The following is a 72,089-nucleotide window of genomic DNA, read 5'->3' on the forward strand; positions in this document are numbered from 1 at the left end:
GAGAGATGTTTTTTTTCTGGATATTGTAAGGGGAATGCACAACGCTTTTGAATTTTTATTGACAAAAAAAAAAATCAATCAATGCAGAACAACATGATTCGCCATTTGTAGTTACTCAGTGAAATATGAATACAAATTTGCTGGTGGATAAGCAACATATGTTCTTGCTACGGGGCGCCGAATGGGACTCTTGTGGTTTTTGTACAAAATTCAATTCTGTCCTAACAAAAGTATTTTTGTCTTACAAAACTATGTGATACAGACTTGTTTTATGAGAACTTCAATTTTGTGATGACAAATTTCATTCTTGTCATGACAAAATTCATTTTTGAAGACAAAATTCATTTTTGTCATGACAAATGTCAATTTTGTCAAAAAGGTATGCAAATATAAACTTATTTGCATACAAAATTGACTTTTGTTACCTGATATGGAAATCAAAACACAAACGTCAATTATGTGAGACAAAATTTAACTTTGTGAGACAAAATTGACTTTTGAAGACAAAATTCATTTTTGTCATGACAAATGTCAATTTTGTCAAAAAGGTATGCAAATATAAACTTATTTGCATACAAAATTGACTTTTGTTACCTGATATGGAAATTAAAACACGAACGTCAATTGTGTGAGACAAAATTCAATTTTGTGAGTCAAAATTGACTTTTGTTAGACAAAAAAGTCAATTTTGTCTCACAAAAGTCGATTTTGTATGCAAATTAGTTTACAGAATCCAGTCTAAACTAATTTGCCTACAAAATTGACTTTTGTCACCCAATTTTCAAATTAGGTAACAAAAGTAAAGTCTGTGTTACAAAAATGAATTTTGTCATGACAAACATAACTTTTGTCCACTCAAAGATAATTTTGAATGACAAAATTTTAAATTTGTAGTATGCTGAACTCATTTTTGTTGAACAAAACTCACTTTTGTCCGTACAAAATTAAATTTCGAGTACAAAACCACAAGAGTCCCATTCGGCGCCCCGTACTTGCTGCAAACAATGTATATCTGGGTTTAATTTTGTGGACATTGTAGAAAAGACAACAACATAAGCATGTTACTTATGTAACAAATTGACAACGAGAATAAAATATGTTCAACATTTTCGATTACTCTACAATAAAAAAAATCACTGTTATATTCGAGGAACATTCATATTGCGCATAACACATGTTTCTAGCACAAACTTCAACAGATACGCTCCAAATCACGTAACAAATAACTAAAAAAAAGTGGTAAGGCCACACCAATTTGATTCCTTGTTCGACGGACCCGCCCGCACCTATTTTTTTCAAAACCGAATTCTTTTATTTTTTTTTTATATTCCCGCTTCCGCATCCGGAAATGTAATCATGTCCATTTCCCGCACCGTTTTTTTTTGTGTAAATATTATAAAAAGATATCAACATTTTTTTTTTTAAATCACATTCTAACCTGTATATAACGATTTTAATCATAAAAGCACCCCACCACACTGTGTAAATATCCGTGAGAATATTTGTTTCAGCATGAAACCTATTTATCCAAAGTGGGAGTGCTACGATATGAATTTATAACAGCGGAAATACCTGTGAAGAACAAAAAATTGGTTTCTTTCCCCCTTACCTATATTCCCTATCAAAAAATGTTCGTTGTTAGAATAAAGTACAATGAACTTCTGAAGGATTTGCCTTCAACTGCAATTATATTGTATGCTGGCGAAACAAAACTAACCATAGCCGCTGCATGTTTATGCACCTGTCCTGATTGATTCAGCGGCATGTCGTTCAGCAGTTATCTTTTGTTGATGTTGTTCATTGGTATTTTCCCGTTTGGATATATAAATTAGATCGTTGGTTTTCCTGTTAGAATTGTGTACGCTAATAATTTCGGGGTCCTTTGTGGCTTGCTGTTTGATCTGTATCAAAGCCCTGTGTAAAAGGCCGTATTTTGACCTGTGTTTGTTATTATCAGGTTGAGAACAATCCTCTCTCAGACAAGGGGAAAATAGAAATACCAAGGATTTGTATAGTTCTTCTATACAAAACCTTTGAAAACTTAGAATTTTGTACCGTACTCAAAAAGAGGAGAGTTACATCATATTTTAAACAACTTTTTCTAAAAGAGGGGTCCACTTATTTTGAATAATATTAAACTGTTGTTAAAGTAAATGTGTTAACATGGTTAAAGTCCAGGAATATTACAAAATTCTTGGACAGGTTTTGACCATTTAATACCAGATAGATATATAGTTCTATGAGAAAATATGAGCCCTTTTGTACAAACAAATATATTATAACTTATATTGATCCCTTATAAAACATGTAAAAGGGATATTTATAACATTAGGGGTTGCCCCCAAACTGATTATGACTTGGATGGAGAATTGTCTCATTGTCAGTCACACATACAATGTACATAGACCAGATTTAATTATTTCTTGGTGAACAGGGAAAAAATACTTCAGAAATTAAAAAAATGTCAAAGTACAAGTGATAAATCAAGTTTTAATATTGTCAAAACGTACTATTTTATGTTTACAAAAAAAATTTATAATCGCTCGCCTTTACTTTTCAAGCTTCGCCTCAAAAATTTGCAATTTTCAAATCGCTCGCTCGCCCCAAATTTTGGAGTCCAAAAATCCGTAGAACAAGAAATTAAATTGGGTGGCCTAAGTTAACTACTTGAATCATTTTAATTGTTACTTTATTTGACAATGATGTTTCTATGTAAAAAGTAAATCTTAAAAAATTTATTTATAGGATATACTACATTATATGATTTTACTACGTAATACGATTCTTTGCACGTGTGAATTGGTGCAAATTCATCACGTTTTGATGATATTGTTCTTATATAAATAAAAGGATCAGCTTATAAAACAACCTCTCACAAATATTCGAGCACATCGTTTAGCAGAAACATGAAGGTTATTATTATATGCCTCCTATTGATAAGCAGTTGTGGTGTGCTTTCTCAATCTTTGTCGAGCTTTCTACCGAACTCGATGTTTAAACGATGCAATAAATGCAGGATGTGTGGCTATGGGTATAGATTTTGCGGATTATGTCAAAACAGCACATTTGGCAGCTGTTCGTATTGTAAGAAAATGAAGCACTGCAGAACAACATGTGTCACCCTTTGTGGTTACAAATGGAATTATGGTGGATGAACTTCTTGAGGAATAGTAATTGATTCAATCAGAAGAACAGTTCATATCATTAACATGTAAACAGCAATGTGAAATATCTATGCCATGATAGGACTATTTTCAACAATTGTAAGACATTATCATTTAGCTTTGTTAACATTGCATTTAGCAACCACATGTTTTTGTAACGTATACGAATTTATATTTTGAAAATATGTTTGTGATTTATGATTTAGAAATTTTAAAAGGAAAATAAGATAATTAAAAAATCAAATGGCTTTATTTGTGGATTCTTTTTAAATGTTGTGCCATAAGTTGGACTTTGAGTGTTTCTCAAGTCGGAGTTAAAGTTTGAGCTCCCAGAGGGTATCACGAACCAATCAGTCAGCACTTATGTCATTTATATGGTCATAATTATAAAACTGATTACACAACTTTTGATTTCCGAAATACTTAAGATGTCCATCCAAAGAATAGATTACCTGAGCTGTATTTGGTAAAATCTTTTATGAATTTTCGGTCCTCAGGTTCATAAACTTCGAACTTTTTGGGGGTTTTTAAACTTTTTTTATTTGAGCGTCTCTGATGTGTCTTTTGTATACGAATCGCGCGTCTATTGTACAAAATTCCAATCCTTGTATCCATGATGAATTCATAATCAAACAAAAGAGAAAGTAACAAGCTACGGAATATGACAGTTGCATTTTATAGGTTCGTTTGGTTCATTTAGTCGATCGTTTGGTTTTGTTAGGTTTAATGGACTTTCAATTTAAATTTACATTGGAGTTTGGTATTCTTATTAATACATTTTATACATTCACTTGTGCATTTAATGTCTTTTTTTTGTTATTTATCAAATTAGGACTACGTAGCAGGTCGATAAGTTAAGGCAATAGCAGTTAACCGATGTTTGAATCTGATATTTTTATAAAATCAGATCTAAGCTGATTTTTTATACAAACAAAAAAATGGCAATATCGGCTTTCAATATCTTAAGCTCTATAATAAATCAAGTTCTAAGCATGAAACAATTTTCTGTAATCTTTATATAAACCATTTTTCGTGCATCCCGGTCTGTTTATGACCGCGGGACTTTCAACATAAAACTACTTTGTGTAAATATAACGAAGACTGTTAAATTATTACAGGAAATCATTTTACAACAATTTAGACTTTACAAGATTTGATGATTAAAAACGAGGCGGAAGATAATAAAGGGGCATTAAACTCTTAGGTCAAAGGTAAACTGGTAACACTATATAGATATACGATTTGCACAGTTTCCTAACCAAGGTAGTCGTAGTCATGTCTTAGGCCTTTCAAAATCAAAATGTCTACACTCAGTCTGCTTTAAATATCATACCGCTTAATTCTTCTTTGAAAAATCAGTCCCTCTCAAGTAGCCATGATGTTTTTTCATTTTTACCATGGAAAATAGTCTCACTCATTCGGTATGATGTTTTACTATTATTTGAAATATTAAAAGATAGGCGAAAGTTACCACAGGGATGTTCAAACTCACAAGTCGAAAATAAACTGACAACGCCATGTCTGAAAACACAAAAGAAGACCAAAAAGACAAACAATAGTACACAAAACACAACATATACACTAAAGGTGAGGACAGCACAAAGTTGCAACTGTAATATTTACGAAAAACATTGATGATATTATAATAATCCAGCCGGTTACGCATTATGTTGGAGCATACTATATGTTAGAGCATCTTAGAGAGAATAAGGAACACAAATGTACATACGCTGTTGTCCATAATGATTCATCAGGTATTCAGCTGGTATTGATGATTGTTGTAAATTAGCGAATAATGATAAAACTTTTAGCTTCTAATTCATTATATATGTTTTAGACATTCTATGGCTTATTTCTCTTGGCCTTCATACTTTTGATGTATTAGAGTCCATATTCAATTTTTTTCTCTCGTCTTACTTAATTTATTATGTCTTTTCATTTTGGAATGAACGGTTGATGTCTTCTTAGTTAATGTAATTATATGAATTGTTCATTCAGTGTTTCTGCTCTGTCAGGTTCGTTTTCTGCTGGTTTTAGTCATTAGTGGTGGTATACTTTGAGAGTCTTTTTTTTTTTTTAATCTGATCTGGCCCTACCAAGCGAGTTTTTCATGTCACGTGACGTCCGTCGTCCGTTTTCGGCTTTGTTAACTTTTCCAAAAATCTTCTCTGAAACTACTGGACATAATGTTACCAAGCACATTTCTTAAAGGAAGTCGTTTGACAGTTCTAGTTAAACTTGGCAACAATTACCATTGGTGTATCTAGTTTAAAAAGTGGGCTGGATAACCCTACTTACCGGCCAAGATAACCGACATGGCTGAAATTAAATCATAAGAATGACATACAATTGTTGTCTATTGAAAACCTCTATGAATAGCGAAAACCTGATGCGAAAAACATGTTTAGAAAGCTAAGCTCTACCTAATGTCCATTCTCGTAAGAACAGTCAAATGATTTCTAATATAGGAATTATTGCCCTTATATGACACATTTTACCACTTTCCATGCTTGCCTGATAGTATAGAAAAATAAAGAAATAGTTAAAAACTATTAATTGCAAAAGTTATCAGCAACACAAGATTTACAAGGAGGTCAAATGTCCATCGAAATCGTTAGTCAACTCGTTATTATCTAGTCTTCCATCTGATAATTAAGCCTTTTACAACTGATTTTTATAGTTCGTTCTTATGTTGTACTATTATACCACTGTCCCAGGTTCGGGGAGGGTTGGGATCCCGCTAACATGTTTAACCCCGCCACATTATTTATGTATGTGCCTGTCCCAAGTCAGGAGCCTGTTATTCAGTGGTTGTCGTCTTACATATTTGTTTTTCGTTCATTTTTTTTTACATAAATAAGGTCGTTAGTTTACTCGTTTGAATTGTTTTACATTGTCTTATCGGGCCTTTTATAGATGACTACGCGGTATGGGCTTTGCTCATTGTTGAAGGCCGGACAGTGACCTATAGTTGTTAATGTCTGTGTCATTTTGGTTTTTTGTGGATAGTTGTCTCATTGGCAATCATACCACATCTTCTTTTTTATATTCGCTGATTTTACCAATCTTTGGTGTTGTTGCGAAATATCTTGAAAACTATAACCTATAGCTAGAAACTATTGAAACAAAAATAATCAGCAAGACAAGATCTACAAACAAGTTAATATTTCCGTTATAGTAAGTGGCCTTTAAAAGTAATGATTGACCTTAATACCGCAGTCCCACTATGCCACGATCGCACTACGATCTGAGAAAAAAATACTAATTTTAATGATCGTAGTACGATCGTGTAGATCGCAGTAATTAAGGTTGCATCACGATCGTAGTGAGGTTTTTAAGATCGTGATGAGCGTGGCCAACTTTGAACATGTTCAAAACAATCGGGGTGCGGTCGTGGCGAAATCAAGTCGTACTAAAAGCGTAGTGCGAGCGCACTAAGATCGTAGAAAGATAGCAAAGGTCGCTGTACCATCGTAGCGAGAGCGTAGCGAAAGCGTGATTCTATTCAGAGATACTGCGCTACGCGGATCTCACAGCGACGTTATTACGACTTCACTACGACCCTCACGTTCTCACTGCGACCCAACTACGCTTCAACTACGACTATACAAACGGCTGATCATGATCATATATACAGTACGATTCTAGCACGCCCTTGCCGTCCTCATCACGCTCTTCTTACGACCTGACTACGTTCCATAATACGACCAACATTCTCATTGTCATTTTCACATAAAATATATTAAAAAAAAGCTCCCTAGATTTTGTTTGTCTATTGTAATTATCCATTTGCTCTAACGGCTCAACCATGCTTCTCGTTTTTATATAGATAAGACCGTTGGTTTTCCCGTTTAATTGGTTTTACACTAGTATTTTTATGGGCCCTTTATGGCTTACAGTTCGGTGTGCGCCAAGCCTCCGTGTTGAAGACCATACCTTTGCCTATAATGGTTTACTTTTATAAATTGTTACTTGGATGTTTTATGGAACAGCAATAGGATTTAATTTATGTTGGATTGGTCAGTCCAACATCTCTGCTTCATCAAGAATCGTTTCTTTGCTCCCTCTGCCTCTACATTAACCCCTACCACCACACCCACGTGTTCTAATAGATTTTGGTGGCATGACTGTATTGTTTCCGAGAAATCTACGTATTAATCAGAAAAAAGAATGAATTGGAACAGTATTGATATGGAACACTATGTTGACGTTATTGCTGAGAACGTAGTAAGATCGCGGTATGAACGTAGTATAATCGTGGTAAGAACGTGCTATAATCGCAGTAGAAGCATGGTAAGATCGTGTTACAATCGGATAACTCGTGGTATGGTCGTAGTGAGAACGTGAAGAGCGTACGAAGATCTTGATAAGCGTATTGAAGTCGCAGAATAAGCGCGGTGAGAACGGGGTATAATCGTAGCAGGATCGTTGTAGAAGCGTAATGAGGACGTCGTAGCATCGTAAAAGCAACGAAAATTTACATTTTCATACCGCTCACACCACGACATCACCACGATCTGAATTTATTTTAGATTGCGGTGAACGTGGTGCGATCGTGCTCTAGTAGGACTGGGGCTTAAATGACGGACGACTTTCATCCTCTCTTGTGTTTTGGGTAAAAACTGCAGGAAGAAGACAGAGAAATTTTTATCATGATCTATTCAAGTCTTTAATGTTCTAGAGTTCCTATTGTTTATAGGAAGATGTACATATATCACATATATCTAGATCAATTGAATGGCACGTGCTCTTTCTAGCATCTTATATTTTTAGCTATCAATGTTATGTATTTCCCAAACTGTTTGCTATTTTCTTTGATATCTAGCTCCTACTCTATTGTGACATTGTCAACATAATTGGTGTGTGATTTCATTTATACTTCAGTCGTCATTTATTTTCGTAGTTCTTTGCATTCCCCCTTTAAATTCCGTCCATATGAATATTTCTTTTTGTTTCCGTTTCCGTTCCGTTCCGTTTTCCGTTTCCGCCGTTTAGCAACACCCTGTTTTACCGGGTACTGATAACAAAGAAAAACTGGATTACACAGGAATGATCAAGATTATTATTTATACCAACGATAACGATACAAAGTACTTTTCAAAACTGGTTTCAAGGTCAGTGCAATGTTTATTTTTTATGCATTACTTCCTACGCATACAATTTATAGTTGAGTGATGTAAGGAATTTCTTCTAAAATTTGAATTACCCGCCTTTCAGAAACATTTGTCTATTTGACATGAGAGTACCATGAAAATTAATGGAAGAAATTGTATAAATTTCTTAATTGTAAGTATAAAATATTTTTACTATTACTACGTTTTAACTCAACCATGTCAACAGTATCGATCAAGTGTGTGAAAACAGAACCCTATGTGTCAATTAAGAACCGTTGAATTGTGTTTATCTATGATCAAGTATTTGACCTGGTTGTGTAAGTATTTTTATGGCAGAATCTATAAATAGACACTTAAGGTCAGGTCAGTCGCTGTGTTATCATCACAACGTCTGCGGTATTTTGTTTTATTTATGTTGCGCTATACAGTTGAGGTCTATATATTTTTTCATAGATCATTTCGAATCAGTTCATGTGGACAATTTGGCTAAAACTACTCTGTACATGTAAACAGCCTGCATGTGCATCATTTAAAAAAATGCATAGCCTGACCTAGATAGATAAAGTTCCAATTCAATTTATGTTTTAGAAAATTAATACTAAACTGAATTTTGAGGTTCACTTTTTTATACGGCCGTCAAAATTTTACGGGACGTATTATGCTACACAAATGTCCGGCGTAAACATGTCACACCGTAACTTGAGAACGACTCATTTAAATTTCATGAAACTTAAAGTCATAAGAAACCTCAAATTAAAAAAAATAATGCATATGTTTTTTATAACTCAATGGATAGTTTTCATTATAAAACTTATGTACATAAACTTTTTTCTGAAGAAAATTCTTTAATTTATTCATATTAAGAAGAAGTTTACTTTATTTTAATTGCTTCCTTCCCCCGACATATTTTCCGTATGCAAAGTGACCTCAGTGTGCATGACCCATCTCGTAAAAATCCGGTGATCGCAATACTCATGTCCTTAAAATAAACTATTATTTGAATTTACATGTTAAACACGTGCTCAATTTGCATGCTTTTTTGTTGATTTTTTGTTGCTTGTTTACAAACAGGTGACAATTGTTAAAAGAGGGACGAAAGATACCAAAGGGACAGTCAAACTCATAAATCTAAAACAAACTGACAACGCCATGGCTAAAAATAAAAAAGACAAACAGAAAAACAATAGTACACACGACACAACATAGAAAACTAAAGAATAAACAACACGAACCCCACCAAAAACTAGGGGTGATCTCAGGTGCTCCGGAAGGGTAAGCAGATCCTGCTCCACATGTGGCACCCGTCGTGTTGCTTATGTGATTACAAATCCGGTAAATAGTCTAATTCGGTAGGCTTCGGCTTCAAAACACGAACTTTAATTACCTGCCATATTTTCCCAACAACACTGACCGATTGAAAAAAAATTGACTATAAAACGAAATTTATGCGGAAAAAATGGAAAATTCTTGAATAGAAGACTAAGTTTATGATGTTTGTATGCATTGGTTCAAGAATTGGAGGAAATTATTTTTCACAGGTCACTCGTTTCATAGTTGTTTCTTATGATGGTCAAACGATCTGTATATTTTTGGTGAAAAGTTAAGATTAATACTTTTAGCGTTACTGGACATCGTAACTATTAAAAACAGGGATGTGTTTTTTTTTCACATGTTGCGCCGTATCAAAAAAAAAGATCTATGATTATTGCTTAAAAAACTTAACACACTTCTTGGTTATGGTTATATATATATATATATATATATATATATATATCAATCTAAAGATCTGTGTAATTTTTGGTGATGATTCAAAATTGTATTTTAGATTTATTGATTTTTTTGTAAAAATAAAGGGGGGGGGGGGTCACATATCGCGTCGTATCTAATAAACTAATTATGATTACTGCATAAAACTTCATATACTTGTTAGTTATATAAATCTGAAGATCTATACACTTTTTCGTGATGATTCTTAATTTCATGTTTGAGTTATTGAATTTTTATTGAGTTTTTTGGTAAAAAAAAACATAAAAAAATATTGTGAGCAATTTTTCTTCTGTCTCTAATATAAACTTCCTATTGAACAGGAATAAGGAATGAGTCAGGATATACTTAGCATGACTTGCTGTACAACTCCTGTGTTATTCCAAAAACATTTATTATCATGAGTTTTTTTCCACTGGCGTATCATGCTGTTTATTGTCCTTCCTACTGAAGGGGCCAACATTATTAAAGTGAACATCCATTTATTTTTAATTAGTTTTTAATTTTCTCAAATAAAATGGATTTGAATTTAATTTTTATTTTTACATGTACAGGTTTGTCTGTATTCAGAGCAAAACATGAGATGAAACACAGCCATTTTAGCTACAAGGTCCACATGAACCTTAATTTTAAAATAACCTAAAAGATTAAGCCGGATAATTTGGTTATTTCATAAAAAAAATTATCTGATTTTTGAGGACATGGTCTCTTTTTCTTATGTATCAAGTGTAACCTCAATTCAACAAATGAAGAAATCTGAAATCTAATATTAAGAAATTAAATTGTTATATTGGTTATGCATTGTTACGGTGCAATTGGTACAACAAAGAAGGTGAAAGGTTAATATATACTCTTATTTTTTCAGCGTTCGATTAATTTTCACCAGGAACACTCAGCATTAAAAGTTCTAGCAACCGAAGCTAGGAAGGTACAACAGAGATTTTATACAAAGAAGCGAAACCTAAAGGTATATCTGAAACATGAGAGAGAGAACGTGTGAGAGAGAGAACGTGTGAGAGAGAGAACGTGTGAGAGAGAAGGAGGGTCGTCTTGATTAGCCTTATTGGACACCAGTCAGTTTTTGTATTTAAATGAAACCCAAAGGGTTGACTGCAGTAGTGACATATGATCACCTGGACTTTTCTCGACCGACTTTAAAAAATCCCTGTTTACCGAAGTGCGACATCGGTTTGGCCGTGATTGATGTATAAATACCTAGCCACCGTCCGGTCGAATGAGATAGTAAATTCGATACCACGCACTCTTCATATTAACATGACTAAAGAGCATTCCCAAAAACTCGCTGAGGGGCTCTTAGATAGTCTGTAGCAAGGGAAAATTCCCTATCCAATATACCCACATTTCGTGCCTGTAAGTCGGTTCTCTAAAATAAAAAAAAGGTATATAAGTAAGAAATGTTTTTGTTTCTTTTATATAACACATTTAACACATTTTAAATACAAATTTACGTGTTATTGTCTAGTTATTATTATAATATGTCTGACCAATGTAAAGAATGGTCATTTTACCATGTTTACTTCCCGAAAAAAATATAACGTTTTTTTTGTAATTTGGTAACAAGTAGTTTGGAGTGTCAACATTGGTCTCCATGGAGTTTTTCAATGGAAACTCCCCAGTCTGTTGAAATTATAAAAGAGTAATATTGTATACTAACATGATGTGTCTGTGTTGTCGATGTTCTTAAACTGGATTTAGAAAAGACTCTGTAAAATTTGTTGATGGTTAATAGTTACCTGTTGGCAAAATGTTTAAAAGATCTTTAACAAACTAGACAATACTAATTGTAATATCCCAATTTGGAGTATCAATTTACTACAAATACAAATACTAACCTCCACTGCCAGTTGCGTTCACAATTATATTGATTTAGGAAATCTATTTGGATTTTTTCGGTTTACAATGATGTTTTACTTTTCATGCAGTGTATTTAAATCACTTCCCGCGTTGTTTTAACTGTTATTTAATTGTTTTGAGCAATCACTGAATATTTATCCTACAAACACTTGGAAAAATGTTTCACTAAATTTTTTTGACATAAACTATTGTTATGATATACAATTCAGATCAGCGAACTCATTTAACCAAATGCAATTAATTTTTATGTTGTGCTGTGCACCAGAGACCAAACGAAACAAAATTTTAACTTATTGGTCACCGTACGGCCATCAATAACGAGCCTGTCCAAAGTTGGGAACATGAAGTATAGTGGTTGTCCTTGGGTAATATCAAATGTGTTTTTTAATTAGGCCTAGCATTCGTTGCCTTTTATAGCCAACTATACAGATACGTTTTCTCATTATTGAAGGACATGTGATGGCATAGGATTGCGACCGAACGCTAATGTTAAATGTCATGTACCTACGTTGTGTATTGTTAATGATTCTTGTGGTGGATAGTTGTCTCATTGGCATTCATATCACATCTCCCCATTCATATTCATACAATTATTTGATCAACCGAATTATTATTGACCTATAACATTTGTTTCTTAAATTTACAGCTAGAACACGTTGTCCCTGACTGTAAAGTGAACATGAAGAAAAAGATAATTATTGATACAGATGCTGGCCTCGATGATGCCCAAGCTATACTTATGGCTTTGGCGTCTAGTCATGTGGAAGTCGTTGCTATAACTACAGTGATGGGGAACACCAGATCACCTCAAGTTGCTTTAAATGTTTTGCGGATTTTGAAGCTTGCAGATCGTTTAGATGTAAGTGCAATCCAATGAGTTGTTTTCGTATACTTTTTATTTTCCATTTACGTCTTATATTGCAATGTTATTATAAACATCAATTCTTATCCTTTGAGGTTTATGGAAATATAAGAACCATAACACGATTTTGATTTATAAATGTTTACTTTCTCAACAAAAGTAGCAAAACAAAATTGAGTAGTTTTCTTTTATATGTGTCCCTAAGAGTGACTGGGGAATAAAACTATGGTAAATATCGACTTCTTCATACTGGCACTTAATCTATCACCAAGTTGGGACGTCCATTTGGTTTTGCTGGATGCACAAGTACTCAGCCACGTCCGATCAGAAAAGGACGTCAAATTCGTGACGCCTCATAATTGAAATAAGAGAGAGACATAAGCCGAGAACCCTTGCAACAACTCTTTGACGAGTTCGTTAGTGGCCTGTTGCAACGCAAATGTTCTATTCCTATCTAATATACCCTAATTTTCCAGTGGGTATCTTATTTTTTTATATCTTTATCGCAGAGGCCTCTATTACAGGACATACATGTACCTACATTGTGTATTGTTAAGGATTCTTGTCTTGACTGACAAGCATGAAATATTTGCCACTGAACGTTAAGAAACAAAGGGCCAATCAATAATAATCTAACACTTTCTGCTTTTAACTATTTTCAAAGCAATAATTACCCGAGCAATTATCTTATTACAATGTTTTATTTTTTATGTTTTACTATATGAATATCATTTTGAATGCAACAGCGTAGTCACCTAAAAAATCGTCTAAAATTGATATTCACCTTGCAAAACCTCGCCTTTAATCCTAGGAAATTGCTAAAATTGACACCTTAGTATTTGTAAAAAAAAACGTCACGTGTTACCATGTAGAGTACCAAATGGATAATTAACGGTTAACTGTAGTAAAGTAGAAGGCACCAAAGAGATTTTTCAGGTACATTTTATTCGAATGTTCCTAGCAAATAAAAAGCTGCATCATAAATTGATCCAAGTTAACAAATGATTGCATGGCTTACATATAGCTAAGATAAAATAAAGCAGATTGGTATATAGTAAATATATTATATAACAGATAACTAATTATCAATTTTATTTACCAATTTTCGGTATTACAATATTTATAAAGAAATAAATAATCTAGCACCAGTTCAAACAAGCAAAATGACAGGACAATATTTTTTTGTATAAGCCCAAAATTATCAAATGACACTATTGAATAAAGACTCTTTATAGTCATAAAATGCATATTCTACATGGTCTACAAAATAAGTATAGGTCAAACTTGTGATTGGCTTGAGGAAACTATACGGATGGAACAATAATGCATGATTGTTCTGTATCTACAAATCTATCGACGGATCAACCGACGGGGCAATCAAAAACCGTGACAAATGTCGGTAAATATAGAAAAAGCAAACTCTCCTTAAAAACTGTCTTTATGATAAAACATGATGACCACTCCATATATTTTCAGATCCCAATATATGTCGGATGCAACCAAGCTCTAAACGGTTTTAAGGTTGAAGGATGTTCCGGATATCATGGTTCCGATGGATTTGGAGAGTCTCCAGACCCAAATGCTCCAGACTTTTCTTTGGTTCAAAAGGAGGACGGAGTCAGTGCTTTGATTCGTTTATCTAAACAATTTTCTGGTACGCTTTACTGATAATTTTAAGAACACAAATTTTAATTTTAAGTTTTTATATTCTAGATCTGCTCGCAGGTTTATATTTATATGTCCATATATTTTTGAACATGTTTTGAACTCGTTTTCAATGATTTAAACGAAAAATCAATTTCATACAAGGTTATTTTTATTTTGTTTCTGTTTTAGGTGATATATCAGTTGTATGCATTGGGCCTTTGACGAACATGGCGATGGCACTGCGAAAAGATAAAATGTTTGGTCAGCAACTGGAAAAATGTTATATCATGGGAGGAAATTATTATGGTGAGAGTGTTATAGAATAGGAAATAAAATTGGTAAGGAAATGGGGTATGGGTAAAAAAGACGAGGACCGAACCAAACACAACCCAAGGCCACCAATGGGTCTTCAACACAGCGGCATTAGCCTGCCCTTTTTCGAAATCTACAAGGGTGTCTTTTACGTGCAAGATATATGATTCTCTCTTAGCACGAGTCAGCCATTTATCGTCCCCTTCCGATGGACTATCATCGTTTCTCATGACCATACTCGCAAATGGTGTCGAGGGAGAACCGAAAATTCAGTCCGGCAGCAAGAGTCTTAAAGCATCAAAGTTGATCAATGAAAACAATAAACGTACATTTTCGGAAAAAGTAAAATTTATGTGTATGTCTTTGAGATTAAAAACGATTAGGAAGAGACCGTAGCCTCTTATTTTGTCCTACAATGTACATGTATTGTATATATTTTTTATACGCATGTGGTTCTCTATTTGGTTTCCAGACGTTTTACCAATACACGTATACTATTTGATATATAATGTTAATTTGAGATTATTCTGCATATGCAACCTTTAAGAAATGATCCAATATTTTTCAATTTGATAAGATCGATAGATTCAATAGACCATTAATGAAATATGCAATCTAAATTATGGGCTATTTCAAAAAAAATGATGCCAAAGTGTGACAAACATGGTAAAAAATTAAGTCATTGCTAAATAAATCTTTTTTCTATCATTTTTCTTTAATCCAGAGACATTCAAGTTAAATTACAAAACTACCAAGGGTTAATGCAAAATAATAAAAACAAAAATTTTAACAACATTTTACTCATAAGAGTTCATCCACTTTTCAAAGGAAACAACAAAATAATGACATGAATGATATCAACTGACAAACATAAATAAGAATATAAATATCAATGTAATTTTTTTGTTTGTTGCAATAAAGGTACTAAATGATTTTCCTGCAATTTTTTTTTACTTATAAACAGTTTTTTTTTTTAAATATGTAAATTTCACCAATTTTTAGTGTATTCTTTAATATCTTACTTCAAAAGTTTTTATATCTCTTTGCAAAAGCCTTAATTTTATATAAAAAGTATAAGGAAGCAAACATATATGATCTAATTACATCCTCTGAAAATTTCACAACAATTGCTTCAGTCAATTCTAAGTTTTCTTCATTTAAAAAATACAAACATGTGTTTTTTATCCTTTTGTTACACTCCTGACATATTTTTCAGTAACTGTAAGACTGTTTTTTAATGGAATGTTTAGAAAATCAGTAATGATATCTATTTTAAATTTACAATCTCACAAATAAATAAATTTATTAGATATTTGATTACATATTTTTTTTATTTCTGAGCAAAGAGCAAACTTTTAACATGTTTAATGAGAATTACACTTTAATTTTTAAGAATCTTTGGTGAATAGTGTGCAGAAAAATCACTTTTACAAGACAGATCGGCTTTCTCATTACATTGTAAAGATGTTACAATTATTTTAATAAAGAATCATGTTGAATTTTGTTATAGATAAGCTACATCAGAAACTTGTCAGGAGTGTAACAAATGTTACACTGTTACACTCCTGACCATAATTTATTGCTACCATATTTTAACCTGAAACTGACCTGAAATCATGTAGAGTCTTTATATTTCACATATTATTTTAGTGCAAATTAAGAACAGGTTAAAAATTATATAATTCTTACATATTTACAAATTTTGCTTATTGTCTATTTAAAAAAAAAGATGGCTTTCCTTTAAACCTTGTTCAGTCTCTTGTTTGATACTATATATATGCTGTTTTTATGTCAGATAATGTATTATGATAAGTTTGTTTGTACTACCAAAGATGGTAGCAGTATGTGCTCTGTATATTAAAAATTGTCCAAAATGTACCCAAAAATGTCAGGAGTGTAACGCTTTAAAATGTTTAAGTGTAACATTCATGTTATTTTTTATAGAAACAATGTTGTTATGGCACCCTCAACGGAGTTGGGGTGACGTATTGTTATTCTACGTTTCTTTTTTTCTTATTATTATTATGGCACCCTCAACGGAGTTGGGGTGACATATTGTTATTGTTCGTTTCTTTTTTTTCTTATTTTTATTCTTCCACACATTTTGTCCACGCTATTTCTCGGAATTGGTCAGACCAATGTTGATGGAACTATACCATAATATGAACCTCCATGTGAAGCTGTGCAAGAGACATTGGAATGGTAAAAAATGGCCGACGTTACCATGGAAACTGTAAAAATGTAAAAAAAAATCCAAATTCTAAATCTTTTATTATAAGTGCCAACCTAATGAAACTTTATGTAAATGTTGGCAGTGGTGCCCTGAGGTACCAACAGTACTTAGCTTCTGCAAAATCTGTACCATTGCCATGGAAACTGGAGAAAAGTTTAACATTGAACCTATGGGAAAAAACATCAAATCAGCCTTTTCTAAAGGAATATGAGATCAAACTCAAAGAAACTTTATGAATATATAACATGGCATAAGTCGATATTGAAACTGTTGTTGGAATTTTAAAAATGGACACCGTTACCATGGAAACAGCAAAAATGTCCAAAAATCTCAAAATGCTCCAAACTTAATGAAACTCATTATAAATGACCAATGGCAAGTAAAGATCAGACTTTTGACTTCGGAATTTCCAAAATGGCCGCCGTTGCCATGGAAACTACAAAAATTTCAAAAATTTCAAAATGCTCCAAAATTGAGGAAACTTTACAACAATGTTAGTAAACATCTGTAGATGCGGTCTTTGACTTTGGAATTTTCGAACTGGCTGCAGTTTAGTGGCAATGTGGGAAGGGTGCCATCCGCTATTGCTTGCAATGGCAAATCTAGTTATGGCACCCTCAACGGAGTTGGGGTGACATCTTGTTATTGTTCGTTTCTTTTTTTTATGGCACCCTCAACGGAGTTGGGGTGACATATTGTTATTGTTCGTTTCTTTTTTTTCTTATTATTTTTATTATTTTTATTCTTCCACACTTTTTGTCCAAGACAGTTCTCGGAATTGGATGGACCAATCTTGATGGAACTATGCTATAATGTTGTCCACCATGTGAAGTTGTGCACCTGACTTTGGAATGTGCAAGATGGCCGCGGTTACCATGGAAACTCAAAAAATGTAAAAAAAAAATAAAAATTCTAACTCTTTCGTTATAAGAGCCAACCTTATAAAACTTTTTGCAAATGTTGGTGGTGGGGCCCCGAGGTACCACCAATACTTAGAAATTCCGAAATGGCTGCCATTGCCATGGAAACAGGCGAAATGTTTAACATAGAACATTCCAGAACATCTATGTTAAATTCATTCCAGAGACATTTTATGTTAAATGATGGTATATAATTATGGTGAGAACAAATTGTAGGAGCAGGTTGACTTTGGAATTTTCAAAATGGCCGCCGTTACCATGGAAACAGCAAAAATACGAAAAACTTCAAAATGCTTCAAATTTATTGAAACTTATAACAAATGTTGCTTAGCTAATGTAGACTTGACTTTTGAGTTTGGAATTTCCAAAATGGCCGCCGTTACCATGGCTACTGCTCACCTGGCAATAGGGGAAGGGTGCCATCCGCTATTGCTTGCAATCGCAAATCTAGTTTCTTATTATTCTTATTCCGCACTTTTTGTCCAGCTTAGTTCTCGAAACTGAATGGACCAATGTTGATGGAACTATAACATAATGTTAATCACCATGTGTAGTTTTGCACCTTACTTTGGAATTAAAAAAATGGCTTCCATTGCCATGGAAACAGCAAAAATGTGAAAAATAGAAATGTGTTCCAATGTATATGAAACTTCTATGATATAAAGAGACTCATGCACACTTCAACATGGTACATTTTTTTTTCAACTAGGGGGTCTCTAGATATAATTTGAGGGGGGTGAATTTTTCATGGAACATTCCAGAACATAAGTGTTAAAAGAGTTCTACAGACATCAAATGTCATATAATTGTATATTATTATGGGATGAAGAATATACAGCAGTAGTTTGACTTTTGAATTTTTAAAATGGCGGCCGTTACCATGGAAACAGCACAATTGATAAAAATTGAAAAACGTACATAACGCTATGAAAACCGTCAAAAAGATCTTTTGCAATGCATATATCTACATTCACTGATGGAAAAAAAATCAAAATGGCTGCTGTTTAGTGGCAATTGGGGAACCAGGGTGACATCCGCTATTGCTTGCAATGGCAATTCTAGTTCTTTTTATTATTATTATTTTTATTCTTCCACACATTTTGTCCATACTATTTCTCAGAATTGGGCAGACCAATGTTGATGGAACTATACCATAATATGAACCGCCATGTGGAGTTGTGCAAGAGACATTGGAATGGTAAAAAATGGCTGCCGTTACCATGGAAACAGAACAAATGTGAAAAAATACAGTTTTTAGTTTTGGTGAACTGTATGGTAATGCTTTAACTCAGAATCATCATATTTTAATACAATGTAGGTGCCCACTATATACAGGTGTTGGATGATTTTGGCACTCATTGGAACTACTATGTCGCCATGGGAACTACACCAAAAATTTCAAAAATCTCAAAATGCTCCAAACTTCACGAAACTTCACAGTAACGATGAGCAACATTGGAAGATGTGGCATTTGGAGTTGGAATTTCCAAAATAGCTGTTGTTACCATGGAAACAATGCAAAAAGGTCAAAACTTTGAATTTTCACGGAACATTCCAGAACATTAATGTTAAATTTATTCTAGAGACATTAAATGCTATATGATTATGGAGGGAAAAAATTGCAGCGGGGGTTTGACATTGGAATATTCAAAATGGCCGCCGTTACCATGGAAACAGCAAAAATATGAAAAACTTCAAAATGCTTTAAATTTAATGAAACTTATAACAAATGTTGCCTAGCTTATGTAGACTTGACTTTTGAGTTTGGAATTTTCAAAATGGCCGCCGTTACCATGGAAACAGCAAAAAATTCAAAATTTTCAAAATGCTCCAAACTTAATAAAACTTTACAAAAATGATGTTTTGCATGTGTAGATGCACTCTTTGACTTTGAAGTTTTCAAAATGGCTGCCGCTCGCCTGGCAATGGGGGAAGGGTGCCATCCGCTATTGCTTGCAATGGCAAATCTAGTTATTTTTATTTTTCTTCCACGCTTTTTGTCCAGGCCATATATTGGCACTGTATGATCGAATGGTCATGGAACTATACCATAATGTTACCCAGCATATGATGTTTTGCAAACAGGGTATGGCATCATCAAGATGGCTGCTGTTGCCATGGAAACTGATAAAATGTGAAAAAAAATGCAAATTCTAAATCTTTCAATATAAGACCTAGCTGGATGAAACTTTATGGTAATGTTCCTTGGTATGTCTAGATGTTGTGACAATATTTGGAAATTCCAAAATGGCCGCCTTTGTCATGGAAACAGGGCGAAAGTTTAACATTGGCCCTATGGGAAAACACATTGAAGCTGCATTTCCTGAAACAATATCAGATCAAACCTTCTGCAACATCATGGATATGTAACATGGCATATCCCAAAGTGGCACCTGTCTTTGGAATTTCGAAAATGGTACCCGTTACCATGGAAATAGCAAAAATTTCAAAAATTTCAAAATACTCCAAAGTTGATGAAACTTTACAAGAATGTTAATAAACATCTGTAGATAACCTCTTTGACTTTGGAATTTTCAAAATGGATGCCGCTCACCTGGCAATGGGGGAAGGGTGCCATCCGCTATTGCTTGCAATGGCAAATCTAGTTATTATTGGTTTTCTTTTCTGGAATTTGAGTGTGAACACCATCTGTTGCATATTTTCAGTAACAAACATGCCATTATTATGGCCTTTATTGCTTGTTTATGCTCAATACTTGTATGTCAGGACTGTAAAACATTTAAACAAGCTAGTTCAATTGCAATTTTAGTTCAAAAATTTCAAAAGTAATGATGTAGACTTGTATTCTGTGTTAAGCTGAGGTGTAGTAATGTCATTTTATAATAATTGTCAGCTTGTTTTTCTTCCAATAACTTACCTTTGCTAATAAGATTGAAATAAGGCATTTTTTTGTGTTACACTCCTGACATTGAAGTATTGAGCATACAAAAGCAATGAAGGCCATAATAATGGCATGTTTGTTACTGATAAACTGTAACAGGTAATGTTCACTGAAATTCAAGAAAAAACAACAACTATAACAACATTGTTTCTAAAAAAAATACATCTTAACCCAGTTGTTACACTCCTGACAGACCTGTGTAGTCCTCTTATTGTAACCATAATATTCCAGTAGTAGAACTTCAGGGTCAACTGGATGCACCTGTGCCAAGCTATGATACTAAACAAAAAAAAATAAACCGTGCAAGATGTACAGAAACATGTTATTTCACCTACAAAGACATTTTCTGGCAGCATATTGACTTTTACTAACATTTTTTTTTTACACAAACTTATTTGACTTACCTTATGAGGCTCATAAAGAATTGAACAAGAAATCATAGTCAAGATATAATAGTTGGATGAAAGATATTGTTTGGTATTGTATCTGCCCTTATTTATTCTATATCATCAATGAATGCACATGCTTTCTTCTAAATGTCACACTAAAAGCGTTACACTCCTGACATTTTGAGGTACAATTTTGGACAACATTTTTTAAACAGAGCACATACTGCTATTATCTTTGATAGTTAGGACCAAGTAATCATAATACATTATCTGACCTAAAAACATTACAGATATAGTATCATACAAGAGACTGACAAAGGTTTAAAGGAAAGGCATCATTTTTTTTGAAATAGCCCTTATGGAAAAAAATTCTGCATATTTAAATGATGCAAGTGTAAATATGTGAAATTATACAAGTGTGTTCTTCACAATGTTGGCAAAAAAGTGGTCAGGTCTAGTATTTACTATGCCGGTGATTAATATCAGGAAATACTTGGCGATTGAAATTTTGAGTGGTCATTACTAAAACAATTTCTTGGCCTGATCAATTATGCCTTTAAACAAAGTTAACATTTAAATTATAGGAAAAGGAAACGTTACAGTGTCAGCAGAATTCAATTTTCACGTAGATCCAGAAGCAGCAAGAGAAGTTCTACATGATTTATGTTGTCCTAAAACATTGCTAGGATGGGAGACTTGTGTCACAGATGAAAATTCGTTTTCTTGGGTAATTTGAATTTTCATTTAGATACAAAATAATCTGTAACACAAATATTTAATACCCACATCCTGATGAACATGCTTTATGTTGTCCTAAAACATTGCTAGGATGGGAGACTTGTGATCAAAACTCGTTTTCTTGGGTAATTTGAATTTCAGTTCGATACAAAATAATATAATACAAATACCCACAAGTGACATCCTGATAAATTGTTGAATTGGCCAAGTAGTGAATGCGAATTCACATTGCTAAATAGTTGTTGTTCAATGCTTTTTCTTATAAAAAGAGACAGAACAATCAAAGCTAAAAAAAAGTAAAGCAAGACGAAAGAGAAACAAGCCCACAAGACTTTAAATAGAAAACTAAAGACGATGAAACACTTACATCACTCAAAATTGGTGGTTATCTCAGGTGCTAAGTAAGTCCTGTTCAAACAGTGGCGCCCGTGACGTTGCTCACGGTAAGTGCAAATTCGATGATAAGTCTATTTATGAAGGTCACAATCATGGAATAGAGGACGTTAATGAGACACAGATATTCCATAACGGTCACCCTACTCATGACTTTTGTAAATAAACTCATCATAGACACCAGGATACATAAAACGTGCGAAGGACGATTTCAATTTTACCGCTTGAAAACCTTGTTTCAATAGCTTTATTGTTAGCAGCAACCCTGTATGAAGAAAATTAAAATAGAAAACACATATCGCATCAACCTGATATAATATCTATATACAACCGCGGCTTGAATGTTGCTACAAAGAAACGAAAAGTTCACAATTGGGAATCATGCTTTTTATCGTAAAGTTCTGCTCTCGATAGACCCTCATTGTCAATTTCATAATGTAAGCACCTGCATGAGGTCTTCCTCACATGAATCAGAAAAAAGAGTCAACAAGAAGAGGAGCACAGTTGGTTTCCATAGCCGGGAATACCAGGTGTTTGTCAAACCACGTCTTCAGTATACATTTATTCAGTCAAGCACTTTTTAATTTTATACTTTCAAGAGATCACGATCTCAAAATATATTGTGAATGAGAAAGTCCACAAACCTTACACAGAAAAAGAAAAATTATCATGACAAACAGAGGGAGGGGAAGATTTGATCTCACAAAAACATTATTAACCCCGTCACATGTTTGCAACTGTCCCAAGTCCGGAGCCTCTGCCCTTTATCAGTCGTGTTTATTTTTTTAAATTTTAGTTTATTTATGTGTTTCAAAGTTAAGTGTGACATCTATTTTCATTTAACTAGAACACACTTTTGTTAAGGGCCAGTTGAAGCCCACATCTGGGTGCAGGATTTTGTCGCTGTGTTGAATACCCATTGGTGGCCTAGGGCTGTTTTCTGCTCTTTGGACGGGTTTTTGTCTCTTTGACACACTACCGTTTCAATTCTCAATTTTATAAATACAGGATTTAACTATAGACTTCCGGAATAGTAGAATTACCTATGCAATATTAGAAGCACACCATATTGCTGATGAATCATCTTTAGTTCGTAAATTAGTTAGTTTACTTTATTCAATATAATACTGGTTGCATGACTCGGTGGCTGAGTGGTCTAAGTTGTCAATCTTCTGTATCAATAACCTGTCAACATACGAGTTCAAATACCGGAATGGTAGCATGATTTAGAAAGTAGCTTCATATGTTTTGGAAAAAAATATCAATTTTCTCTTAATTTTAGGACTGGTACAAGAATTTTCTCAATATGAAATCTAATAAAATGAAATACCTGGCAGAACTTGAGAAATATACGATGAACAAATATTATATTCCAAATATAAATAAAGGATTGATTCAGAATTATGAAATGGCAGATCAGTTTTTAATGGCGATTGCTCTTGACGAAAATGTAATAATGGAATCTAAAACAGTGTACGCAGATGTTGAATTGAAAGGGGAACTGACACGTGCACAGATGGTAGTTGACTGGAATAAAATTTTAGGAAAAGAACCAAACGTGAAAATTGTAACAAAATTGGATAGGGATCGCGCTGAAAAAATGCTAATGGAGTCCCTCAATGAAAACGATTAAAAAGCTAATCCACAGGATTTTAGTTTTTTACTCATATGTTTACCATGACAGATTTGTTAATGAACTGATACGTTCAATGGTCTTAAATAATCAAGACGTTTGTTCTTAACCTATTAGACGTAAACAAAAAATGAATGCATAGTACAGGATTTTGTCAAATATGAAGGTAAAATAACGTATTTTAAAAAACTGTCCTCATATTTCCGACATGCAATTAAAAGTCATACATGGACCAAAATAGTGCTGCTTTCTCCTGATTTTCTGCGATATTTGTATAAAAGGGACCGAGCATGTTTATAACCAATTGAGATACCAGTGGGAGTTCAAGCTAGCAGGGGCATGACAGTTGATTGAAAAGTCCTCCGTTCATTTTTCAGTGATATGAACTTCCGCCTTCTTTTTTAAATTTACCTTGGGGTGTGTTTATCATTAATAGATAAATACTTTTTTTTTATATTTTATTCCAACAAAAACCTAATTTTACAAGTAAACATATTGTCCATAATACATATACGAACACTAAACAAATTATTAAGAAATAATTTAACACAAGATTATGTTTAGCTCATCACAAAAGTTTCAAAGTAGTCCCTTAAAGATCGTGTAATACCACAAAACAAGATATGTCTTAACTTTTGCTATTATTTCAATTCATTCAATTTATTGTATGAATATTGCTGGTATCCTTTAGTCTACTATTATCCTTCTGCCTGGCATGTACTTCACACAAATTTGGCCAATAGAAAATGAATAGCAATTTGTTGACACTGGCACTAAAATGATAAAGAAAATTTGTATATTTGTTTTATAATTTAATGAAATTATTGAAAGATAGATTTAAATTGATTAGTCAGCTTTGGATAAAAAAAATATAAGTTATGACATTGGAACTTAAATAAATTAATATTGTTCTTGGTATTGTAATATGTTTCGAAAATATATGATGTACACCACATATTCTAATGCAACAACGTTTGTAACGTTCATTTTGATTGGATAACGTCACTTTCTTACATGGCATCAATTGAGAATTGATGCTATGGGACGTACCGCAATCGCAGACGGCATATAACAGATTTTAAATACATGTTTTAACGTTGTTTTCTGTCAGTTTCATTAGAATGGAGATAACAATATTGTATTTTAAGCTCCGACGGCATCAATTCTAATTAACGCGTCGCCAGTAAACTTAATTTTGACAATCAAATCCCCAATTGATGCCGTCGGAGCTTAAAATACAATACAACTATCTCCTAAGTGTTAGTCTTTCTATGGTACATGTATGCTTGCTCTATAATCAAAACAAATATTGATTTTGTGTTTGTTCGATATGTACGAGGGTGTGAGTTCTATATTCTTTTGGGCTTCTTTTAAGCTATGTTTCTCTTTTTTTTTTTTATTATTGTTTTGCTCACTTTTCTTAATTTTTCATATGTTTGCCTATTATGTTCAATTCTTTATATTTTTGCCCATTATTCTCTATTCTTTATATTTAAAAAAAAACCAATTATTCTCAAGTGTTTATATTTTAACAACCAATTATTCTCTATTTGTTTTTTGGCTTCTTTTTCTGTAGTATTGTTCCCTCATTTGCTATTCAGAACCTCGTGTACAGCAGTCAGACAAAACGCGCAAATACAACTTTCAAATTGAAGACCCATTGATTGGTGGACTTCGGCTGTTGTCTTTTCTTTGGTCAGGTTGTTGTCTCTTTGACACATTCCCCATTTCCATTCTCAATTTAATTTTTTATACACTAGGAAGTTATTGGCATTTAATTTTGTAGTATTTCTTTGTGGTTTGTTGTGCTGATACATGCATATGTGCGATATAGTCTTTTCTAGAAAAGAATACCATTCGAACGGTTGCTAGGAGCCATATGAAAATAGAATTAAAATGAAAGTTTTGGCGCCATATTGTTGACCATCTCTCACTACTTAGAGACAAAGAACAATAATTAAACCGTTGTTCCTTTGAATGTGTTTTGATGTGTGTGTAATCATTAATTTGTGTGATAAAACGATACAACAAAACTTTCTTTTCAATTATTTGTTTTAGCCCAAGTAATATCATATCAAATTGATATGCAATAAAAAATGAAAAGTCAAATTATTTTACAATTTTACATTTTTGATCGAGTAGCAAAAAGAATGTGTTTATATTACACGGATACCCCTCTCGCACTATCATTTTCTATGTTCAGTTGACCCTGAAATTGGGGTCAACACACTTAGTTTGGCATTATAATTAGAAAGATCATATCATAGGGAACACCTGTACAAAGTTTCAAGTATATTCATCCAAAACTACCTTGACCAAAAACGTTAACCTGAATCAGGACAGATGGATGAACGAAAAAAAAACCGGACAAACAAACGAGCGCAAAGACCGAAAAACAAAATGTTCTTCAATGGGGCATACAATTGTGTTTACTTGTTCGTTGAAATGTACAACTTACTGTCAGGACAGCACACGTCATAATGTGTATTACAGCTATAACTCATTGGACATGTTGCATTAATACAGCGAGCAATACTGTAGTAATCTTGGTGATATGGTGGTCCAAATGGACATGCTGAACCTGGTATCAGTTTATTCCCTACATGTATATCTGAAAAGAAATATTGCTTGACATTTTTGATATTTTACCCATCCAGACTATATTTATTTTTATTTGTATGTACTAGTACATACAAATAAAAATAAATATATTTCAAGATACATGTAGTTGGATAGGCATTCATTGCTTTTAATTTGGATAGTAGTAATATTCAGAAAGCAAGATCACGATTTATTAATTGACCTTAATGTTCAGTTGAAATTATTTCGTGCATGTTCATGATGTTAAATAGTGCACGTGTTTTGCTTTGCAACACGTCCTCAACGATCCACTCAATCATCAATCAAACCAATTGAACAACGGTATTGATTTTGCCTATGTTGAAGACTAGTGAAGTGCATTATAGTTTTTTTATATCCTCGTCGTTTGGTTGTGTTTGCAATTTAATATTTTTCTTCTTTGCCATATAGCGTTGTCAGTTTGTTTTTGACATATACGAGTTTAAATGCGCCTCTGGTATCTATCTTGCTCTCTGGTGGATAATTGACTCATTGGCAATCAACTCTTTGTTTATATTAAACCTCAATCATTGATTTTAAGTTTTTATAACTGCAAGTCGGTGGTTTAGTATTGGTATTACAACACTTTGATATTGAAAGCTGTGAAATTAGAATTGGTATTATGCTATTGTATAACATACTGACTGAAAACCGTGCGATCTTCAGTCTGCATATGCTCTAATAACACAGGTAATTTATAATTGGGTTATTATTCAACCGAAAATTAGTTGTTCAATTCCCTTTTAAGCTACGTTTTGCTTTAGCTTGTTGGGACCCTGAAGTAAAATGCAGAACTACTTAAACAAATGATTTATGTATTAAATTTAAGCACTGAAAGCTCAATTAAAATCAGTCGGATGGTGTGTGTTGTACAACAGTAGGCGCTGAAACTATCGGGGCTACCGACCTCGCGCGTTAATGAGGTCATATAATTCCCTCAGTTTTAGTTTTATTTTACATTGATTTGTATCTTTTTATTGGATTCTTCAGATTTCAACATCTGTCAACTTCTCAAACATCCTATTCATGCATAGTGTGTTTAATATTTATAATGAAATTTTTTTCAATATTACATGTCTCTCCTTTTTCATCACATCACCTACTGAAATGTGAGAAAATTATGTTTAGTCATAATTAAGGAGGTGTCGTATTGAAATCACATAAGCATTATGTTTGACTATTACACACTAATATGTTGTAACAGTGCTATTGAATCAACGTTTCAGTCGTTGGACTACAAGTCACCAGGGGTATCACAAGCCCCAAGGTCAATGTGTTTAATAATTCCATTATTCGAAATTTGACATTGATCTTTTGTTTTAAAGTTTTCAGTTGAAATTATGTTCTTAGAATCTGTAAAGTGCCATAATTCTCCAAAGGTTCCCATCCTTCAAATTGTTGGGCTTTCTATACCTAAATATTTCTTCTAATTTCGAACTCAAGTTAAGGGAGAAACACATTTAAAAACATGACGTATTATTCATTAGATCTTCGACACCGTGTACTTTTTAATATAATTTGCATGAACTAAGTATCAGCATTACTTACCAGGATTTTTTAGTCTTGACACTCTAAATATAAAGGGATCACGGCCACATGAACCAGCCACGTAATGACCCGCTTCCCGTAACACGTCACTGAATAAAATTTGTTCCTCCTCTTTGTAGAAAAATACCTTAGATACTCCTTCTATATGTGGATACTGTAAAATAATAATAATAGGTTTTATAAGGTTCATAGATTATTTTTCAGGAAACTTCTCTGTTTTTAAGTTATTTTCATTTATGCTTTGTCTATAGCGTGTCAATATGCCAATTATTTTTGTTATATTTGTTGATGATTAAGATTAGAACACAATGTTGACTGCTGTACCCCTATTTTTGACATTTGTACCTGATAGTTAATAAGTGAACTTAATTTGAACTACATTATTGGTTCACTGTTATAGACAATTTATTCATCTTTCTTTTACTGGTTGTTGCAACAAAAAATCTTCAGTGGTTTCAAAGTTATGATAAAAAGTTGAATACTATGCGTTTGTTATGAAATTTTGTACTTTTGATTTTAGCTTGCTCAGTGTAGAGATAAAAGAGAAAAATAAATCAAATTTATGCTATTATGTGTTTTGTTTTCTCTTCTAGTACATACATTATCAAAAACTACCTCATTTATCAAAATTGCAGTACCCTAGCTGAAGATATATGCCATCAAAATTGGATATAAAAATAAAGTGAAAAAAATGTCTTGTCCGTAGACATGCATTCCCTAGTAAACTGGAAGCATAATTACATTTAATGTTGCATTGCTAAGTTCCTGTTCTTTTGTAGATATGAAAACACTACTAACATTTTTTTCGACCATCTATTAATAGAGGAAAAAATTCAAAAACATGTTAGAACGTCTTGTCCGTAGACATGTCTTTTTATCAATATTGCTTGGCTTTCTGGGTCTTAATAAGTCTCAGTATTTTCAACATAAATATAGTCACAATTAATTCTAACAGATTTTTTTTTAACTGAAATTGTCTTGTCCGTAGACATTACCACAATATATTTGTATCCAATATCCTTGAGTTCAGCCTAATTTGATAGGTAAACTGTATGTTATTTTTTCAAGAGAACACATTCATCTATGTCAAAATTGAGTTTTGATATTTATAGTTTGATTGTTTTCAACAGTCAGATATATGGATTTCAGTTAAAAGAATGTGTCTTCATTTTGGCTTAATCAATAAATTATTGAGATATGTAAAGAATTATGGGTACATTTTTATATTTTCCAAAATTTAAAAAACACAGCATAAAATTTAATGGGTAACTTTAAATCTTAACTTAAATAATCATCTTTGAAAGCATTTAATTGAATATCAATAAAATGTCTTGTCCGTAGACATTATCAAAATGTATTTGTTTCCATTTTCCTCGAAGTTAAGCATCATTTGATAGATAAACCTGATAAAATGTATGTTTTTTTTTCAAGAGAACACTTTCAGCTATATCAAAATTAGGTTTTAATAATGCATTTCATTAAATATGAATACAATGTCTTGTCCGTAGACAAAACATATAAATTGTATTGCTAAGTTTGATTGTTTATTGTAAGAATATGCAGCAAGTTATTTTAATGTTCTATACACCAAAAGAAAGGGTTTTTCTTTTTGAAGTTTTGTTATTTATAGATAAGTTTAGATACAGTTTTATCAGATAAGATTAATGATCAAAGAAAGCTACTGTAGTTTGAAATAACTGCGAGTTAAACATGTTTTTGTAAAAAAAAATTCAATATAAATGATTGATATTCAATAATTCTAAGCGTATTTTGTTGTCTTTGTCATTGACCAAAAATCTGACACTGGTGACCATGTCTTGAAGGCAACCATTAAAGAAAATTATACAGTTTTTAAACACCATTTATTTAATAAAAATATTAAATATTGCTTCCAAAAACTGCATGTAATTATATAAATGCTTCCAGTGTTAGCCTAATGATGGCAATTTTTCATAATTTAAACCATTTTTGAACCAAAATATCAAAAGAGTTTTTCCCTGAGGTGATACTCATTTTTGACTTCATGTGAAACACAAAATGCACATCTGATTGTGGCTAAAGCGATCAGTTTCTTTTTGAACACTGACCGAAGTCTTCCTTGTATGTATATGAGCTTCGGTGCTCTATTGTTACCTTAATTTACACCACCAGATGATACATACTGTTAAACACCTGCTTTTTATCAAAACTAATTACGGCGATTTAGTGTATTTTTCTTGAAAAATTGTTTGGTAAAGAAACCCCCTAATGTAATTACTTTTTGTGATTTGAATTTAAACATATTCATAATTCCAATTGCCTGACCTTTCATATATGAATAAGAATGAACAGTTATATGCATACACTCAAATGCTGGTAGTATATGGTTCGATCCTCGTCCAGATCAAATCATTCAAGAATTGAATATTGGTATTTTACGACGTATTAGCTTAAACATAGGTATCGTAGAGTGGTTGTATCGGACACAAATTAAGGCTTAGTAAATAAGAACGTCTGCTTGCAATGATACATGTATTGAACTCTGAAAAGCTAACGTCACAACAACGGTGACGTCGTGTACAAGGAGAGCGGTAGCGGGAACACCTCATGTGCAATTCTTAACATTCTGGGGGCCCGCAAATGAATTTAATTACAATAAAATGAAAATAAATTATGAAAATTTCACTTTCAATTACTGTCTCTGATAAATATTAAACTTTGAATGTCTTTAACTGTCTTTAATAATGAACACGAATAAATGATTTCATAGTCTGTAATATAGCACGAGCACTTAACAGTCCATAACATTGTACGATAGTCTCATTTGGTCCATATTTTATCTATTCTTTTAATTTTGCTTTGGTCTTCGCTCGTCCTGCGGGTAGTATTTCACCATGTGGTCCTGTGTATTCTTCAGCTACCAGTTCTAGTGGATATAATAATTGCGGTTCCTTTTTAAGTCTTTTAATTACATCTTCTTTTCTCCACTTTGCAATCTTTTTGTTCACTGGTGAAGGTGGATGATTTTCTTTCCGGGATAAAGTAGCGAACTGTCTGTTGTCATGGTTACTTGTTTTCTGATATGAATCTAATACTTTCCTTCTCCCTGTCCTCTCGTCAATAGGTTCAATGCCAAATGATTCTGTCTTCCAAAACTTCCCCGGGTTGCATTCTTCTGTATTTTGTGATATCCTCAAATTCATTGTAGATGTTTGCTGGTGTTTGTATCTTGGTGTACTGTGAAGTGGTCCTGATAATAAATAACCAATTTTGGATTTCACGGCAGTAGGTCCCTCGCCTCTAATAATATGGTTTTCTACAATTGACCAATAGTAGTCGGCTCCTACGAGTAATGAGATGTGAAAATTGTCGTTCGTGGTAACTGGATGCGCGAGTTCTATTCCTGATAAATACGGCAATTTAGCGGCTTTACGGATGTACGTTTTGAGCGGTGCGGCGATTTCCGGTACGATCAATACTCTGATCGGCAATTGTCCTTCATCTGTGAGCAAATAAATAATACTAGTTTTTAAATGTCTAATTCTTGTACTTTCTGCACTGTCCCCAAATCCGGATAAGTTTAAAGTCTCTGTGCCAGTTATTGATAACTGTAATTTAGCGGCTAGGTCTTTTGTGATGAACGATCTCTGTGCTCCTTCATCAAAAAGAATGTTGGCATCTGAACAGTGTCGTCCCGATCTTACTGGATTAATTGCAGTTTTTAGCAAAACATTCGTGGTTGCCTGTGAATGTGAAATTGTGTCCGGTTCCTTCGCGTTGTGTTGTATGGTACTTACATTTACACTGTCTAGATAATCATTATGTGTATTATCTTTACATAAACTTGTGTGATGACGCTTGTCACACTTTCTGCATGATTTGATTGACTTACAATCAACCAAATTGTGATGTCCTAAACAGTTGAAACATAAGCGGTCTCTTTCGACTATTGATATCCGGTCTTGATATTCAACAACTTTGGTACAGTTTACCGAGGCGTGTGATTCGTGACAATAATCGCACTGTTTAGATTTGAAGTTAGTGTTTTGGTGATTCTTATTTTGGTGGTTGTGACTTGATTGTCGATTTCGCGGTATTGTGTTCGTTAAAAATGCTGCAGTAGCGGTAGGATTTTCATGACTGTCTGTTGAGTTACCGGCTTCCATGATATTTATTTCATTAAATATGCCTTTTCGTAAGTCTGCTAAGCGTATGTTTGTGGACCCAAATTCTCTTGCTAGGTTTTTTCGAATTTCCCCTGGTAGTTTGTTCAATATTATTGGCTCCGTATGAATCATCAGTTTGTCCTAGTGATTCTAAACCTCTTATGTAAATTTCAATGTTGTCATAAAAATGTCGGAGGTTGAAAAGTGTGTACCTAGGCGACGTAATATCAATAAGTTCCTGCATATACCTCTGTGTAATTTTATGTTGCTGACCATATCTTTCTTGTAATAGTGAAATTGCCTTTTCGTAGTTTGCATTAGTGAGCGCAAAACCTGTCACTGATTTTAGAGCTTCATCGTGAAGTAACAATTTCAAATAATTGAATTTTTGGACGTTGCTTAAGGTTGGGTTCGTATGCACGGCTGTCTCAAATGAGTCCCAAAATGATTGCCATTGAAGTATATCTCCATCGAAAGTAGGGAGATTCAACTTGGGTAGTTTGTTGTATTCACTAGTTGAGCTAAAAGATGGGCGAAAATCTGACAAACGGTAATTTGAATTGTTCTGATGTTCTGTATATGAAGAGTTTATAGTATGAACGGGTTGAGTAGTTTCTATGCGTGGAGTAAAACTTTCTGCGTGTGTATTCAACGCTGTAGTTTTGACTAAGATAAATTTGTTGACTTGACGAATTTTACCTTCTAAGTTAAATGCATACTCATCTGCTTCAACGATCTCTGTTTCAATATCTCCGTCGTCCAGTTCCTGTACTATGTCCTCATCTAACTTGCGTAATATTTCTTGCTTCCGTTTCAGACTATCCAATATGTTTGACAAATCCTCCGTGTCCACGATTCCATCTTCTTCTTGTTGAACGTCTTCAAACGTGTAAACTGCACTCCTATGTCCTGCTCGTATCGAACGTAGCTTCAGATTCATCCTGGTCTCGGTACCAATATCGTAGAGTGGTTGTATCGGACACAAATTAAGGCTTAGTAAATAAGAACGTCTGCTTGCAATGATACATGTATTGAACTCTGAAAAGCTAACGTCACAACAACGGTGACGTCGTGTACAAGGAGAGCGGTAGCGGGAACACCTCATGTGCAATTCTTAACAATAGGTCATTGTCGAAAAAGAACATACACTAGTTAGCTCGGACTGAACATGGGGTGCCCAAATAGGGAAGGATGTCATCCTGCTTACTGCTACCGTTTGAAATAGACAACATTCTCAATGTTTCAGTCTATTGCAACGCAGGGTTCTTTATAATTTTACATTAATTTAAGAAGTTTTAATGTAACATTTGCAACTGGTAGTTAAAGGGGCACTGGCTACGAGATATATAAAAAAATCAAACGTACGATTTATTTTGTTCAATTATTAATGAAAGTGAAATAGTGAAATAATAATTTGCTTTTATCAGCTAAAATGGTTCAATTTTGTCAAATTAATCTTATAAAAATTGATAATGAGTTATTCACTTGCAAGTGAATAAGTCGACCTTATTAAACATGTTAAACCCGTATTCATGTGAACTCCAATTCAACCCCGTAGAAAGAGATAGAAAAACACATGCAATGTCCATGATGTCCGTGTACGGTTATTTAAAGGAAAAGAATGTCAACATTGAAAGTGAAACAAAGGTTAATTATTTGATTAACTGATTCGATCCACAAAAAGTCATTCTTATAAAGGTAAAAACGACGGAAAACATAAATTTTGAATCTATAATACAAAATTTAACAGACTTTTAAAAATCCAATTGTACATGTTGCTTAATCTATTTATATCTATGTTTATGTTTACATCGCTTATATAATAGAAGGTCAACTCGATAGTTATTTAGATGGCGTCTTGGATAAAATTCTAACGAAACGAAGCTACATCATTTGAGACCATGTCCTGTAAATTGTTTATTTTATACTTTTGATAGTTTGGAAAAATGTTTTACATTATTATAAATAAAATATGAGAATTTAAGTCAAATCGGTGTACATGAATTTGGCAGCTAGTGCCCCTTTAAACACAATATCACCACAATTGTTATCATTATCATGCACATCATTCAAACATACAATAAGCACCGCTTTATGGGTAAATTGTATCAATAGTACTCTAACATTTGACTTATTTTATATGCATTTTTCTCAACGGTTTAGAAACCAAGAATATAAAATAATTCCGTTCTATTTATTTTCATTTGTTGTGGGTTTTTTTTCTTAAACTTACGACAACTTGCTGTGTTTTATTGACTACAACTTTATAAGAATCCACCAAATCTTGATCAAGCATACCAGCATAACAGATATCCCGAATACGTTTTGATCGCATCCCAAATGTCCTCTGAAATATGGAATGCTTAAAGTGTCAGATGTCTAGTGTCTTTGCCATTTTTTGGTTAAAAACTTGGATGCAATCGGTTATGTATAGGTATAGGATTATGGATATGACAAGTGTAGTTTTATCTTTGAAGTAATCAGATAATGTTTTCTTCGCTGGTTTTTGGTGAAAAAATTTCTAAGATCAGATGAAGCCTAACAAACGAACATGTACCACCAAGGCTCTCACAAAATCTGCATCTCTACTTCTCGCATTTTGTGACGTAATTCGCTGGCAAAGACAAAAATCGTATTTCCTTGAAAAGATATAATAATTTGGGAGCTAATGTAACCTATTACAATATAACTATTATTTTTAGTTATTCGTTGTTATTCTGTGGTTAACATGTCGAAATGTACTATTATATTATTTATTTATGCATGTCTCTCTCCTAGGTGTTCTTGCATTTATTTGTAATGTATTCCCGTCATGTAATGTTGTCATTTAAGCGGTATATTTAATATTGCCATAAAGCACGGAGGTTTGGCTAGCCACAAAACCAGGTTCAACCCACAATTTTTGTTCTCAAAATGTCCTGCACCAATTCGGGAATAGGGCAGTTGTTATGTAATAGTTCGTTTCTATGTATGTTTCATTGTCGTTTGTTTTTTGTTGCACTTCAGTGTTCTGATGTTTCGTGTTTTTTTCTTGTAGTTGATGTGTTTCCCTCGGTTTCAGTTTGTAACCCGGATTTGTTTTCTCTCAATCGATTTATGAACATCGGTATACTGCTGTAGCCTTTTTATATTCATTACAACAATTCAGTTAAAAAATCGAAAATGATATAATCAAGGCAAAATATTTGGAATACATTTGAATAAATACATTCCACCTGTACTAAACACATATTTAAAACTGGCTAAGCATAGTTTTTTTTCAAGATTTGACATTTTCATAGTTATTTTAAGAGACCGTCACATTCTCTTAAGACTTGAAAAATGATATAAGTAAGTAAATATTACCCTGTTTCTATCAAACAAGATGTAAGATGTCATTATATGGAGAAAATCTGTAGTATATGACACTATACGCTGTACACGAGAAGCCACAAGGGTATACATTTCTTCTGTAATAGAACCATCGGGATGCGTTACTCCATACTTCAACTGAAATATAAAAGTGTAATACCAATAACAAAGAGGTGGCGTTTCTGTAATGGCTTTTAGTTTAAACATGTATATATGTTAAGTGGATTGATAAACAAGTTATTGCAACTTATATTAATCCCTTTCCACTTTGCGGGTGAGAGTGCTACCTTGTAGCAGCATTAGTCTACTCATTTTTCGAAACCTACAAGGGTGTCTTTTGCGTGCAAGAGATATGGCTCTCTATTTACACGGGTCAGCCATTAATGGCGTTTATCGGATAGGATTTGTTGTTTTTGGCTAAAGGAAGTACTAAATTAAAATACAGCAAGGACATAATATGAATATCTCAATATTCATATATGACAAATAGATGCAACGTTCCGCAACTTATTTTCCAAATTTCGTTGACAGAACACCACAGGATTCAAATGGTAGATTGTGGTATATTAATATTGGTGTCTTCTTTCTGGTAGTATTGGTTGTTTTGGACGTGTCTCATGTTCTATCTGAATCGTTGTGTAAGGAGACTATAAGAAAATATCATATAACTGGAATGTTATTCAACCAGATTAATCCACCATTTTCCTCGGAAAATGCCTACATCATGTTAGGAATATGACAGTTGTTTTCATAACGTTTCTTTGGTTGGGTTTATATAGTGGAACATTTGGCCTTGTTAGCTAATTTTATGGATTTCTGTTTAATTAATTACCTTGGAATTTGGTATTTTTTTTAAATATGTTTTTTAATCAACATCTTATCCTAATATTTGTCATTAAAAAAATCCACTTATTCATTTTCAAAAACTCCACTATAAAAAGATATAATAGAATTACAACAAAAATACGCACACACTTTCAAATTGAGTTTAAAACACACAATTTTTTTAGAATTATCATCACTTTTGATATCAACATAGCCTCTGATAGTGAAGGTATAGAAATACAAAAACTCCTGATACTGCATGTCTCAGGAAAATTGTCTCTTAAAACTCTGTTTTCCCGTATTTATTAAGTAATTGCATGATTATTATGTAATATATCTAATTATTACCGGAGTAAATCTACATACTTTAACACAATCGTTGTACCATAATATATACGCTAAAATCTAATATTACTCACCTCTGATGGGGTTACGATCACATCTGTTTTGACGTGTTTCAATGGACTTGGAGGAAGTCCAAATAATGATTGTGTGTCCTGCGGTGTTTGCGTAGGTAACGGCGCACCTAGTTCATGTGATTGATGCGGAGGTAATGGTTGTGCTATGTAATGTGGTGAATGAGGTTGTAACGGTGGTCCTGTTTCATATGGATTGTGAGAAAATTGCGATGCTGTGTCATGAGGTGGATGCATAGGTGATGGTGGTCCCAAGTTATGATGCTGTTGCGTCGGTTGTGATCCGACGAGCTGAGGTGGATGAGTTTGAAATGGTGGTCTCAGGTCGTGTTGCTGATGCGTCGGTTTTGATCCTACGACATGTGAAGGATGAGTTTGAAATGGTGGTCTCATTGTATGTTGTTGATGGGTTGGATGTGATCCTACGCCATGGGGTGGATGAGTAGGCAGTGGCGGTCCTATGACATGTTGTTGATGGGTCGGTTGCAATCCATCGTCATTTGATGGATTAGGAGACATTGGTGGTCCCATGCCATGTTGATGATGCGTCGGTTGTGATCTTAAATCATGTGGCGGATAAGTAGGCGATTGTGGTCCCATGCCATGTTGCTGATGCGTATGTTGTGGTCTTACTTCATGTGGCGGATGAGTAGGTAATGGTGGTCTCGTTTCATGTTGCTGATGAGCCGGTTGTGGTCCTACGTCATGTGGTGGATGAGTAGGCGATTGTGGTCTCATGTCATGTTGATGATGAGTCGGTTGTGATCCTACGTCATGTAGCGGATGGTCAGGTAATGGTGGTCTAATGGCATGTTGCTGATGAGCCGATTGTGGTCTTATGGCATGTGGCGGATTAGCAGGCAATGGTGCTCTCGTGTCATGTTGATGATGAGTTTGTTGTGATCCTAAGTCATTCGGCGGATAAGCAGATAATGGTGGTCCAATGTCATCTTGTTGGTGAGGAGGTTGCGTTGATTCAATTCTGTTTGTACGGTAATGAAATACTGGTGATTTTGTGTCTTGTCTGCCAGGAGGCAACTGTGGTCCTGTATCTTTCAATGACTGCACAGGCGGCGGTTGTCTTATATCCTGGGGTGGTTGGACAGGTGAAGAAGTCACCGTATTGGTGTGTTTTTGAGAAGGTTCGTGATTATATGGTAAATGAGGCTGGTGGTTGTGCTGTTCTTTATAAGGTTCTGTCTGTGCTTTTTGTTTTGAAGAAGGGTCATAATTCGGATCGTGACCCGGATGATGGGCATTATTTGGATGATAGGTTGCAGTAGTTGTTTGGTGTTCATACGGATCCACTGGCCATACTGGTGGATGATTTAAGGCATCATTAGTAAGATGTTTGTGTACTCTAATGCTTGGATCACTCGTCTGCGTCTCGGGTGGTCCTAGTTGTGATTGAATGTAATAATCTCTTTCTGTTGGAATATCGGGATGAGTTGTCGTTGTTGTTTTTGCTAATGGGTGTTCAGGGGACTGTAAAGCATTATGTTCTACGTAAGGAGTTTGTGTCGTTGTACTTCTGTATTCATGGGGATTATAATGTTGATGATTTCCATGAGGTGGTTCATTCTGATGTACACCATTAGTTTCATGATATGTTGGTGTAACTGGTAATCTCTGATGACGATTTTGGTTAACACTCATGTGTGATCTTTGTGGTTGCATATGTTGACTTTGGGGAGGGGGTTGTCTTTGTTGTGTTGGGGGTTGTCTTTGTTGTGGTGGGGGTTGTCTTTGTTGCGTTTGGGGTTGTCGTTGCGGCGGTGGTTGTCTATGTTGCTGAGATTGGACTCTTTGGACCGCTTTAGGTCGTTGGTGATTTTGAGGTTGCCAACTAAATTGGGGATGTTGATTATTTTGATTATTTCTATTTGGTTGTCCTTGTTGCGGCCATGATGGACGACGATGAACAGGTGTTTGTTGTGTAGTTGGTTGCCATACAGGTTGATTAGTATTTTGGTACCAATTTTGATGATTTGATGTATCCCATGTGGGATTGTTGCGTGGTCTAGGCTGTTGCCACTGTGTTTGCTGCTGCTGTCGGTGTCCCCATTGGGGAAGTTGTTGATTATTCATACGGTTGGGTAGTGTATGTGTCATGTGTTGTCGCTGTATTTGTCTATTTAGGCCCGTTGTCGGCTGTTGCATATGACCTGGTGATTGTCCCCATCTATTCTGAAATTGGTGTGTAGGAGAGAACCATCCTGGGTTTTGCCATTGATTAGAAGGAGCTTGGACAACCACAACTTTTGCTGGTGGTGGGTTATCTGGTGGTTCTGTTGTTGGAACTATAGCTGTTGTTGTAACTGGAGCAACATGATGAAATGATCCTGTGTGTGGGTTCCATTGTTGGTGTTGATTATTCCAATATAGCGACGGGTTATTCCACTGTTGTTGGTGTAGTCCGGTTTGAGGAGGATGTGTGGGCCACGATTGTTGATATGGTCTATGCCACTGTGATGTTGCTCTTGAAATTACAATTATCTGGAATACAAATATTTCAATTTTGGATGTTGTCTTTAGGGAAAAATTAACAATATTTCATAATAATCTATCATTATTATTATACTTTACAATTCTTAACACTTATAATTATTATCAACTAGAATAATCCCCTTTTTCCGCGGGAAACTGCGTGTAGGCAAACAACTGTTTTAGAATGTACCTGTAATAGAAAAGAACTTTAAATTAATGAAATAACTAGCAGTCGTTGGGAAGAAATGGTCGCGGCGACAATATTTTGGTGCAATTCTTGTATAGACATAGAAATATTCTACATCAAAAAGACTTAAAACACAAAACATACAACAAAAGAGATATGATCCCATATATAGTCCAGTATAATAATACATGTATGGCTTCAATCAAAAGTCAATAAACTTAAGGTTATAAAATTCTTAAAAGGGTATTTTCCCTTTACGTCCTCCATACATTACATTTTCTAGTTTTAGATATTTACTTTTGATGAAGGCCATCATTGTATATCATTACCATTTAATTTTAATTGTTGACGGAAACTTTATAATTAGATGATTATGTACAAATTATTATATCCAAAAACAGATCAGATCGCTACTTAATTAATGAATACATGATATGAATAATTTAGAAGGAAGGGAACATGATGTAGTATTGGTATGAATGGGTTTTATGGAATAGAGAATAATGGGAATGAAATACAGAATCAAATGCAAAACAAATAAAAAATAGAATATAATGGAATGCTAAATAACGGGCAAAAAATAAATAATAGAAAACAAGAATGTGTCCATAGTACACTGATGCCCCACTCGCACTATCATTTGCTATGTTCACTGGACCGTAAAATTGGCGGTCAAAACTCTAATTTGGTACTATAATTAGAAAGATCATATCATAGGGTTCATGTGTACTAGGTTTCAAGTTGATTGGTCTTAAACTTTATCAGAAACTACCTTGACCAAAAACTTTAACCTGAAGCGGGATATACGGGCGGACGGATGGACGAACGGACTAACGAACGAACGGACGCACACATCGAAAAACATAATGGCCCCAAAGTGGGGCATACAAATGGTTAAGCAAAGCTAAGAATATAGAAATGAGACCCTCGTGTATCATGAAAGTGAAATGTTTTGGAATCTTCACAGTAACTGGGAAGTTAGTCAAAACAATAGGCAAGATAACTAGGCATTTGCTTTTGTCAGTATCTACGATTCTTACGAAATCACACGTACAGTGAGTAAGTATATTTAGTCATAATATTAAACATAAGATTAAGTATTTTCTAATGTTTTTTTTTTTTTTTTTCATATTATAAAGGAAAGAATAGAAAACTTTATAATTTTCGCTTACTTCACAAATTAAATTTTATTTTTTAAATTCTATGTGTTTTTGCATAGTAAAAAAAATCGCCAAAAAAAAATCATGAGGTCAAAATGGAAACACTGATATATATATATATATATACATGTATATATATAGGTCCAAAAGCTGGACATAAAAACTGTGTTTACAATCACAGGGTCTTGATGACTACAGGAAAGAAGACTGTCATTTCAGTCTCATTAATTGTGTACATTGATATGAATATATAATTCACATTATACATTATATATATATAATCATAGAAAATCATTGTAAATGTAAGGATTTTAGAATGTTAGAAGACTCCAAACTTGAAACCAAATATTATTAATTCAAGAGAACCACACAAGATGGAAATAGAATGAAATTCAAAACAGTGTGGCTGTGGTCATTGATTGACACATTAAATTCATCCATTGACTGGGACAATTTACGTGAACGTTTGTATGTAACGACCATTGCTGACTGTGTACTTTTTAAAGACACTTAAACTATGGGGTCACCAAAGGTCCTCAACACCTTAATAAAGTATTTCGACAAATTAATCAGGAATAACACTATGTTTTGATTTATATCAATTGTATAAATCAAAACATAAAGGTTATTCCTGATTAATTTTTCGAAGTATTTTATAATTAAAGGCGTTAAGAAACCTTTGGTGACCCCACAGTTTAGATGTCTATCGTAGGTACGTCGTGAACAGTGGTCGTTACAGACACACGTTCACCTTAATTGTCCCAGTTAATGGATTAATTTAATGTGTCAATCAATGGCCACAGCCACACTGTTTTGAATTTCATTCTATTTTTAAGAATTGGGTGTAATATAATTGGGGGCACTGAACCTATCAAATTTTGTATGAAGCAAGTGCTGTCGCGAATTTTGCATTTTATTGGGAAATAAATGTGTAATTTTTGAATGTCTCGCGATTGTTGTCTGTTACATACTAGATGTAATGTTTCATTCCAAAAAGAACCCAACCAGGACAAATAGCTGCCCATTAATATACAGAACAGGAGTTGAATAATGAACAATACCCAAACTAAAAATATGGCGAACCCAAGAGATCCCGGAAGGGTAACTAAATAGTGTCAAGCATGCTGTTCATGACAAACAAAAAATCGTTTTTATATCTGCATGTAAAGGTAAATGTGTGTCAAATGTTTTAACATATGCATGTTTACCATAGAAGTCATGTTTTGACAAAGATTTACATGTATTTCTCATTTGACAAAACTTCCTGTAATTAAAGAAACGATTAACATATAGATAAAACATAGACGCGAAATTAAAGAAAGATGTATAAGTCTTTGTACCTAGAGAAAAATGATAAATAAGAAGATGTGGTATGATTTCCATGGATACAACTATCCACAATAGACCAAATGACATATGTAGAATTTACTTAGTACACAGTCATGTTAGTCCAGGTTCTAGTGTATCAGATGGGGGTACGAATAATGTATCAACAGATTATTTATGCCAAACATTCTGCTGTTAAAAAAAATAAACTGAAACTCGAAATTTCTTACTTGGAAATAATTTCTAACTTAAAACTTGTCATTTCAAATTTGACATTTCTTAATTCCAAATTGACATTAATCGGTTTCTGAGGAGACCTATTATTTTGAGGGTATGTGAGAGTCTCACTCTAGTTGATGCTACAACAGGGTACCCCCATCAGGTCGCAAGGTCGCTTTTAAATTCATCGAGAGGTTGTTTTTAAGGGAACTGTACAGGTCGCAGGTCGTTTTTCCCAACACAGAAAACGGAAGTCAGTCGGAGGTCGTTTTTTTCCAAACTTTACAGGTCGCAGGTCGTTTTTAGAAGGCCCTCAGGTCGGAAGTCGCCTCTAATAAGCCCAGAGGTCGCAGGTCTCTTTTGACCCTGCGGGAGCCTCCTAGTTGGGGTTCACAGAATAGAGAAAAGTTAATGAATAGAGAAAAATGATCAAAACGTGCAAATAATGATCAACAATGGGGCATAATGAGATGCAAAGTATATAGAGAAACTGTGAAAATAATAGAATTATGTATATAAAGCAATACTGATTACAGAAATGAACGATGTACAGAATAAGGTATTCATATAATTTCATAAAAATTATCATTTTCATATAAAAATACAGAATAAGCGTTATTTGTAAACTTTAGATAAAGAAAAATGCTCTAAGAATTAATCTATTTCAAAATGACAACATTTCAATATAGAGATACCATAACATAACTGATTTTTGTTGAGGAGGGGGTTGTAATGATGAAAGAATACATATCATAATCATGTTTTATATAAGAATAACCTTGTTTGTATTGAGCGTGGCAAAAAAATTGTGTGTTCATGAAAAACATGCATTTGCATATTTCAAATAGAAGTGTTGATTAATTACTTATTTAGTAAACAAAAATTTAATTAAGAGATTTTAATATAAAGCTAAAGATCCTTAAATAGTGTATGAGGAAGAACTTTATGGATATTATAAATAGAAAACAAATAAACCAATGTCATCATTATGTCCGTTTTTAATAAATCATGCCACTTTTTAACCACCAATTTGGTGGTTGAAGAACATGTCGAAATAATCAACAAATGGAAGTTTTTAACGACCTTGACTGGCTATACAGCCCTTGCACGGTCGGAAATAATCAAGTTGAGTTACATGGCTTTTAAAAGATAGTGCCCTTTTTAGAACGTTTAGAGCTAAAGGTTGGAAACTAAACACGAAGAGAAAATACTAAAGTGATGTGAAAGTATCTGTCAAAACCTTCCAAAGTCAAGTTTACTTGATGATTGAACCCTTTGAACCCTAGGAATAAAGTACATGTAAACCCATCTGTAAATCTATCAACACACAAACGTTCATGAAGTTATGTAAAATTTTAGGTTTAAAGGAAAAAAATTGTTAGTTTAGGGTCGAAGGAAATGGTTTAGTAAATTAATTTCTTTAGTCCAATGCAGCGTAGATTGTTGCAGTTATTGAAGACAAAAACATACCCATATATTGTAACACTAACATCAGAAACTGCGAAATAGTGATTTTTGTGTTTACATGTGAAATTTTTAAATGAAAGTATATAAAGGGTCTTTTAGTTTTTTGACGAACAATAACCTTACATGTTTTATAAACGCCAATTACATTACTCGTGTCTACATTAAACCGCAATTGATGACGTGAAAGAGAAAAAACACCACGACTAGTATAAAATGCATACTCACATGTATAGCTATATCATCAAAAATAGTTCCACATAAAGACTATCTTACTATATGTGTAAAAGGAAAAAAACTTCATCTTAAAAAAATCAACGTCTTTACAGTTTGAAGTACTTACCAAAATATAAATAAAACTAGTTCTCATCTTGTATCATAATGTGAAAAGAAATATAATTAAGATAATTAATTATGAAAACGTTATGTACATATTTAGACTAGAATGATAATGAAGTTTTGTCATTAAAATTTAGTTTTTGTTGATGGTTTCACTCATGCATATAATTGTATAATTAATTAAATTTAAAGGAATAAACAATTTGCGGTTGTTCTGAATACAGACACGACAGCTATTTTATGCAGTTACACGTTAAAGGTGAATCGAAAGGACAGTTGGCAGTTTTGAGCCATTTTAAATTTAAAAAATAATAGGTGTTGTTAAAGCATAAATTGATTAGTGGCTTATCAATTTACAACCAGTTTAAACTTAAGATTAAAGACAAAGTACCATTTTTTTGCAAGTACTAGTCGAAATGTAGGTAACTATATGGGTTGAACATCTCTATTTTATAAAACAACTAGTATATAAATTAATATAATAAAATAATGGAAATGATTTCATTCACATTAAATATCTTTCAGTTTCTTTTTCACAAATAATAATAATATATATGATCAAAATATATGGCAATCTATCAAAATATTTAATCATATATAAAATTGATTCCTTCAAATACAATGACTGTTGACGTACTCCACTATTGAAACACATATTTCATAAATACTGACCGTCATGTAACATGTGTAAAATGTTTATTTCAATTTTTCACAATTTAATCCTACAATGTTGACACATACAGAGAATAATAAAAAAAATAGATGAAGGTCACTAAATAAATATGAGTGTCTCAAGAGTCATACACTAACTAATATATAGAAGACATTTTGTTTTCTTTCAAAATTTAACAATATAAGGTAATGGGAAAATCTGGATTCAGTTTTTTTTGTCATCTGCGTGACCACAATAATAGTTTCTTCGTCAAATTGGGAATAAGAATATCATTTATGAATAAACCATATCCTCTTAACTAAAACAAAGTAAATAAAGGGGCAAACTATCCCACTGGGATTAAAGAGCAGTTTCCGTTTGAAATTGAACAAGCGCGGAAAAAGCTTTATCCTATCTTAAAGAAAGCCAAACAGGACGGCAAAATGGCAAGCCTGGTACGGGATAAACTATTTATAAACGGGAAATTATACATGGAAGAGAAAATAAAGACACATTCTCAAACACCGGCAAAAATGACACAACAGAAAATTGAGGCAACCAACCAGTGAGAGCCCGCCAATCCCACCGAGATCAAAACGAGCTAGGACTGAGTCAGATAACAGCCATATAAGAAGAAATCTCAGAAACAGTGATTCCATACCTTCTCCATCAACACATGCGAACAACACACAACCAAACCAATATTAGAGTGGCCACGGAGAACAACCAGCTAGACAACATACAAAAACGAATATTGAAAATGATTTTAAAAGCAGTAATATATTCTCACTCCCGAATTCAGACATTTATAATGCTTCGACTTCAACCAGTAGCGATACATGTAACAGTCCTAGAAAAAATATTTCAGCTGGTAGTGATCTAAACATTTTATGCCTGAACTGCTGTGGAATAAAGTCTCGCGTGAATTATCCAGAATTTAAAGACATTATAGATAATCATGAAATAGTATGTCTTGTAGAAACTAAAACCGATGACATTGATGTGATAAATCTTCCCGGTTATGAATTCAAAATGAAAAACAGGAAAAAAGTTACGAAAACGAGATCGGGTGGTATTACAGTTGGCTACAAAGAACATTTGAAGACAATGATAGAAATAATAGACACAGAATGTAAATATGTAATGTGGTTTCAAGTTAACGGTAAAGCTTTTAATTTAGATAAACCCGTTGTTTTTGGAGTCGTTTACATACCTCCGGAATATACTAGGTATTCCTCAGATGAAGCTGTTAATGAGATTGAACAAGAATTTCTACGCTTTTCGAACATTTCAAATTACATATGCCTCTTAGGGGATTTTAATGCCAGGACAGGTTGTGATGATGATTTTGTAATTATAATGAAGATGAACATGGTGATAATAACTTGTCTGACTTTATCGAAAACCCTATTAATGCTCTAGAAGCTCTGTCTATTCCCACGAAGAGGGAAAGTATGGATAAAGGAAAAAATAGATATGGCAATATGCTGTTAAATTTTTGCAAAGGCAACGGGGTTTTTAATACTAAATGGAAGATTGGGAAGGGATCAAAATATCGGGCGATTTACTTGTCGTAATGCCAGTGTAGTTGATTATTGTATAAGCACTCCTGAACTTTTGAAAACGTTTAAGGACTTTGAAGTTTTAGATTCAAGTAAGTTATTGTCAGATGTTCATAACCCACTCTCTATTACTTTTTTCTGTGATAAAAACTTGGCAATTGCCCATGCGGAAAATGTCGATTATTTTAGTAAAAAGAATACGTTTACGAAGATAAAAAGATGGAATTCTGAAAAGATAAAAGATTTTCAAAATAATATTGATGTAGAAAAAATAGCAGAACTTGAATACAAACTTACAAATACTGATTTAACTGTAGTGAATAAGAACATCATTAATTCACTTATAGATGATCTGTGTAATATTTTTGTCAAGTCTGGGAAGACAACTTTTGGTACTTATACTGTAAAACAGACTAAGAAAAGGGGAGATTTTGGAAATAAGAATAAACCCTGGTTTGATGAGGAATGTAAATTTGCACGTCAAAATTACAGGAAATTAAAAAGACGTTTCAAGTCCAAAAATCATTCTAAAAACCATTCAGACATGTTAAATGCCGAAAAAGCGTATAAAAACATTCTCGATAGCAAATTTAGAAACTTTAGAAAAGATCTTTCAGATAAAATTCAAAATTTGCGTGGCAAAAATCCGAAAGAATATTGGAAAATTTTAAATCAGAATAAAAGAAAGAAACAACCCGATATTGACATTGGAAAATTACACGATTTTTTCAAAAATTTAAACGCTGCACCGGAAGATGAAAAAAATGTGCAACTTCCAGAGATCAATCCCATGCAATGTGAACAGATGAATGAACATATAAATTCGCCTTTTTCAAAAGATGAAATTCTCCAGTCTATTAAAAAAACTGAAGAATGACAAAGCTTGAGGTGAAGACGAAATTATAAACGAATACATAAAATCCACATCAAACCAGTTTTTATGCATTTATGAGAAACTTTTTAATATTATATTTGATAAAGGTCTTATTCCACATAGGTGGCTTATAGGTACAATTAAACCAATTTATAAAAACAAAGGAAACTCCAAAGATCCAAAGAATTATAGACCAATTACTATCGTTAGCTGTCTGGGAAAACTATTTACAGCAGTTTTGAATAAAAGACTTAATGATTTTTCAGAAGAGTTTACCTTAATACAAGAAAATCAAAGTGGTTTTCGGCAAAAATATTCTACTACAGATAATATTTTTACCTTGTATTCTTTTTTTGAATTATTGAAATGTAGGAAAAAGAAATTATATTGTGCCTTTATAGATTTTGAGAAGGCTTTTGACACTGTATGGCGAGATGGTTTGTTTTATAAAATGTTGTTAAATAATATAAATGGTAAGATGTATAAGGTTATATCTAATATATACTGTGATACTAAATCTCGTATATCATACAATAATTGTAATTCAGAATACTTTGCTTGTGACAACGGCGTACGACAAGGAGAAAACTTATCACCTTTCCTATTTTCTTTATATTTAAACGATTTAGAAGATTTCTTGGTTAGTAAAAATATTACAGGACTTAAAACCTTATCAGAAGACCTTGAAAGAGAATTAAAAATACATCTAAAACTTTTTATCATATTATACGCAGATGACACGGTGCTGTTGGCCGAAACAGCACAGGATCTGCAGACGCAACTCAATGCCTTTCATGACTATTGTAAGGTTTGGAAACTGAAAGTAAATGTTGACAAAACTAAAACCCTAGTATTTGGTTTGGGACGTTTGCCAAAAAATCTCCAATTTACTTATAATGGCATAAGCATTGAGTTAGTAAAGCAGTTTAACTATTTGGGTATTGTTTTTACTAAAACAGGAAACTTTAATATGACTAAAAAATATTTATCCGATAAGGCCTTAAAAGCCATGTACGAAGTCCTGAAAATAGGAAGGATGTATCAGCTTTCTGTTAAATGTCAGCTTGACCTTTTTGACAAAATGATCAAGCCCATTCTATTGTATGGGTGCGAAATATGGGGCTTTGGTAATAATGATATCCTTGAAAAGATTCATTTAAAATTTTGTAAAATTCTTTTAAACTTGAAATCCTCAACGCCAAATTATATGGTTTACGGGGAACTAGGTCGTCATCCGATCGAAATAGATATTAAAGTTCGAACAGTACTATTCTGGGCAAATTTGATATCCGGTAAACAAGCAAAGTTTTCCTTCATATTATATCAACTTTCTCGTCATATGAACGAGCACCATAATGTCCAGATAAAATGGATCCTGTTTATACAAAAAATATTTCAAGATTGTGGTTTCTCATACATATGGGAGTCACAAAATTTTGTTAATAAAGAATGGTTAAAAACTGTTATAAAGCAGAGATTGCTAGATCAATATATTCAGAACTGGAATTCCCTCATTCAAAATTCACCAAAAGGTATTAACTACAAAAATTTTAAGAAAAACTTGGAATTCGAAGAATATTTTAATATTTTGGACTTCGAAGACGCTATTGTTTTTTGTCGATTTAGAACGACTAATACTAAGCTGCCGATTGAAACAGGAAGATGGCAAAACGTGATCAGAGAAAACCGCTTTTGCAGTCTATGCAACAATCGACAAATAGGTGACGAATATCATTTTATATTTGAATGCAATTTTTTCCATCAAAAACGCAAAGAGTTTTTAACTGAATATTTTACAAAACGGCAAAATACAGTTAAATTCTCTGAACTTATGTCAAGTACAAGAAAACCAGTTCTGAAGAAGCTTTGTTCTTTTATAAAAAATATAAATACTAGTGTTTGTACTCCTGGCTTGTAACTTTTGTAACCTCTCTCGCTTGTTTTGTACATATTGTAAATATTTATTGTTGTATCTGTTATCTCTGTACCGATGTAATGCATTGGCTTTATGAGAATAAAGATATATAGCCATCGTCTAATTATTCGAAGAAAAACATCGCAATCAGTGTTTCAAGTAATTGCTTGTTTGCTGAGAAGGGGACTAAGACTAACGAAAGAAGTACTCGTACTTATAAAATATTTGAAAGAATTAATTATTATAGATGAATAAGTAAGTCAGGAGCCTCTGGTCTTTTCAGTCTTGTATGTCTTTTAATTTTACTTTGTTTATATGTTTCTCAGTTAAGTGTTACGTCAATTTCCACTGAACTAGTACACGTTTTTGATTAAGGACCAACTAACCTAGCTTCCTGGTGCAGGATTTTCTCGCTTTTTGGAAAACCCAGAGGTGGCATTGGGCTGTTTCAGTCTGATGTTTGATCGGGTTTTTGTCTCTTTGACACATTCTTATTTCCATTCTCACTTTTATCAGATAAGTACAAGATCTCTTGATGTACTAAACACGGTATTTTGAATTTAAAGTTTATTTGATAAATTTTGAGTGTTTTCATTCTGCAGTGTTGCATAGATTTATCTTTTTTTAAGACAAAAAGAAGAAAAAAAAAACAATAATCAACTAAAAACTCCAAATTTAAAGAACGCGTATATTCTAGAGAGCTCGACACTTCTTTCTCAACTAGTGAAATCGAACAGATATCATTTATCAATTTAACATGTACAGAACCCTGCCTTTTTATCATCCCGTCAGCTACATTTACCATGCAGTTCCGAGTGGTTTTCAGGGGTTATGGTAGTTCAAGAGAGAAACAAGTCAGGATGCCGGAGCAATTTGGCAATTTATGTAAAAAAAGGTCAGGATGAACTAAGGCCAGCAACCATTTGATTTTCGGGGGAGGGGGGGGGCTATGGATTTTTGTTTTCTTTTAAATTTAGCATTACATATAGTGGCAGCTGAGGGTGAAACAAACATTTTTTTTTCTCAGGGTCAAAAACAAATTACTATTTTTTCTCTGGAAACAAACTTTTTTCCAAAAAAATCCATACCCCCCACCCCCCCCCCCCCCCCCAACACACACACATCCACACAGAAAATCAAATGGTTGCTGCCTATTATAAAAGGAAGGACCGAATAGAGTGACAAGAGAAAAAGCCAGGGCAACGTTTTTCTTCTTAACCCTCCCCCTTCCCCCGAAAAATTCAAATGGTAGCTCCCTTACAAGTTATAACAATACTAAAGAAAATGAATCATTAATAAAAAAAAATGACAAATAAACGTAGAAAATTCCGATCATATGTAACCTAAATTGGAATCTGTTACGGGATAGCAAGACATAATTTAGCAACAGTAAATATTGCCGGCAAAGAGTTACGTCCCTTCCAAAACAAAAGCCACGTCTACTTTCGAACATACGAAAACAGATTTTTGTGCGATTAGAAGATGAACAGGGCTAAAAGGAACCATCGCAGTTTATTTTCAATTGCTTTTGTTATTATTCTGTCTGCAATTTTACTGAGGTCTGGCATTAACGCACACAACGGCCACGGACATACTCATTCTCATGACGAGCAAGATGAGCCCAATCCATCTTTTAAATATTCACAGCAAGCAAACGTAGATCATGACCACGGACATGCACATGATCACGCACACGATCATGGTCACGCACACAATCATGGACACGCACACGATCATGGACATACACACGACCATGCACACGATCATGGACACAAACATGATGCACCTACAAAATCTTCCAAGAAATCAACAGGATTGGTACTTTGGCTACAGGCTTGTGGTGCCACAGCTCTAATTAGTGTCTCACCAATTGTAATTCTTTTGTTTATTCCAATAGAAAATGCATATGATGCTAAAAATCAAAATTTACTGAAAATTCTTCTCAGTTTTGCATCTGGTGGTCTTCTTGGTGATGCATTTTTACATCTTATTCCTCATGCAGTTTCACCTCACTCACATGGAGATGGTGATGACCATGCACACTCACATTCTCATGGGCATTCTCATGGAGAAGGAGGACATGAGCATGGTCACGATATGACAGTTGGATTATGGGTCCTTGCTGGAATCGTTGTTTTCCTGATGGTTGAAAAATTTGTGAGGTATGTAAAGGGAGGACATGCTCACAGCCATGCACCACCAAAACCAGTCAAAAGCGAAAAGAAAGGTGAAGGTGATGAAGATGCAAAAGGCAAAGAAACTAAAGATTCAAAGAAAAAAATTGAAAAGACAGAAGAGAAACAAGTAACAGGTACATGTACCTTGATATCAAATTCCTTTTTATGAAATTTAAAAGTTAACGTTACACCAGTTGAATTATCGCTATCTCATACCAATGCTTATGTTTTTTGGTGCCTATAAATAGTCATAGGAATACTTTCACGCATGTGTAGCACACAGTACAGGAGGCACCTGTTTGACTCGTGACAACATTTTTGAACGTTAGCTTTTGAATAAAGTTCTATTTTAAATGGAATTTGTTGAAAGTTATGATGAAAATTTATATCAAATATGGCATAACTGCGTTCGAATGAATAATCTACGACAAACGAACTTCAAAATGTGATCGTTTGAGAAATATTGAAATTTCAATTCAAACTGTCCGTGGGTAAACAATTTGACGAAAATATATATACACCTGGTTGTTGAAATGCGGACTGACTGATTTTCCTGGGGAAAATAATTATGATGGTCATTAATGAGGTTTATTAATAATTAATGGATTAGTGACCCATCCGATGGTGATAATCGGATTACATGTAGTTGTAATCACAACTTGCAACACCTGTTGAAAATGTTAATTACCTGGGAGTCAAAAGTTGTCAAAAACATGAAGACCGGTAGATTTATAGTATTTTAGTAGGAAAATATTTTTGCACTTGCAAAATTTAAGTGACGAAATTAATTTGAAAAACTTTCGTCAATCAAAATCACTGCCTAATATTTTTTATACATGGACGTCTGCAAAACATTTTTTGCTTTCGTAAATGATATAATGTTGTCTGCATTGTCGTCTGCTGCATCGTTGCCTGTCTCTATGATATTTACCAGAAGGTTGAATACCATACACTGAAGGAAGGAAGTTAAGGAAGTAGGGGGCAAAAAAGGGGGGCTTATATAAGTATTGTAGTACTTTCCGTTCATTAACTTGTGTGTCAACAAGGTAAGTGTATTGATTTCAGTGAAATTACACCACAAGGTTTCATATCTAAAAGGGAAGGCTTTGATTGAGTTTTAAGGTAATTTCCCCAAATGTTTAGGAGTTAGAGTAAAGGGGTGAAGCATTTTTATTAGATCATTGACAATTTGGTCATGAATCCATCTGTGTTCTTTGTTTAATATATATGCACATATACCAAGGTGAGTGACACTGGCTCTTCAGAGCCTCTAGCATGTCTAGTTAAGTTTTCAAATAGTTGTTATCTATATTTCATGTATTTTTTCAGAACCTGAAGACATAAAAGTTGCTGGTTATTTAAACCTTGCTGCAGATGCTGCTCACAATTTCACAGATGGTTTGGCAATAGGTGCTTCTTTTCTAGCTGGTAGAAATATAGGAATTATTACAACTATAACTATATTCTTACATGAGATACCACATGAAATTGGAGACTTTGCAATCTTAGTAAAATCTGGGTGCACAAAGAGAAAGGTACAGTATATACATTTTTTAAGTGTTATGTGTCCGTATCATGGCGTATGTACATTTGTGAATTTCATAGAAATGCACCTTGTTGTATTGTCTAAATGATGGTAAAATTCTATATATAAATTTTAGCTATAATTCAGCCAACACTTTTGTTCTCGAAATCTTGATAAAATGGAGTTCATTTTAAGGTACCTTTTGATATCTATTTTTGATTTTTTCCTATATTTTAACCTTTCTGGCTTTTTATAACATACATAGAAAGCATTGCATTTGCAAAATTTGCTCTGCAACCACAATATACAAATGTACATGCCAATTATGATAAGACCATTAATTTTGAAATTGTACATCTCATGTCTTTTCTGGCAAAATATTTCTAATTAATTATTAATTTTACTACAAAGGTACACCTAAAAATTAACATAAACTTTTGTGTCATACATTTTTGTATATTTGAATAACATGTGAAAAATACAGAAAAAATGCTTATCTCGTCAAAAATAAATTTTTGAAGTTCCTATTAGAACAGGCATAAAAATAACAAAGCTATCTATATTCTATCTCTTTATAATTTTGATGTATTTTGTATTATATGTTGTAAAATAAGATACATTTAGTTTATGAAAATATTGTTTAATGTATAAAGTGGTTAAGTTTAAATTTAAAAATTTTAGATTTTATTTTCCCTTTTCTTGTGTTTGATTCTGATCTTTGTTATAGAGATTAGATTTACTATGGGGAATTGTGTATTTTGCATTTTTAACTCTACACTGAAATTAGCAAAATTGAACCCCTTGTGAACATTTACCACTTAATCTTTACATGTACAGTATCTCAAATTTGTATGCAGGATAAAAAGTGAAATGCAAGCTTCACCATGTGTCCACTTTGATTCTTTAAATTCTATTTGATAACTGTAAATTCAGAATTATTGCAATGTTTTTATTATTCCCAATAATGTGACAGGGATATAAATCGCAATTATTTAAACTCGCATTTTGATTTATTTTTTTATGAATTTAACAGAATTCTCATATTTAGGCGAGTGATATGAGAGCCAAATTTACATTTTTAATGCACCTACCTAACACACGGCTAAATTATATATCACTAGAAAGCTAAGAATGTGTACTTTCTAAATATCCCGGTCGTCAAAAGAAATTATGGTGCATTTTTTTTTAAATCGAGGTCAAAGGTCATGGGTGCAATTTCAATTCACGGATACTTCCAGTTGTAAAATCGAGTCAAAACAAATGCAAAAACGAAACAATTTTAAAGGAATGCTGTATTACTGTTGGGAAAATATATTTCTATTATAATATTAATTAATTTTGGTTGATTTTGACGGTAACGCATGTTACATAACGTTTTCTCTCGGAGTCTTTGAAAATCAACATTTAAGTCACACAAATGTATCTGTAGTCGCCCTTGCATTATCTAAATCATATAATACCTCCATATCATTTGATTGCACGTATTTACAAACATATATATCTGCAAATTTGATAAAAATAATCCGAAACAAAATATTTGAAGCAAGGGGAAAATATAACATATGACGTATTTTTAATTGTTTAGAAAAGTCCCATGATGAGCTGTTTATTAAAATTGAGGAAGCGTATGGTCTCCTGTTAGTTTGAAAGCCTGACAACCATAGAGCAGATTTTCTTTTATATATGTTGCAATATGTTGATATATAAAAAAGAAGATGTGGCATGATTGCCAATGAGACAACTATCCACAAAAGACCAAAATGACACAAACATTAACAACTCATACATCACTAAATCAGATATGATAAGAGTACTAACAAACATAACTAAAATGAGTAAAGTGCTACTGGTATATTTATATCAACAAATTGACAATTTTAATATAAAACATCACAAGGAAAATATGATCACTCATTGTACGTCAAAATGTGTTTGATTTTACTTCTGTTGGCCGCCGTGTATCTTGAGATATATAATTAATCAAACTACACTTGACAAAGTAGTTTGTACTCTTTTTAAATATTACACTAGTTCGGCTACTTTAGCACTAAGTATTACGTTTTTTGTTATCTTGTTTCACCGCTTCAAACGGAGGACAAGGCTATCCTAATATTGAACCTTTTATTTGGCTTTCTAATGTTAAAATCCCGTGATCGAAACGTCGGACCAATGGGATGTTGGACCATTTAGGTGTCGGAATATTGCGATATCGGAATATTATAGCTTCATTTTAACTTGTAATCTCATCAATTTTATCGGTCAATATATCCATACAAAGACAACTTCCTTGGCATGGGCATATATCAGTACAGCAGAGGTTTTGCTCAAAGCGGACACAAGATCTACTATATACAGATTGAATTAAAAATTTGGAATAGACATGAGGGATTTGTCAAAGAGACACCAACCCACTAAAAAGCAGGCAACGGCCAAAAACCACCCATGGGTCGTCAATGCAGCAAGAAACTCCCAAACCCGGAGGCGTTCTTCAGCTGGCCCCTAAACAAAAATGTACTACTTTGAAATGATAATGGACGTCATACTAAGCTTCGAAACATACTCAAGAAGTTAAAATAAAAAATCATACAAAACTAAGAAAGGCACGATGCTCCTGACTTGGGACAGGCGCAAAATTGCGGCGGTTTTAAACATGTTTTGGGAAATCTCAACCCTCCCCCTATACCTATACCAATGCGTGAACAGATCAAATCTTGTAGAAAGTTGGATGACATCATACCGGACCGATGTTGCCTTTTAGCCAACCAAAGTCATACGGAGATCTTTTATTGTTTCTGTAGTTGGGTCGACATTGTCTTGGATAAAATTTTAGCCCCCAGAAGAAAAATATTGCCATGTAGAATGTATGCCCCATTTTCATTGTTTCTAATCTCCTGATCAGTCAAACTTGTTAATAGTTATCAAAGGTGTGTCCATAAACACGGTGCATTGGTAGTGATAAACCTAAATGAAAAAGAGTAAAAAAAATATTTATAGATAACATACATTCTACTAAAGCCATACATCTAAGAACTTTGTCAATAGGAATATCGTACGCTTTATTAACTGCCGCAGATGTGCCATCATCCAAAAGACAACACAGAAATGTTTTTAAAGCAGGTGGCATAATTTCAATTGAATAATCCAGTGAAATGTTTTTAGATAATGGATATTCATCTGATTGGATTACAACTTTACCCTATATCTGCTTCCGTAAAATAGCTGCAATAAGTGATTGCAACCAGTTTCGCAGTCACTGTGTAATATATATAGGGGGTTGAATCCGCGTTTCCGGAAATACTGTTCAGTCCGTATATGATTTTGTTATATACATGTATGTAATTGTAATCACATGTACTGTCTCTTTTTCGTTTTGCAAGTGCCATTAAAGGACGTAATTTTATTAGCTGTTGATATTTTGCCTCTCGCACCCCCATACAGGATCATTACATGGCGGAGGACCCGAAATATAACTTCATTCAAAGGACTTTATTTGTGTAAACCTGAACTGAAATGAAATGAAAATTTTTTCCCCATAATTTTCACTGAAGTGGGAAAACCACGTGGGTGGTCAAATTTTTTATGCAGATTATGATTTTCTTCAAGTTGCCTTATGAATCCCAGTTTTCTGTACGTGAGATTCATCTCATTACAGGCGTATTATTTAACATGCACATTTAATTTTTTTATCTGTACGCGAGATTTATCTCATTACAGTGTTGGTTTTTTTTCTTCGTTGATGTCGGCGCCGAAATATAGCAATTTAAATGATATGAGCGATGGTGAGTCTACTTTAAGTTTACACTCATTAGTTGAAACGGACGACGAATTTACCGACGATTCACTTTTAAGTTCATATTTATTGGCACCGACTAGGCCTTCTCAAAACCAAGAATTAGATCAAAGTTTGCATTTATTAGCCCCGACTAGGCCCTCTCAAACCAACATATTAGATCGTTCTATGCCAATTTTAACACCACAAATAAGTTTGGTTAACAGATTGCATCAAAATAATTTGACTTATAACACAAGTACATGTTACACTACAAGTACGCCTAGATTAGAACATACAAGTATACCTAGAATAGTACATACAGCTGTCATGGAAAAATTAGCTCCGTGTAGGAAATTCGGGGGATATCCCCATGAAAATGGACTTGTTTTCTTGCGTGAATTTGACTCTTTTGCTACACTACATAATATCATGCCTTATGAAAACCAAAGGCGAATAGCAGCTTTTCATCTCCAGTTAACGGGCCCAGCCCTCACGTGGTTTAACTCATTAACATCCAATGACAAAAGCTCCTGGGAAAAACTTATTGAACTGTTTAAGAGAAAATATGTTAATCTCGATTGGCAAAGTCCAACAATCATGCTAGAAAGTGAGGTTTTTGAACACATAAAGTTGTCACCGGGTCAAGCACTCGAAGATTTTTACTGCCAGCTTGTAGAAAAAGCTCAATTATTACACAAAGCTGATCATGATATTCTCACCAAATTCATTTTATGGAACGCTCATATTGTACATATTTGTTGTAAAATTCAAGACAATTGCCAATGCTTGACGAGGATGTTTATTTTGAACCTTTTTGTCCGTGAGATTTATCTCATGACAATTTATTAATCTGTGTACAGCGATGTTTTTCTTGAACTTATTGTCCGTGAGATTTATCTCATGACAATGCCCTTTGATGATGGTACAACGACTTTTTCTGGCGAACTTTTCATGTTTTTGTCCGTGGGATTTATCTCATGACAATCCGTTACTATGATGTCAGATGAAATTCAGTACAGAGCGGAGCCCTATTTCAATGTTATTCAATAAGAACTTTTTTTTTAAATATACGGACATTAGTTTGTTTGCATATATAATATACATGTACATGGAAACTGATTATTAACTGCTTAAGATTGTTTTTGCATATGTTGATATTACTTATCTTTTTGAAATACTTGAACAATTCGTATTATGTATGTTTAATTTGCTTGATTTTTTCTATTATTCTGAGGAAAATAATGAACGATGGTTGATATTGCGTATACATGACATTATGCTAAACACATTTTTATACATGTAGATTTTTATTTCAATTTCATTCACATGAGTATCAAGTTTGAATTATCTAGTCATTAATATTTGATTTATTTAATTTTGTAACATAATAGCAGAAAGTTGGTACTGCGTTTTCAGATTTGTAATTCAATAATTATTTTCTATGAAAAATGCCCAATTTTGTATCTTTATATTGAACATCGATCTTTACTATTTTTGAAATATGTTGATGAGATCGTATGAATATGGTTCATTTTGTATTTAGTGTATTTTTAAGGAAACACGATAGTGATATACAGTTTCATTAGCAAACAAATTGAGGAAAATGTAGAGAGAATGTTTTTTTTTTTTGTTTTTTTTTTGCATTGTATAAAGACGGAAATCTGTAGTTTACGTCCAGTTTTGGAACTTTTATGAGGAGTATATTATCTAGGATCTATGTTAGTGATATCGAGATAATTTCATAAATAAACCCCGTGAATTGTATCTTTCTGATATGTTTTATCTGTTAGTAATTTTATATTTTTTATGAGAGTGTGTGTGCGTAAATGGGTTTGGTGCACCATGATTCTGTGAGAGACAGTTGATATATTTTTTTGAAACTTGCAACTTATGAAATGTGATCATTATAGGACATTTTCACAACATTGTAAGAGTTAGGGGCTCTGTTGAATTTATTACTCAATGATACATGTATCACGAAACAATTTCGGATCTGTAAAAATATATTTAACTAATAACTTTCAAAAGTTGAGATTTCGCAACGTCAGATAATTGTAATTTTTCATGCTGTGTTTTGAGATGGTATATGAGTTGGTGCATATATATTGTAAAGCGAATTCAACCCTGAGCAAAATTTACATTTTTCTTTTGTCGGGGGGATGTAATATATATAGGGGGTTGAATCCGCGTTTCCGGAAATACTGTTCAGTCCGTATATGATTTTGTTATATACATGTATGTAATTGTAATCACATGTACTGTCTCTTTTTCGTTTTGCAAGTGCCATTAAAGGACGTAATTTTATTAGCTGTTGATATTTTGCCTCTCGCACCCCCATACAGGATCATTACAACTGCTCAGATCTTTTAATTTTACAGACCGAATATCACAGTCATTATAAACGGGTAATTTTCCGTCATTACGGCATAAGACAAAATTATAGAGCTACTGTATACAATATTGGATGTACCTTGGCCTTGTTGAAGTTGTATACATGTAACTATGAAGCTGATAATATGTTGTGTAGTTTTCTCGGCGGCGATCCTCGGGCAGAAATTAAGCCCGGTTAACTGATCAAGTAAATAAAGTTGTTAACCAGAATACTTCCTTGTGTACAGGCACGTCATCTTTAATCGTCGAAATGTTAGTAAAAGCTGTTTTATGTTAAGAACTAAATAGCTCTTTAATTTCTGATTTCAAATTTTGTAGCAAATTTTTAGCGATGCAAGCTCGATGGTATAAAGATTTAATAGTAAAATTATCATGAGTTATTTTGTAAATCAGATCATTGTAGGAGATATATGTAATAACACTCAATACAGCTTGAGTTTGCTCCTCAGTGGATATCTTATGAAGTTGTGTAACTTGCTTATAGGCTTTATACATTTGCAAAATATACAAACAGACAAATCAGAATGAGTTGTAGATCTACTGTCATCGTTGATATATGAGAAGATCTACTGGTCGGTAGAATTGGTACATGTAGTACAAAGTCTTTGTACAGACAAAACAGAAGTTGATAGGTTGTGCTTACTTTTGAAATATTTATAGCAACTCTTATGATATTTTGTATTTTCAAATGGGATGTTTTCATTTTTTTCATATTCATCGACCAGTCTTCTGTAAACTTCATCTTTTCGTTTTCCCACTGCGGCAATACAACTGTATCTTCATTTAAGTGTTAACTACATAGTTTCTATGTAGTAAATATATGACAGACTATGCATCTGTGTCAATAAATGGATAGTTTTTTTGCTTTTTAGCAAAGGAAGGGTTTCATTGTGAACTGGACTGTGAAAATTTGACACGACTCGGAAGATTTTCTACAACTTTCCGATACGATTCCTTATTTAGAAAGGGGTGAATTCTACAGAACTCAAAAACTATGTTTTACTTTGATTTGATCTTTATTTTGGGCGATTTTATATCTATTTAAGCTACACTGAAGTTAAAGAAAGAAATAGAACCGTTTAAATATGATTTATCGTACTCTAATAGCACTATTAAGTACATGGAAATCGACTAATATATTCAGTAAAAAACGATAACGAAATAGATAAGGGATTCCGGAAATAATAGTGATTTTACTCAATATCATAAAATTACAGAAATTCGTGATTTTAAGAAATGTTGAGATAAAGTCTTGATCTTGAATGAAAAAACGATAACTGATGAGTAATTTGGTGTGATCTAAAACGGATAGATTGCAAAAACATTTAATAAAAATTTAATTGTAGATCCGAAAAGGTCGGGATTATGAAAATTTTCGTACAAAATGTCAAATATTTAGAAGGAATGCAAAAGCATGCGGACTTACAGTTGTAAATATTGTTTTTCATTATTTTAAGAATCTAATTCACTTAATTATTCTGTCTAAAAGAAGAGATACGACTAATTTCCTTTGCTTGAAAAACATGTCGTAATTATATAATTTTCAACTAATTTCTGAAATAAACGTCAATTTTACAAAAACTGCACCGTACGATTTTGTGACGACCGGGCAAAAATCAAAGTTTAATCATTATTCTTTCATTTAAAAAAAAATTAGCCGTGTGTTAGGTGGGTGCATTAAAGTCCTTAACTAGACGTCTTTTTCAAATATTACACTCGCCTATAATATCGCAAAAATTTAAATCGTATTCTAGTCAAAATGACGAAATCACAATAATAAATGCATGCAATTGTTTCTGAATTTACAGTAGTTTTAAGCTTGATAAGCATGATAAGCATCTTTTTATTGAATAATTTAACTGCATACCTATAAGATGGTGCAGAAGATGAACTATCAATAAAAGGAGTTGTGGGGTTACCTGTGTGCATCAATGAGACAGCAACTCAACAACATAAAAATTCATAACTTTTTAGTCAACAATACACATGATACATGAAGACAAGTGTCTGTTCAAAGTGTCAAGCTTTATAAGTTTTGAATTTCAAAGAGACTGAAAGACCTGCAATCAACACTTAGCTAAACACTGAATAACTAAAAATACTATGATATAACTAATGATGACCACATTATTGAGGTTCCTGACTTGGGGATATATATTAGTTATTGAGAACTTCATCCCCCCTTAAATTCACTCTCAGTGATGGAATAGAAAAAACTACATATAGTAAATTGAAAATCTGTACAGGAAAAGCCCTGAAATCTGTTATACAAAATAAAAGGATGAAAGATTGTAAATAAGACAACTCTCCACTGGAACCAGATAACATAGAAGTAAACAACTATACATCATCCTATGAGCAATACCCATAACACATAGTATATTAAAAAACCCACACAAGTACAGGTACATTCTAAGAGACTATAGACTTTTCTCGTGTTGTATAAAGATGTTTGAATTGTGTTTAAGGAGGCTCGAGGGTATAAAAATTTCAGAAAAAAATCAAACATTTTTTTTCATTACAAATTTTATTTATTTCCTTTTGTAGTTGTTACTTTATCATATGGTACAAAAATCATTCAAAACAATCAATTCGTGTTGGCCCCAGATGACTTTCAAAATGTATACATCATTGAAAAAGTTCCAAATTATCTCCCTTTGGTGGAAAAATGCCATTTTTTGGCTCTAAAATTGAAATATCTTTTTCAACTCATCGGTTACCTATCTTTTTTAATATAATTTCCATAAAAGCTGTACTTAAACTAAATTATTGTAAAATTTTAGCGATTTCTGTAATAAATTTCTTTTTTTTATTTCAATATTACCTTTATTTCTCCTATTAATTCAACAGAAAAAAAACACCTTTACAAAAATGTATGCTTCTTTCCAAGGCAGATTGTGAGCGCAAATGAACGGTGACCCCACTTTTTTATTTTATTTTTCTATTAACTATAAGATAAAGTTCATGTATAGAAAAATATAGAGAAATCCTATATAAATGATTTAGACCCGCAACCCCCCTTAAGGGGGCTCGCAGGTATAAATATATTATTTTTAATTTAAATATATGATTTTGCTATTTTTTTCAATGATCTAAACATTTGAAAAGTCATCTGGGGCCAAAACAAATTGTTTTTTGGTTGATTTTTGTACCATATCATAAAGTAACAACTAAAAGTGTAATAAATAAAATATGTAATGAAAAAAAAAGTTTCAATTTTTGCTGATTTTTTTGTACCCTCTAGCCTCCTTAATGTGAAAAAAAATCTATGTGCAAAATTTTACATTTTTCTTTTTTTAACAGGCAATGTTGTTACAATTTAGTACAGCAATTGGTGCTATGATGGGAACAGTTTGTAGTCTTCTAGCTGAAGGAGGAGGTGATGCAGCTGTTGCGTGGATCCTTCCATTTACAGCAGGAGGTTTTATATATATTGCAACAGTATCTGTCATTCCTGAATTGTTGGAAGATACCAAACTAGGACAATCTATTAAGGAAATAGGAGCATTGTTAGTCGGTGTTTATATGATGTATCTGATTGGTCTTTATGAATAGATATTTCTGTAGATTATGTAAAGGATTTTAAAATTAGATATTGGTTTTTTTTCAATTTCTTTTTTATTTATTTTATATGTGTAAAAGACTTTTTTTCACAGAACTATTGTTACAATTTTTGACTGCTCTCCTACCCTTTGACAATATTTAGGGGTTATGAAAATGAAGCTTGCCTGGATTTGTTTTGATTCAGAAGTACATGTATGGACATTGAAACACAAGACTACTAGATGTAGTAATATATGTTCAATACTAGTCACAATTATAGTTGTTTTGTAGATTTAGTGTTTATTGTTTATGATCGATATATATGTATATGTTAGACATTTTTATTTAACTAATGGTATGAGGATTAAGCTCTACATTTACCCTGTTTTTGTAATGTTGCTAATAATGAATATGCAAGTAAGAAATTCATACAAGAAAAAACTAACATGCATTTTGTATGCATCTGGTAAAATACACATCACTGCAGCCACCAGTTTATTCTATTTGATCATTGTATAAAAGATTTTATACTTTGTCTTAACTGAACCTGTTTTGGAATGAAATTATTGTCTTAATTTGACAAAAGATCAGTATTTACTGGTTAAATATATACAAACATTCATGTATGCCTTGATATGTTTGTACGATTTATTTACACATTTTCTAATGTATATTTCTTTTATAAAACTTTAATCTTACAATCTATGCTTACAACAATTAGTTTTTTATTGCTTATTATATCAAATATCTCATTTGATCTCAATTAATAATTCTGGATGAAAAGTGTGTTGCTGCATGTAAGCACAATTATCTCTTTTAAATGCTCTTTAGAATCAATATTCTTTAGATTTACAGTAAAAATATTGTGATATTTGCTATCAAATCTCCACAAAAAAATCAAAATGTAAGTATCATCTATTTTTCTTTCTTTGCATTTAACAATCATGATCAGTAACTCTATATATATGTACAAACATTGAATATATATACAAAATGTATACTTTAACCTGTATTTTTTCCCTGTTTGTTTTCTATCCTATCAAACTGGTTGTTATTTTTTTGTGCCATATGCTTAGATGATAGCCGTGGTTTTGCAATTTCTGTCATTTTTTTTACATTTATCAATTACAAATAGTTCAATCTTGTTTATTGGTGCTTCATTTTCAAATCTCAATTTTTCTGTTTTCACTAGAGTATTTGATTGCGTTGAAAAAAAACTAGCATGATCAGATATAAATCAGTTTTTAGACATAAATTAAGATGTTTTAATAACTTTTTATATCAATGTAAAGCAGTTTTATGTTTTATAAATTATAAATTGTAAAGCATATTTTCAAAAGACATTTGACACAGAAATGAAATACAACTAATGGAATGTATTAAATATTCATATCTGTTATGATTGAATTGACTAGCCTGTTTGAATAATCTCAAAACTAGATTTTTTTTCAAAAAATGTAGGAAATTCTGAATAATGAATAATGCTCTAAACTGTTGTTGTAGAATTATCAATACTCGTATCTTCAGAAAATGTCATTCCTATTCCAAAAACATTCCAGTAGTCTACTTTAATTACAGGTAAATGTTTTATGCTTTGAATTGCTTTAACCCAATGATTACAAACTTTAGTTCATTTTGTATGTGGCAAGTGGCAGTTGCAATTATTTCCAATCATAATTAACTAGAATTGTCAGATTTCCTGCCAAAGGTCTGTGGTTTTCTTTGGACACTCTTGACTTACTCCACCAGTGAAAACTGACTGCCAAGAAAAAGCTGAAAGTTCTGAAAGTGGCATTTAACACCAATCATAAGGAATTAACATAGGCTATGCCTTTTGCCCAATCCAATTCAATTTCTTTTGAAAAAAATACTGTTTAAACTAACACCAATCAACCATTTTGTATGGTGTAATCAAAATGTCTTGATCATGCTTTATATACTTTGAAACTGATTAGTTCTTTGTTATTAAAAAAAGCAAACTAATTTCAGATAAAAGAACGAAGAAAATGCACATGAATTACAATATTACAAGAAAATTGATAATACAACTTTTTTTATTTAACAAGGAAGCATTTACCTCTATTACATGTATGTTGTTTAATGTATATTTGTATTTAACTTTTGAATGTTCTGTATGTGTGTAAACTACTGTAAATTCAGAAATTATTGCGTGCATTTATTATTGCGATTTTGTGATTTTAGATAATTTAAATGCAATTTTAATTTTTAAGATTTTTAGAAAAATCTTGTTTAAATCATATAAAATATTTCAAAATGCGAGATAAAATTATTTCATTTTCAATTCTGTCGCATTTTTGCAATAATTAAACCTACCAATAATTTCTGAATTTACAGTAATATGTACTGCACATTTTCTTGTAAAGTTTAATAAAAAGCAGTTTAAGCATTCGATGCGATCATGTGTGAATGAGTATACAGTGTGAAATAGATACAAAGACTTATTTTCAACTCTTGTTATGATCTGAGTTCTATATATAAAAAAAATTGTTACATATAATCATACCTGTTGTATTTGGATGAAGGATAAGTCTTTTTGAGAATGCAATTGATGGAAAAATCCTAAATAGTTCATATGTTCTTTTTAACATTTAATCTCTTAAATAATATATTTTTATTTATAGGGAGAAAACATATTTGTTTGTCTTCATAGAAGATATATATTGTCAATGGGAGTCACAAAAAATAGTTTTGTCTTGCTCATTAAACATATATATATATATAGATAACTTTTTTTATTTTACAGTTGTTATAAGAGTTTGAAAGTACCCACAATTTCTTATCCCCACTGTAACATTTAATAAAAATCATTTGTTAAGAGGCAGTTCATGATAAGACACTGGTAGTTATAACTTATTTTATTTGACTGTGAGTTCAATATAATTGTTAAGTATTAATTTTCAATATAGAGCAAGCTTGTCAGTAGTATGCATGATATGGCAGTTACATTCAATAGCAGTTTTAAACCAAATTAAATTTGTAGCACACATTCAGGTTTTTTTAATGGTCTATCAGCTTTAAAAGCAATTATTATTAATTGAAAGATATGTGTTTGTAAGTGACATTATTGTGACTATTGAAATGATTGTGAGATGAAAAATGAGTGCTTGTGAAAATGATACAGAAATAAAAATTGGGAATGGCTAGTTATGGTGTTTTGTTTCATTATTTTCAGTTGAATAAAGAAAAGCAGATGTTGTTTTAACAATAAGACAACAATGCAATGACAAAAATACACCTAGACAGTTCATCATCGAAAAAAGACAGTCAAAAATAGCAACGAGCCTATTTAAATTGTGCACAAATTCAAATCAAACCATGGGATCCTATCAACATCAACTTCCATAATTAACAAAATCATGAAGACACATCAAGAAAAAAACTGATGAGGTGCATGATTTGGTACAGGCATATGAGCATGCTAAAGACTTTTTATGAGATTCTTGAGATCTCAGGATCTCCTGTTTAGAAGGGTTGACATTACTTGGCATCCCTAAATTGTTGTCATTGTCTGTTATATTTTACAAAAATCATATACACTAATACTACTAAATATAAGATCAAATCTAACCATGGACACACGCATTGTTAGGGTATCGTATTTTAAAAATGTGTCATATGACGCCACCTGTGAACCAACATGGCTGACATGGCTAAAATAGGACATAAGCTTTTATTATTTTGAAACCTGCTATGAATGGAGAAATCCTGACATGTCAAAATGATAGAATGATGGGAGCTACATATTGTATAATCGCATCGAAACTGTCTGACGACTTTTTATACGACCTCAAAAATTGAAAATTTTTTGGTCGTATATTGGTATCACGTTGGTGTCGTTGTAGTTGTCGTCGTCCGAAGACATTTGGTTTTCGCACTATAACTTTAGTATAAGAAAATAGAAATCTATGAAATTTCAACACAAGGGTTATGACCACAAAAGGAAGGTTGGGATTGATTTTGTGAGTTTTGGTCCCAACGGTTTAGGAATTAGGGGCCAAAAAAGGGCCCAAATAAGCATTTTCTTGGTTTTCGCAATATAACTTTAGTTTAAGTAAATAGAAATCTATGAAATTTTGACACAAGGTTTATGACCACAAAAGAAAGGTTGGGATTGATTTTGGGAGTTTTTGTTCCAACAGTTTAGGAATTGGGGGCCAAAAAAGGGCCTAAATAAGCATTATTCTTGGTTTTCGCACAATAACTTTAGTATAAGTAAATAGAAATCAATGAAATTTCAACACAAGGGTTATGACCACAAAAGGAAGGTTGGGATTGATTTTGGGAGTTCAGGTCCCAACAGTGTAGGAATAAGGGGCCAAAAAGAGGCCCAAATAATTATTTTTCTTGGTTTTCGCACCATAACTTTAGTATAAGAAAATAGAAATCTATGAAATTTAAACACAAGGTTTATGACCATAAAAGGAAGGTTGGGATTGATTTTTGGAGTTTTGGTCCCAACAGTTGAGGAAAAAGGGGCCCAAAGGGTCCAAAATTAAACTTTGTTTGATTTCATCAAAAATTGAATAATTGGGGTTCTTTGATATGCCGAATCTAACTGTGTATGTAGATTCTTAATTTTTGGTCCTGTTTTCAAATTGGTCTAGATCTACATTAAGGTCCAAAGGGTCCAAAATGAAACTTAGTTTGATTTCAACAAAGATTGAATCCTTGGGGTTCTTTAATATGTTGAATCAAAAAATGTACTTAGATTTTTGATTATGGGCCCAGTTTTCAAGTTGGTCCAAATCAGGATCCAAAATTATTATATTAAGTATTGTGCAATAGCAAGAAATTTTTAATAGCACAGTATTCAGCAATAGCAAGAAATCTTCAATTGCACAGTATTGTGCAATAGCAAAAAAAATTTCAATTGCACAGTATTGCGCAATAGCAAGAAATCTTCAATTGCACAGTATTGTGCAACAGCAAGTATTTTCAATTGCACAGTATTGCGCAATGGCAAGAAATATCTAATTGCACAATATTGCGCAATAGCAAAAATTTCAATTGGAGTTATCTTTCTTTGTCCAGCATAGTAGTTGAATCAACTTAAATCATTGTTTTATACAAAATATAATGTATATTTACTTTTACTATCAAAAAGTCTAAAAAGTGTATATAACAACACCAATAACACATTCAGATTTTTTTAATGGTCTATCAGCTTTAAAAGCAATTATTATTAATTGAAAGATATGTGTTTGTAAGTGTCATTATTGTGACTATTGAAATGATTGTGAGATGAAAAATGAGTGCTTGTGAAAATGATACAGAAATAAAAATTGGGAATGGCTAGTTATGGTGTATTGTTTAATTATTTTCAGTTGAATAAAGAAAAGCAGATGTTGTTTTAACAATAAGACAACAATGCAATGACAAAAATACACCTAGACAGTTCATCATCGAAAAAAGACAGTCAAAAATAGCAACGAGCCTATTTAAATTGTGCACAAATTCAAATCAAACCATGGGATCCTATCAACATCAACTTCCATAATTAACAAAATCATGAAGACACATCAAGAAAAAAACTGATGAGGTGCATGATTTGGTACAGGCATATGAGCATGCTAAAGACTTTTTATGAGATTCTTGAGATCTCAGGATCTCCTGTTTAGAAGGGACAGCGTAAGGTGTTGACATTACTTGGCATCCCTAAATTGTTGTCATTGTCTGTTATATTTTACAAAAATCATATACACTAATACTACTAAATATAAGACCAAATCTAACCATGGACACACGCATTGTTAGGGTATCTTATTTTAAAAATGTGTCATATGACGCCACCTGTGAACCAACATGGCTGACATGGCTAAAATAGGACATAAGCTTTTATTATTTTGAAACCTGCTATGAATGGAGAAATCCTGACATGTCAAAATGATAAGAATGATGGGAGCTAAATCAGGATCCAAAATTATTATATTAAGTATTGTGCAATAGTAAGAAATTTTTAATAGCACAGTATTCAGCAATAGCAAGAAATCTTCGATTGTACAGTATTGTGCAATAGCAAAAAAATTTCAATTGCACAGTATTGCGCAATAGCAAGAAATCTTCAATTGCACAGTATTGTGCAACAGCAAGTATTTTCAATTGCACAGTATTGCGCAATGGCAAGAAATATCTAATTGCACAATATTGCGCAATAGCAAAAATTTCAATTGGAGTTATCTTTCTTTGTCCAGCATAGTAGTTGAATCAACTTAAATCATTGTTTTATACAAAATATAATGTATATTTACTTTTACTATCAAAAAGTCTAAAAAGTGTATATAACAACACCAATAACACAAAAAGGAACTATAAATGTAATTATTTATAAATATTTCGGATAACAGATATCCTTCGTCAGTCAGATTCTGATGTTAAATGAATCATCTTTAAGTCTTCTTAGATTAAACTTTTACTAAATCTTGAAATTTATACAATAAAAAAGGCAAACCGAACATCAGTTAAGACGCTTGCACCATTCTAAAAATTTGTTGAATATGACATAGGTTAAATGACTAACTACATCAGAGAGTTCAAATATATGCTTTAAATAAAAATAATAATGTGCGATATGAACTAGCACAATTTTAAAGCTTTAACAGTGTCGATATTATGATGTTACAAGAAAGATTGCGTCAATAAAAATTCCAAATAAACAGCACTGAACGGTCTAAATTTCTAAATATTTCAGATTTGACAACTGTAGTGTAGTTACATTAGAGTCTGCGATGTTTAAAACAAACGGCCGTTAAAATATAATAACAAATTTTGACTAAAGTAAAATAGTTGGACGTGGCTTGGTACTTATACATCCCTCAAAAAATTAAGCAATTTAAATTGTTATATTCAACAGATTTATTTTAGAGATGAGTAAGGTAAAGAAATAGAAACGGAGACTGTAATAATAAGTAATATAACCCATATATATATTGAATCAACTTAAATCATTGTTTTATACAAAATATAATGTATATTTACTTTTACTATCAAAAAGTCTAAAAAGTGTAGATATATATCAAACGAATGGACAACAACTATGATATTCCTGACTTGGTACAGGCATTTTCAATTGTAGAAAATGGCGTATTGAACCTGGTTTTTATCTCTTGATAACGACACTTATGTTGATTTTGATGATACTTTTCTATTGAAGAAATAAAAATACACACAATCAAAAACTTAATTTTTATTGAATACAAAGCAGTAATACAAAAACAAATATAACGGACCAACCAACTTGTCCAACTTGAGACAGAAACATAAAGAATGTGACTGCCTGACGTTATCGAATAAATTTCATACAGATAAGCCAATGCAGCAGGTTTTGCAATCACAAAGTGATTAAATAATAATAAAAAAAATATTTTTGGTTACTATGTGACATTTTTAACGGTAACTTTTTCTAGATGCAGAGTGCCGAGAGTTTTGATGCAATATAAAACGGTTAACTTATTTGCTTTATCGTTTTCCGGCAATTCTACTACCCATTGTTAATCTTTAAAAATGTATTACTATACTTTTAAATATTCTGTTTCTTTCATATTTAAACATCTGCACGATTTATCTATATATGTTCTTATGCATAATAGACTGAGTTTTATCACTTTATTTTATTCTTGGTTTATGTTTGCAATAAATACTTATTCATGATGCACGCCGTATCCCCATCAAAATTTTGTTTTGAAAATAGAAATCTAATCTATAGAAACTTAGTATGATGTGTAATAAACACAGGCAATTGTACATCTATATGGCAAGCCGTTCTCGTCAAAACTATGTTTAAACCCTTTTTTCGAAGAAAAAAAATACACACTGAGAATTAAAAACCGAAATTAACACACTGAGAAATCGAAATTACACACTGAGATTTAAAAAAATAAAAAACACACAGTGAGAATTCAAAATTACACACTGAGATTTTAAAAAGACACACTGAGATGAAATAAATTGAAAAACACACACTGAGAATTGTTAATTACACACTGAGATTTCAAAAATACGCACTGAGATTAATATGCAAATTACTAATGAATATTCATGAGATGAATAATTCAACAGATTTATATCTTGATCTCAAGAACTCTTGTCATTATAATGAAATGCGATTCCTTCAACAAACATTCGTAATAAATGTCAAGACTTAACATCGCTCATATTCATAAGTTTGTTGCCTATAATTCAGATCATTCACTACCAGTAATGAAACATGTGTCCCTTTTCAAAGTCTTCCAACTGTTTCCCTGATTTCGCTAGTTAATCTTTTATATTTTTGTTACGTTTATATGCTATAATAGACACTTGAGTAAAAATTTCACTGCATTCTTTTGCAGATTGTTCCAATGTTTTCTTATAATTTTAATAAAGTTTTTCACCATTTGGTTATATTTTGTAATAAGAGTAAGTGGGTATTTTTCTTGTTCTTGTATTTCTAAAGTTTTTTTTTTATTAATAATTTGGAACCATATCGAAGGACTAACGAGTTTTGTCCCCTTGTTGTTTTAAGCTTGTAATAGATTCAGATTAAGTATGCTAATTAGATATGTGCGCATAAAAAGTGCGCACAAATCTCAGTGTGTAATTTTAAATTCTCAGTGTGTAATTTTAAATTCTCAGTGTGTAATTTCAAATTCTCAGTGTGTGTTTTCAGTTTATTTATTCTCAGTGTGTCTTTTTGAAATCTCAGTGTGTAATTTTCAATTCTCAGTGTGCGTTTTTCATTTTTGTAATCTCAGTGCGTCTTTATGAAATCTCAGTGTGTAATTTTTAATTTTCAGTGTGTAATTTTCAATTCTCAGTGTGTAATTCTCAATTCTCAATGTGCGTTTTGAAGTTTTTAAATCTCAGTGTGCTTTGTTGTAATTCTCAGTGTGTAAATTTTTCGAAAAATGGTTTAAACATAGTTTTGACGAGAACGGCTTGCCATACATCTATTTATTCGTGTTTAAATGGTCTTTTAAAACACCGCTCGATCAAAATCGAAAAAGGGAATTTATTTGGATGAGAATACGGATAGAATTAGGCGAACAAGCACAATACAAGCAGACTTTGAAACTCATACAGAAAATAGTTTGTTAGTATGGAATGTAAAGAAATGGATTAACTTGGTAATTTTGCCGAATAACTTTCTCTGTGTTCCAGAATAAACAGTCTCTAAAATTCATTGGTTTGTACAGAGTAAATCCGATATAGTTTCGGAAACATTTTAAAAATAAAGTGCTAGATTTTTAATCCTATAGACCAATACTACACGGGATAGACAGCAACATCGAAATGGAGCCTGAAAAAGTTAACGTAGGCTGAGAAATACATGGGAACTTGATTCGGCAAAATTAAAAACAAAAATCAGGTCCCGTTACAGTCTGATTAAGGTAGATACATGGTATACCGCCATCTTGGATTGTACAATCACAGTAAAAAATCGGTCTAGTTATTTGCCTTAATCTGCAAATTTGGAGACAGATTTGCAATTTAAAGGTTAGACTGTTTATTACTATAAAGAAACCTTAATAATTTTTTGTATAATTCAAAATATTTAAACAAATATAATTTTTTTGTTTTTAGAATCACAAGCAAACGACTGACTAATTATTATTCAAACGGCAGAAAGAGACTGAAATAGCTAGATCTT

The 72,089-nt window shown here is 32.7% G+C and overlaps 3 protein-coding genes across 6 annotated transcripts; 2 read left to right on the forward strand and 1 right to left on the reverse strand.

The window, feature by feature from the left end:
• The first annotated feature begins 8,125 nt into the window (after positions 1-8,125).
• On the forward strand, positions 8,126-23,963 carry LOC139512211 (nucleoside hydrolase-like). Of its 4 annotated transcripts, none has more exons than XM_071299648.1 (7): positions 8,126-8,278; positions 10,908-11,009; positions 12,564-12,776; positions 14,256-14,433; positions 14,616-14,732; positions 21,767-21,909; positions 23,596-23,963. In XM_071299648.1, exons 3-7 carry the CDS (start codon positions 12,597-12,599, stop codon positions 23,944-23,946), a joined length of 969 nt encoding a protein of 322 aa, XP_071155749.1. In that variant the 5' UTR covers positions 8,126-8,278; positions 10,908-11,009; positions 12,564-12,596; the 3' UTR covers positions 23,947-23,963. The 4 variants fall into 4 exon arrangements, with proteins under 4 accessions (XP_071155749.1, XP_071155751.1, XP_071155747.1 ...); XM_071299646.1 differs by lacking the exon at positions 8,126-8,278 and adding an exon at positions 8,294-8,450; XM_071299650.1 differs by lacking the exon at positions 10,908-11,009 and having other exon boundaries at positions 8,136-8,278.
• A 476-nt stretch (positions 23,964-24,439) lies between these two features.
• Positions 24,440-44,139, reverse strand: LOC139512210 (ataxin-2 homolog). The gene is made up of 7 exons (XM_071299645.1): positions 44,037-44,139; positions 36,854-39,346; positions 35,604-35,747; positions 34,492-34,605; positions 28,114-28,267; positions 26,405-26,557; positions 24,440-24,719 (listed from the first exon to the last, which is right to left on the reverse strand). The coding sequence occupies exons 1-7, from the start codon at positions 44,061-44,063 to the stop codon at positions 24,634-24,636; spliced, it is 3,171 nt and encodes a 1,056-aa protein (XP_071155746.1). The 5' UTR covers positions 44,064-44,139; the 3' UTR covers positions 24,440-24,633.
• Positions 44,140-50,421: 6,282 nt separating this feature from the next.
• LOC139512212 (zinc transporter Slc39a7-like) lies at positions 50,422-65,607 on the forward strand. The gene is made up of 3 exons (XM_071299651.1): positions 50,422-51,346; positions 52,542-52,747; positions 62,204-65,607. Exons 1-3 carry the CDS (start codon positions 50,518-50,520, stop codon positions 62,453-62,455), a joined length of 1,287 nt encoding a protein of 428 aa, XP_071155752.1. The 5' UTR covers positions 50,422-50,517; the 3' UTR covers positions 62,456-65,607.
• Positions 65,608-72,089: the final 6,482 nt, after the last annotated feature.

The sequence above is a fragment of the Mytilus edulis genome, chromosome 2 (genome assembly GCF_963676685.1).
Source record: "Mytilus edulis chromosome 2, xbMytEdul2.2, whole genome shotgun sequence".
Classification (NCBI taxonomy): Eukaryota; Metazoa; Mollusca; class Bivalvia; order Mytilida; family Mytilidae; genus Mytilus; species Mytilus edulis.

Excerpts from the sequence above, each read along its gene's own strand:
- LOC139512211 (XM_071299646.1), top strand. The coding sequence starts at position 8,412 with ATGAAAATTAATGGAAGAAATTGTATAAATTTCTTAATT. Across the intron at positions 11,010-12,563 it reads CAAAGAAGCGAAACCTAAAG|CTAGAACACGTTGTCCCTGA; the intron begins GTATATCTGAAA and ends TTAAATTTACAG. Across the intron at positions 21,910-23,595 it reads ATGAAAATTCGTTTTCTTGG|GACTGGTACAAGAATTTTCT; the intron begins GTAATTTGAATT and ends TCTTAATTTTAG.
- LOC139512210 (XM_071299645.1), bottom strand. The coding sequence starts at position 44,063 with ATGAGAACTAGTTTTATTTATATTTTG. Across the intron at positions 26,558-28,113 it reads GTCAAGACTAAAAAATCCTG|ATATACATGTAGGGAATAAA; the intron begins GTAAGTAATGCT and ends ATTTCTTTTCAG. Across the intron at positions 24,720-26,404 it reads TGACGTGTGCTGTCCTGACA|TGCCAGTGTCAACAAATTGC; the intron begins GTAAGTTGTACA and ends TTATCATTTTAG.
- LOC139512212 (XM_071299651.1), top strand. The coding sequence starts at position 50,518 with ATGAACAGGGCTAAAAGGAACCATCGCAGTTTATTTTCAATTGCTTTT. Across the intron at positions 51,347-52,541 it reads AGAAGAGAAACAAGTAACAG|AACCTGAAGACATAAAAGTT; the intron begins GTACATGTACCT and ends GTATTTTTTCAG. Across the intron at positions 52,748-62,203 it reads CTGGGTGCACAAAGAGAAAG|GCAATGTTGTTACAATTTAG; the intron begins GTACAGTATATA and ends TTTTTTTAACAG.